This window comes from Passer domesticus, chromosome 28 (assembly GCF_036417665.1).
Source record: "Passer domesticus isolate bPasDom1 chromosome 28, bPasDom1.hap1, whole genome shotgun sequence".
Lineage (NCBI taxonomy): Eukaryota > Metazoa > Chordata > Aves > Passeriformes > Passeridae > Passer > Passer domesticus.
In genome coordinates this window covers 2,499,877-2,570,496 of record NC_087501.1, presented here as the reverse complement: position 1 = coordinate 2,570,496, position 70,620 = coordinate 2,499,877, and the positions used below count along the sequence as shown (strand labels likewise).

The window sequence follows — 70,620 nt, the reverse complement described above, 5'->3', positions numbered from 1 at the left end:
CTCCCACGGGCTCTTTGCTTCTTTGTGTCTGGTCCATCAGTGACCAGAGAAATCACAATGCAGTTCTGCCCCGGGCTGGAGCATCCAAAACTCCACAGGCAATACAGCCAGGGCTGCAGCAAACAGCCTGACAGCTGGCTGCAGCAGCCATTCAGCAGATAACCACGTTTTATTCTGACCCTCGTTTCATCCTGCAGCAATTAGCCAGGAAAAAAAAGGGCTGCATCACATTGTTATTATTTCAGCCTCGTGTTCCTGCATGTTTAGCTGGACATAGCTCCTGGATCCTGAGCAAAAACACCTCGATGTCTGCTAGTTCATGGCAGTTTTCACAACTACAGCATCAGGGAAAGGCTGCTGCTGGGCTTAGCCACCTTAGAGGATGATTTTGAGCAGATCTGAGGCAATGCAGTGAGCCCTGTGAGGAGGCAGTGCAGCCCCCCTGGCCTGGGGATGAGCCCCCCACCAGCACCCAGACATTTATTGCATGTTAGGTCCTTCCCTCTGCTCCACCTTAAAATAAAAACATAAATTTGATGTCCATATTCTAGTTTTCTGAAGCGATATCTTCCCCATAAATATCTTCTCAATCGTCCCAAGCCCAGCTCTAATAAAAGTGCTCTTTATGGTTATTAGACAAGTGAGATGTCCCTGGACTGAACAATTACCTTCAAATTTCTGTCCAGAACAGGCTGGGAGTGGAAATCAGCTTCTTCCTCCCCAGGTACAAATCCATAATGAGGATTTATTTCTGAGGCAGTGGAAATGAGGTAATCCCTCTCCTTCTTGAGGTGAGATAAGGAGAAAGAAAAAAAAAGAGGCAAGAAATAGTACAAGTTAACAGTGAAGCATCTGGAAAAGCAAATGATTTGCAGGAGGTAGGGGCAGGAGGTCAATGGCATAGAAAAGCTTTAAGTAATAGGGAAAAATGATGGATTTGCCTAATGCTGACCTGTGTGGGCATGGACAGGAGCCCTTCCTGTGCTCAGGGCTCCTGCAGCCCCTGGAGCACTCAGCAGCCCTCAGCACAGGCACTATCAATCCCTCGGGTACTGACTGCTCTAACACCCACCAAAACCAAACCAAATACTCAAATCAAACACTGAACTCCTGGGGAGCTGCTCCTGGCAGCTGGCAGACAAATAAATGCTCAGGACAGACAGACACTGATGGGCCTGGAGTGAGCTGGGGTTGCTCTGGCACAGGGTTAATCTGCATTTCTGGGGATGACCCTTTTCTGTTTTGTTTTATTGTTTATAATCACCCTATTTCTGTAAAGAGCAGAAAATGGCCATGAAATGAAGCAGACGAGGAGAAATTGTATCATTGTGGAACCCAAACTGATGCCCAGCCTCTGCTTCAGCAAAGCCACAGCAGATCTGCATTGCCCTGTGCAAATGCAGTGACTTGAGGAACTGCAAATTATGATAAAGGTGTGTATTTATGGAAGAAATTGAGGAAAAGCACCTTGGTTTTCTCCTGGGATTCACACTCCAGGTTTGCTATTGGCTTTGCTCTCTGCCAAGCCCCAGCAGCTCAGAGGCAGAATCTGTTGATGCTACAGAAAGCAAATCCATGCAGAGCAGTCAATGGGAAATAATGGATATCAATTACCCAGCTTGAACTGCCGCCTGGATCAGGTTTTATAACTCCTTATTCTCGTGGTCTTCTTAATAAATCCATTGGGAGAGATGTCACATCCTTTATAGCAATGTTTCCATGTTTTATTTCCTGTGGAGGAGCAAGTGGCCACTTTACAAAATGCTCCTTGGAGTCTCCCACAGCCTCATGAAGGAATCAAAACTGGTGTGAGACGTGCATGAGCTATTTCTTCTCTAATACAGGGACCAGCTGGCCATAAGGTTCAGATATTTCTGCTGGAAATCAGATGCATTCCTTCCCTTCTGCTTCAATCCTGTTTATAACACAGGAGCAGCTTCTGAAGGATGAGGGAGCCTTAGAGTGAGATGCTCAAAGCTCAGGTCACCTAAAAGAAAATCACACATTGAGGAGAACCTACATTTTTGTGGAAGGCAGAAAACAGCATCAGTCTGAGGGGGTGTGAGATTTTCCAGGGAAGGAGCAAACACGTCACTCAAATGAAGGTAAAAAATGACATTGAACAGGGGTACAAAAGCCCCTCATCTTTATCTATCACTTGCAGTCTTTTATCTGTGTTTTTATTTAAACCAGCTCTAGGAGCAGAAATGCAGCCTCCTTCCATGGCACCTTCCCTATGGTAAATCTAATTAAACAGCCATTAAAATGTGTCTTAGCTCTATTGTATCAAGGTGACCTGGAGCTCCTGCTAAATGTTAGCAGCAGCATTCCCCAAAACTGGCATCTGAGAGGGAACAGGCAGTACTGTTTCTCCTGATGTGGCCTTTAGATGAATGTGGTTATTAAAGTGCTTTGTGTACGACAGATTTCCAAATAAATGAGTCTAATTTTCTGGCAGCTGCAGCGCTCTGTGCGCCCCTCCAGTGCTCCCAGCCAAGGCTGGCATCCCAGCGAGCATCCCAGCTGGACCCTGGCTCTGCAGCACTCCAGCAGGATGCCAGCAGCCATGGGGGCTGGCACCAAGGCACAGGCAGAGCAAAAAGTGCCAAAATGTCAGAAAGGAGAGGAGAGAGGGCAGAGTCTTACCTGCAACAGCCAGAGCAGCTTCCACCTCCGTGGAAGGACCCTCCACCTGCAGACAAGGCTGATTGTTTCCTAGCCCAAGCAAACACCTGGCTAGGAGTTCAAATATCTTTCAATCCCTGGGTGTCCATTCAGATTAAAGTCTAGAAATATTTCCTTGAATTACACTGGCCTGACCTGCGGTGTCAGAACCACACACAGTTCATATTCATGATGCAAAACTCTGTAAACCAAATTCCACAGCTCTCCTCACAACTAGACCTGCTAATGCCAGCAAAGAAATATCTGTTTTATAAGCAATTTTTCATGCTCAGGTTAATGAGAGCAGAATGCTAATGATGAGACTGAAAACTGAGAACAGTGCTTGTTGATTACTGCAGGTTTTTATCGTGCACCCTAAGAAGTATCATTATGCTAAAGAAAATGTTCACCAGGTACTGAATCAGAGAGATCTGCAGCTAAAATCTACTTCCTTTGGTTGTTACCTTATGTTTGACTTCACAAATTTATTCCTTTAACTGCAGCTACAGTTAAAAATAGGAAATATCCCACCAAGCTGCAAACTAGCTGAACAGGTGGGAAATGTCTCACTTCCCCCTTGCACATGTCAGCAGCCACAGTTTGGGCACTGGGGCTCCTTGAGTGTGGAAATCTCCCCCCACGCTGCGTGCAGGGGGCTGGAGGCACAGGAGTGATGAATCCTCAGGTGCAGGGATACAGCAATGAGCTGGGTTTAAAAACAGAATGAGAGATGGAGCCAGGCAGTGGCACGGAGCTCTGCTTGCCTAGGTTTGGAAGCCCTGGGAAGGCTTGGAAGGACAAACAGCCTTTCTGTGCAGCCCACACAGGTTTGCTCAGGGTGCCTTGGCAGTGGTCACGGCTTAAACTCTGTTTAAACTCAGCCCAAGGTGTGACAAACGTGCTTCAGCAAGTGACAGTGAGCACCCTGACGTGGGAGCAGCTTTGCACAGCCACTGGGAGCTTTGGAGAAGCCTGGCCAGTGCCTTTCCCAGCATCTGCAGAGGATTAGCTGTGCCATCCAGCTTCAGCTGACGAGAGCAGCTCCCTGGCTTGCTTCTAACAGCAGCACCATGTGCCCGTGGCACCGAGTCTCATCTGGGCAATTTTTAAAATCCTGGTTTTGTTTTCGGATCTTTGTTGTTCTGTCTTGGTTTGCATTTGAATTTCTGATTAAAACATGAGGTTTTTTTAATGAATCCTTCAGCTATTATGACACATCTCTGCCAAGTAGGGAAGGCACAGTAAAACTAATTAAATGCCACCCAAGCACTTCACTCTGCCATTTACAGGAACACATTGAGCTGTGAGGAATGGCTCTGTCAGGACCTTTGCAAGGGGTGCACAGCCAGCTGAACCTTCCCGTGATGGACAGTCTGGTACCAGGGCAGGCAGGAGGGAGCAGGCTCGTGGGCAAAGACCAGCAGAGCATGGCACCCTGCCTGGCAGCTGGGAGTGACACGGATGGGCACGAGATGGTTTTAAACAAGATTTGGAGAGGGAAGGGGATGAATACAGCAGAGAAAGGGGGTGATGAACACAAGGGAAGGGGTGATGAACACAGCAGAGAAAGGGGGTGATGAAGACAGCAGGGAAAGGGGTGATGTGCAGAGGGAAAGGGGGTGATGAACACAAGGAAAGGGGTGGTGAACACAAGGAAAGGGGTGATGAACACAGCAGAGAAAGGGGGATGTACAGAGGGAAAGGGGTGAAGTACACAGCAGGGAAAGGGGTGATGGACATAAGGAAAGGGGTTATGTACAGAGGGAAGGGGATGAGGTACACAGCAGGGAAAGGGGATGATGAAGACAAGGAAAGGGGTGATAAACACAGCAGAGAAAGGGGGATGTACAGAGGGAAAGGAGTGAAGTACACAGCAGGGAAAGGGGTGATGAAGACAAGGAAAGGGGTGATGAGCACAGCAGAGAAAGGGGGATGTACAGAGGGAAAGGAGTGAAGTACACAGCAGGGAAAGGGGTGATGAAGACAAGGAAAGGGGTGATGAGCACAGCAGAGAAAGGAGTGATGGGCAGAGGGAAAGGGGTGATGTACACGAGGGCAGGGGTGGTGTGCACAATCAGGGTCACCATCTGCTCAGCTCCAGCACAGGGCACACAGTGTGGGGTTCACAGCCTGTCCCTGCATGATGAGAACCTGGTACTGAGCTGGGCACAGCACTGCTCCATCCACCCCCTTCCCCTGGGGCAGAACGTGTCCCAGGCTGCTCCCACCCAGCCACTGTGTCACCCCCAGCAGGAACACTGGGAGGAAGAGCAAGCAAAGGGCCAGCGTGGAGGATGATGGAGCCTGGAAGGGATCTGGGGTACAAAGGAGCAGCTCTGTGCAGAAATCTACTGTCACAGGGGGTAATGAATTAAATGAAGTGGAAAGCATGGCATGAACGGGAGATTTGCTGTAGTGACTAATGTAATTAACCTCTATCGAAGTAATTAAGCCTCCTAATTTGTGCTGCATGAGCAGCACAACTGCAAGGGCAGGTGTGGGCAGCACCCAGCACACCGAGGGGCTTGGGACCTCCTCTGCTCTGTGGAGCTGCTGGGCTTCTCCTGCAAATAAACCCCACAGGTTTGGGAAGAAAAAAGTCGTGATCACAAATATCCCACAAAGTGCTATGGCTCATTCCCCGTGGACATGACCTGCCTCCTCATAAACTGTGACATTTTTTCTTCCTTCAGCACAGGATTGCTTTATGCCAGTCAGAGAAGCAGGGTTTGTTGTCTCTAGTTATTAATTTACTTTTATTGACTGCAGTGCCTTTCCTGGTTTTATTACCCAATAGCTCACACCAGCAGAACAGCTTTTCTTTTAGGTTACACATAAACATTTGACTTTCCCAAGCGGGCACCAAGGAGAGCCAAAACCACAGCAGCTCTGCTGGGTGCATCTGCTGACCCAGGGACACCTTCCACCAGCCCATGTCTCTCACAGCCCCATCCAACCAGCAAAAACTGATCTCTTTCCCCCCCTTTTCACTGCTCAAGGCACATGATGAAAAAGCATAAGATTTAGATTGATTTTTTTTCGTGTGTGTCCTAAAAATATGCTCTGAAACGCTTCCATTGTCCATGTGCTGCTCCCTGTGATAAGGCACATTTTTCCCTCCATAGCAATTATTTTGAACACCACTATTAGGCTGCCTGTGAAAAGCCAAGAGCACCACAGAAGGCTCTGGGGATGTTAAAACTTTGGGTTCCCTGCTGCTGCTGGACACGTCCCGCTGCGGCCGGGACAGCGGGGAGTGCAGAGATCCTTTTTCATTTTTGAGAAAACAGACAGCTGAAATGAGTCCTCCACTTAAACAACTATTTGTGCTGAAGCTAAAAAAAAAAAAAATTAAAAAAAAAATAAAATAAAATAAAATAAAATAAAATAAAATAAAATAAAATAAAATATAAAATAAATAAAATAAAATAAAATAAAATAAAATAAAATAAAATAAAATAAAATAAAATAAAAGCAGCTGAGGTGCTTGGCTGACTTTGAAGCCCAACAGAGGAAATTCCCTGGAGGTGCCAGGGATGGCTGAGAAGGGCCTGGCAGCCCAGCAGGGACACGAGCCTGGGAGCTCTGTCCCATTTCCAGCACTTTTAGCACTTAGCAGGACCCAGCTGGGAGCAGAGGATTAGCACTGGGTGCCAGGCTGAGGGGCAGAGCAGGCTGGTGGTGCCCAGTGCTGCTGGTGCTGTGTGCAGCTGTGCCAAGGCTGGGTGGGCACATCCCCACGGGGGCTGCTGGATTCATGAGAGGCAGCATCAATTCTAAGTCACTGCATCCCTGTCAGCAGTGCTGAGCAGCACAGCTGCTCTCTAAATTTGATTATAGCTGTTTCACCACTGAAGATAATTGGGGGAAGTGTCATCAGTCTTACATCAAGTACAGCGTGTATTTTGTCTTTCAGTCATATTTACTTTAACTTCACAAAAGGATCAAATGAAGTGTACAGTGATACGCAACAACTGTTGTGAGAAGGTGAGAATTCAACTGAGAAAAAGAGAAAAAAAAACCCCTCAAACAGGAAAAAATTAGCTCAGCAGTCTTAGCATCCCTCTCTCACTCTGCTGTAGATGATTTTCCCAATTCTACCCCTGAGGAATTCCTGACAAGCTCAGGAGAAGCCCCTCCAGAAGTGCCCTGTGTGGGAAGCAGAAGATGCCCTGCAGCCCTGGGCACACGTGGCATGGAGATGGGGGCACAGGGCACTGTGCTGCTCCCACAAAGCCCCCTGGGCTGCAGGACTGACCCAGCTGGGCTCTCCACACCTCAGGGCCATCTGCACACACCTCCAACCCTCACTGTGTGAGGTGCAGCTTGGAGGAGGAAACCTCTCCTCACCTTTGAGACACGCAGCATCTTCCCCCTCCACTTATTGCTTCTTTTTTTTTTTTTTTTTCAGGTTCTGAAGCTGGGACAAGTGTTTTCCATCAGGCAATCTGAGTTTTGACAGGTGAGGGAGCAGAGCAGAGAGATCCAGGGGCAGCAAAGCCAGCAGCTGCTGAAGGACAGGGCAGGGGCACCAGGAATTGCTGGTGGGTGCAGCTGAGTGCCAAGCCCAGCATCTCCATCTGCTGGCACTCAAACCCAGGACGTGCTCTGATCAGGGGTCAAATCAGACCCTGATTTTGGGTCTGTGCTCAGCACAAAGGTGGGTACAGCAGGAGGTGTGAGGAGCTGTCCCTCAGCCCTCCAGGTACAACATCTCTCCTGGAAATTTGCCCTCGGATCCTTCTCCAGAGCCCCCAGCTCTTGAAAGAGGCAGAGCTGAAGATATGAAAGGTTTGTTCATTTGTTTGGGGGTTCACTTCCCTGGAAGATTGACAGGCTCCCACAGAGTGTTTATATGAATCCATTGAGTCTCTACATTTAATTATACTTGACTGACTGCATTAACACAACCAGGAAATTTTAAAATATATCAGTTTTATTCTGTTTGACTCCAAACCTGACAGTGAGTTGCTTTCCAGCACATCCTCTCTTCCAAGCCCTTTTCCCAGGTGTCTGCAGCTGAGCTCTGGCAGCTCCTGAACCTCTTTCATCCACCTATTATTTGGAATTTATCCCTGTGCTTGCCCCGTGGAGAACCAACAGATTTCCAAAAAGGGAACAGCTTAAATGCTACTGACAACACACACAAACAAAACAATTTTAGTTCAATAAGCTGCCAATTTAAAAAATGAAGTGGCGTGAAGTTCAGCAGGAGGGGAGTCTGGCATCAGCAGGGTGGACAGGGAGATTTTCCTCTTGGCTGGAGTCTTTCCCACAGCCTGGAGAGAGGTGGCATCTTGTGCTATTTTTAATCTGCTCAAACACATTATTTAAATGCTGTGAACTTGAAGTAAAACAGGAACATCTTACAAACATTAGAAAAACATGCAAAAGGCTGCTGCTGCAGGCAGATGAAACCGTATTATTGGAGATTAACAGCACCTGAACTTCTGAAAAGCTGCAGGTGGAGTGGCCACCGAGTTCTTCCAGGCTGTGCTGCCTTGTACCTTGTTTTCTGCTGCCTGAGCGGCCAAGTCAGGCTTTAAATAGGTGTTTAATCGCTTGGTAAATGGGGCACTTTATTACCTTCCTGCAACTCTGCCTTTCACCTGCACTGCAGCAAAGCAGCACAGACCTGTGCACCTGCACCTGCAGACAGCCCCTGGAGCAATCCCAGCAGAACGGGGCAGGTGAGGACCCTGGGCAGCTTCAGAAAGAGCTGCACTGCATGCTTGAATGGTCCAAGGTTTTACAGCTATAAAAAGCATTTATAATATAAATATTATAATATAAATATAGTGTATAAACCATAAAAGCTCTCAGGAGCTGCCCTTAAACCTTTTCACGGCTTAATGGCATTAGAAGGCTGAGTTAATCAGAGTCCCAAACCAGGTTGGAATGGGGAAAAGCTCATCTAATTCCACCTCCCTGCCACGGGCAGGGCCACCTTGCAGCAGAGCAGGCAGGGCAGGGTCTGGGGCAGGGAGCAGGAGCCAGGGGCTGGAGAGGCTCCTCCGTGCTGCCCTGGGGCTGCAGCTGCAGGGTGACCCACCCACAGAGGCTCCCCTGTGCTGTTTGTGTCAGTTTTGAGGGCTTTCACCCTCCTCTTGAGCATTTGGGTGCCAAATGAGATGTGGAGCAAGCTGGGTCTCTGGTGTGAGTCCCTGTCAGGCACAGCCAGAGTCCTGACTCCCACAAGACATCCTGGATATTCTCTGAGCAAGGGCTCAATGCCACAGCTTCTCTTTCCCCAGCACTTGCTGAGATTTTCTAACTATTTTTCAATAATAATTTCTCACTTCTCCATGGAAATGCAGAATTTCAGTGAAGTGCTCTTTTCCCAGCACTTGCTGAGATTTTACAACTATTCAATAACTATTTTTCAATAATAATTTCCCACTTCTCCATGGAAATGCAGAATTGCAGTGAAGCAGCCACACCCTCCCCACTGTCTGCACCAGCTTAAGCCATATGATAAATTTGGGATAAATCCCTAATGCAGCAGGTGATTTTAGGGGATAACTTTGGAGCAGGCACTCTGAGGTTACCAAGCCCAAGATGTGATCAAAACCACTGAGGTCTGAGCCATTTTTCACAGGGCAGGGTGAGGTGTGCTGCACTCCAGGAGCAGCTGGGTGATAACAGCAGCAGGGCATCGATTGCAGGTGAGGAGCAGATGGAGAAGGATGACACCTTTCACCTCAGTGATTCTGCCTGTTAGCCACAAAGACAGGGCACTCCATCCTCCCCAGCTGCCCCAGCATGTGACAGCCACAAACGGGCCACAGGGGACATCTGAGGTGGTGAAAAAACCCTTCAAATTTGCCTTTAAAAATTTGTCCCTTTAAATTTGCCTTTAAAAATTTGTCCCTCTAAATGTGTCCCTTTAAATTTGCCTTTAAAACCCTCGGTGCAAGGGGAGCAGCTCCACACTCACACACAGCTGGGCTCCCCCTCAAAAACACCCCATGGCACCAGGAGTGATCCTGAGTGCTGCCTTGTCATCCAGTTCCAGCCCTGGGATCACTGGATCTCCTCCTGAATTTATTTCACTCCAGATCCTCTGTGAGCCTGTCTCCTCTGGTCTGAAACCTGAACTTGAAGCCCAGATTACAAAGCCAGTCCTCTGCAAGTGACAAGGCGGTGTTTGGGTTTTTTTTAAAAATCTATTTCAAGTTACAGTTCATGCACTGTGGTTTAATTGCATTTGCCCTCCAGCCTTTCCATTAAAAATAGAACAGAAACCAGCACTTCCAGGATGGAAATGAGAATGAGAAAAAGCCCTTTTAAAGAGGAAAAATGCTATGTTTGGAGAGGAAGAATAATTATTGCCACAGGTATAATAAAGAGGGAAGTAGTTGGATTCTGTGTCATATCCAGGGGCCAAATGCAAGTTATTCAGACCTTTCAAAATGAGGTCACACTGTCACTGGAGGCAAAATGAGAACTGCAGGTTATGGCAGAGCTCACAGATTGATCTATTTTACCTGAAATTCTGAGAGCAATGCTATAAACCTCGAGCTGGAAAGAATTCAATGATGATTTTAGGGAACTTCCCCTGGAATTCTGCTCCATGACATCAGTGACACAAACAAGGGCAGTCAGGAGCACTCAGGGAAAGCTGGGCCCCAAGGCAAGAGCCACAGGGGGACCTCAGGAGGGCACCCCAAACCACTCCCAGGTTTCAGGAGGAGGAGGAACAAGGGGGACTCTGCTGAGCACATGAGAGGGAGCTGCAGTGCTGAGCAGGTTCTGCAGCCCCAGCACCTCCAAAAGGAAGCCCAGGGCAGGAGGACACTTCCCAGCCCAGCTGGGGTGCCTCGAGGCAGCCAGGAGCTCTGCCTGCCACTCTTCACCCAGGGCTACTTCTCTTGCCTCCTACACTAAGAAATAGTTGTGACTCAAAACCTTGGAGGCTTCTGGCCCTGACTATTAACCACCAAGGTCCCTGCTGACTACAGCTCTGGAATATTTTTTTTTAAAAATTCTGATTGTACCTTCAGATAAATCATATCACGCTTTCTGCAGTGCTATGAATAGAAGATATTTTCATAAGAAAACCAGGAGGGAAGACACCCATTCCTGCTATAAGAATGATATATGTCATCCCAAAGCAGACCTTGGAGAGAAGTAAGTCACCCAGCACAGAGTCAGGACAGCCTCATAAAATGCCCTTCTCACCACTCTCAGCCTCCTGCTCCATATCCAGCTGATCTCTCATTAGCCTGGGACTGCCCCACGTTGCTGCAGCAATCACCCAGAGGGATGTCCTGTCCCACCCAGCCCACTCTCCAGTTTGGCTGATGCACACAGGACCCCCCAGCTCCTCTGGGAGAAGCTCTCCAAAGCAAAAACCAAACCTTCCACCCAAACCTCCAGGTCCCACAGCCACATCCCCCCAGCCAGGCCTTCCTCACTGATGGTGATGGGCATTGGCAGCGCCTGGAGGACAGGCAGCTGCTCTCCAAACTGGATCCTCATCAGGAAAATGCGGTTAATTACCACAGGGGGTTTAATTAGCTGATATTCCTAAGGAGCTCTGGGGTGAAAGGCTCCAGACAATGCAAGATGTTCCTGTGCTTGGCCAGCAGAGGTTCATCACTCCAGCTGCCCTCAGAGGGAGCTGAGCTCAGCCCCACAGCCAGCAGGGACACCCTGACACGTGCCACCAGCTCCTGCACTCTGCTGCAAACAGATCTCCAGGCTGGCCTGGCTCTGGGTTGGATTTCTGTGCTCAAGCCACGGGGAGCTTTTGAGGCGAGCTCGCCGAGTTTGTCTCGTGATGTGAGGTTTGTTCCTCCCACGCTTCCCCTCGCCCCCAGCTCCCACCCAGATGGGCTCTGCCTCAGCCCACTCGTCTGTAAAGGAGGCACGGGGCTTGGCAGGAGGAAAACAAAGCAGCAGCTTTGCACACAGCAGGGCAGGGGCACTGGGGAGGAAGGGGAACGGGGAAAGTGAGTTTTCATGGATGGAAGGGGAGCAGAGCAAACCAGGCTGCAGAAACTCATTCTGCTGCGTGGACAAGTTTTAGAGGGTGGATTTACAAACTGGGATGCCTAAAAACTACTAAGCATTAATGTTGCTTTCTCACAGCCCAGCTCACCTCAGTGAAAAAGCAGCAGATTTTTTTTTTTTTTTAGTTGAAGCTTTCCTGCCTCGGCTCAAGTGCAATCCCCAAATCCACACACAGCAAAGACATGACCCCTGGGCAGGGAATATTGCTGGGAATCCACTTGAGTGAAACCCCAAACATCAGTGAAACAAACATGCCAATAGCAGGACCCCCTGCTGCAGAGTGTGTTGGCAAACATACACTGACAGAGGGAAAATAAACACCACAAAAAAACCCAAAAAACACAGAAAACCAGCACATTTTGCACTCCACATTCATTCTCTGACTTATGGTTTTTTTTTCTACACAAGTCACTGAAGCTAGCATGCAGAAGGCCAAGAAAAATGAGGAAAAGTTTGCAGGGAGAAGACCCAGGAGATATTAAATGACCCAGACTGAGAGTCTGATCAGCACCAGAGACAAGAGCACGTCCAGCCCTCAGGGCTGCCCTGCTGGGAGGCTCAGCCCTGGCACAGCCACGTCACCCATGCTCTGTCACAGGAATAAATCTCCCCAAGGGGTCAAATGACTTAATAAACCTCAGCAGGGAAGGGAGGGACTGCTCTGGGCACCAGCATCGCCCCAAGGGCACTGCTGAAGCTGCTGCCAGCTCACTGCTCAGCAAGGAGGAGACAGCAGTGCCCTGGTGACACACCGAGGGGCAGGGCAGCCACAGAGCAGCCCTCTGCGAGCTGCAAATATTCTCTAACTGCGTGCTTAATTAAATGCAATGCTGGTGGTTTATATTAAACTCGCACAGCAGCTGATTATTTGAAACAGGCTCACTGAAGCCCCCCAGCAGGGAATGGCTCCGGAGCTGCTCTCCAGATTGACTTCCAAGAGAAAATTCTCTAAATGTCTCTGAGGCTTTGCTGAATGCCCCTCCTGGGACGGGAGCCTGGTGTTGCTATGCAGAGAAATGGGTCTGAACCATTGGGTCTGAGTTTAAAATATTATTTATTACTCACCACCGTGAATGCAGAGGCCAGGCACGGAGGGCAGGCAGGGCTGGGTGGGCTGTCAGCACCCTTGCACGGTGCTGAGAGGTGATGGATGATTTCCTGAGCTCCGTTTGCTGGTGCCAGCCCTGCTGTGCCCTGTCCCCTCGCAGTGGCACCCTGGGCAGGTCCTGGCACTCCCTCTGCCCAGAGGTGCAGGGGATCAGGGCTCCTGTTCTCAGAGGAAACCTCAGACAGGAGCAGGTGGCACAGGGAGAGACTGGCGTGACCCAAACAAGCACCCTGCTGTGCCAAAGCCTCTCTGAGATGAACAGGGAGAGAGACACAGCTGAAATAAATCCTCAAAAACCCCACATTAATCCAACCGCACAGCACGGTTTGAAAGAATTCATTTCTAACATTCCTTTTGCAATGCACCTCTGTGCTTGTGCTTGCTGTAGAACTGGCACAGACACAAACATCCTGCTCTCAGAACAGAAATCACCACGCTGGGCATTTTCACACACAAGTGCCTGATGCTGGATGGCAGCAGAGGGTGGGACAAGCCCCCAGACAAAACCCTCAGCATGTGCAACCACAGCTGGCAGCTGGCACGTCCAGCTTTCTGTCCAATGCAAAACAACAAATTCATTTCAACCCCTGTGAAATCAGGTGGTGATTGTAACACTATTTAAACCTCCCAAATCTGAAATAATAAATTAGATTTATACTATTTAATTTTAGAGGGACTTAATACCTTTTGCCCCACACTCTCTAATTTGTTGCCATAATTACATTATTAAATTAATTAAATTAATTAATTTAAATTGAAGCTGATTTTTTTTCTAATCTAGATCTAGCTGGAAGCTTGTTGTTCCTATTCCTGATCCAAAGACGAACCTGTTGTTGCCCTAAAGCCTGTCTGGTCTCTGAATCTACTGGATACTCTAATTTCACTATAAACCTTATTATCCTATAGCCTTAGATCCTCACTGCTACAGCACTGATAGTAAATTACACAGAACTAATTATAAGGGTGAAACAAGCACCTGAGCTGTGCCAGGGAGAGGCTGCAGATGTGCTTGGAGAGGAAAACAACCTTTGGGCACAAGAGCAGAGACTGATTTTGCCTTCCTGTTTCCAGAGCCTGTGGCACTCAGTGGTCAGCGGCCAAAAACCAGACAAGAGGGAGGGGGGGAATTGTTTGGGTCTTGTGTAATCAGCTTTGCCTTTTTACTGAGATCCATTTTAATGCCTAACTGCACTACTGAACTAAATATCTGCATGAGGAAGTGAGTCATGGTGGGAGCAATCGAGGCAGCACTGCCTGGTTTAGAGGGGCGTGCTGTGAGCTGGGCTCTGGCCAGACCTTTCCAAATTTAAGCTGCAGGAACAGCCCAAGCAGCCAGTCCCTCCTGCCACTTCTGAGGGCAGGATGAGGGAAGAGTCCCCAGTGGTTCCAGTTCCAACCCCAGCCTGCTCCTGGCCACCACAACCAAGTGGCCCAGTGGCACAAAGCTCCCCCATCTCTGTGCTCCCCAAGGCCAAACACCAAGGCAGCACCCTGACAGCACCCACCCAAGGGTCCCACTCACCCCTGACACTGCACCAGCACGTTTTTGGCACTAGCAAAGATGCTTTTTAGGTTTAAATTTAATCCTGTGCACCTGCTGGCTTCCACATTTCTAGCACAGTTAACAATTTCCTCTTTAGGAGAAGCTGCTAGCAGTGGGTGAAGTTTGTGTGTCTGCTCAGAGCAGCACTGCTCTCAATAAATGTCTGTGTGCAGCAGGGCTTGCTCTTCCTCCAGCTCGTTTCGTGCAGGGCAGTGCTTTTTCTTTGCATTTTCTATTTCCATAGTTCTGCTTTATCCCAGTTTGCTCTGAGCCATCCCAGGGGCTCTCCTTCATCCTGTGCATCCTCAGTGGAGCAGCAGCCGTGCTCCATCTGCCTCCTGTGCCACCAGCACCACCACAGCCCAGCCTGGCTCTGGGATGGAGGGAAAGCCAACACCTGTGGAGCTGGGTCATTACACGCCATGGTTCATTACAGCATGTTAATTATTCTCCTGGGTCAGCTGCAAAAAATGGCTCCCAGAGCGGGGCCACCTTTTGCCATTTCACAGAAGTCAAAGGCGCTGAACAAGGCTGTTGTATTCAGCTTGGAGCTGTCACAACAGGCACAAAATCCTGTCCCAGTCTCTTGTTAAATGATCCTTGTTCCAAGGGGAAAAAAGAAGCTTAATGAATGCATCCATATGAGCCATTAAGAGCAAAATAAAGGCAGAGATAAAGGAAGATCGAGACAAAGAATGGACGATCCTCAGACATGTTTTCTGCCAAAGTCATTCTTTACACAATAGATGCAGTTTCTTTCTTTCCTCAGAATGGAAGATGGGCTTGACACCATCTCATCAACAGCAGCTGTAATAACAGCTCCTTGCTATTAATATGCAAATTGAAATGCACACACTGATTAAAAACGTGTTAGACAAAGGCTTTTGTCAGAGACCTGCGAGTGGGTGACAGGGTTCAATTAGGGAGCAGTGGCCCACTGCAGGATTTCTCACCCTTGAGCCCAGTGCAGGAACCTCAGCAGGAGCACACCACAGGGTGAATGGACATTTGCTGTCCCTGGAGCTCTCATTCAGCCCCCAAAGTGGGTCCTGCTTGTCTCCAGCCCTGGGGACTCCCCACAGCCTCTTGCTGGCAGCTGCTCAGGTCCATGACCTCAGGCAGGTGCAGCCCAGAGGAAGGATCAGACTTCCACACACTTAATTTGAAGATTATGGAAGGTGGTTTTAAAGGTCAGGACTTGCTAATTAAGTTGATGCAATAGGAACTTTGAACAAAGGAAGCCCCACTTACGTAGCAGGAGCATTCTTCTCCCATGATTAATCTCTGTACGAAGCTGCTGCCTCAGGTTACACCCTGTTGCCATAGAGCTCCATTGCCTCCACATAAGGAGCCAGATAAAACCACATTATTATTTGTGTCGGAGCATAAAACACCCCCAGAAGTCAGTGTCCTGCCCCTGAAACACAACCTGACTCACCCACACCAGACTCTGGAGAGCTGCCCCAGTCTGGCCACAATAATGAAACACTTCTAAAACATCACAGCTCAGTGCTGGCAGCCACATCTGCAGCTGTCCCCCAGTGCCACCTGTATCCCAGTTAGCACTGACTGTAAAATGAGGCTGGGGAGAGACCCAACCAGACTGATGAGAAATGATTGAGATTTGCTTTCTTTACAAACTACCTTGCACAGAATTAAACCACTAAAATATTTGGCCAGAACAGACAAAATCAAATTGTTAAGTAGAGATGTTCTGCATGAAAAATGCTGAGTGTGTTTATGTTTTGGGGTTTTTTTTTTCAATGAAGAAAATGTACTCAAATGTTTTCACCCTTCAGTTTAAAGTAACCTAGGGGGACACAGTGGTTGCACTGAGCCACTTTCAAAGCTCTCTAATACATCCTCTCACACATTTCAGCCTGGGGCCATTGGACCAGGCTTGACATCAGAGATCTGGCGTCACTTCTACAGGGATCACTGACTTACCATGAGGAGATTTGTCTTTTTATGTCTTGCTTTGAACGCCTAATGAACTTAGGAAAAGCAAAAGATTAAAAGGATTTAGGGACCAAAGCCTGATTGACTGGACCTGGACAATATTGGCAACAAATGGGAATATTGTGCTGCTCTGTCACTCCAGGCTGGTGACAGGGGTGTGATGGGCAGCTCACCTGCCTCCCACTCACCTGGGCCAGGTGCTGTGGGGTGGGAACCCCATCTCCTGCCACAGTGCCACAGGAACCCCGAAGTGACAGCAGCCCCAGGCTGGACGCCCCAGGGAGAAGAGCCAGCCTGGCACAGCCTGGGAGCAGAGGCTGGGTCCAACCCAGCTCACTGCAGAGCTCTCTCCACGCCTGCCTGGGGAAAGAAATTGTGTTTGTGCTGTAATTAATTTGCTGCAATTAGCTTGTAGTGATTACTAGAGCACACAGATTTTTGGGCTTGTCTCCTGACAAAAACGCCTCTGCAGCACCCTGGATGCTGCTTGGGGGAGGGCTCCTTTGGGGAAAGAAGGCTTGGAAAAGCCAGGCTTGAACCCACATGAGTGATGTGCCCTATTTCTGTAAATCATTCTCTCTGTAAAGAGGCAGTTTAGCTTCAGGAACACTGGCGGCTCGTGTTATTACCCAAAACACAATAAATGAAACCACCCCACAGCCATGAAACCCAAGGAGATGTTTACTCATCTGTGAAAAACCCATTCTCCTCCACACATGAAAGGCATCGATGCAAGAGCACAAATTAATCACACAGAGCTTCTGCGGTGGCTCTGAGTGTCCCCACAGAGGGAAGGAGGTGATGCTGCAGTGCACCCGAGCTGTCCCTCCACAGCCTGGGGGCTCAGGGAGAGCCCAGGGGCTTGGGCACTGCCCAGGGGCTCAGGTAATGCCCAGGGCTCAGGTAGAGCTCAGGTACAGCCCAGGGGCTCAGGAACAGCTCAGGGCTCATGAACAGCTCAGGTATAGCCCAGGGGCTCAGGTAGAGCTCAGTTAATGCTCACAGGCTGAGGTACAGCTCAAGCACAGCCCAGGGGCTCAGGAACAGCTCAGGTACAGCCCAGGGGCTCAGGTACAGCTCAGGTACAGCCCAGGGGCTCAGGTACAGCTCAGGTACAGCCCAGGGGCTCAGGAACAGTCACTCCAGGCTGGAGACAGGGGTGTGACTGATGAGAACCAGGGGCTTGGGCACTGCCCAGGGGCTCAGGAACAGCTCAGGGCTCAGGTACAGCCCAGGGGTTCAGGTAGAGCCCAGGGCTCAGGGAGAGCTCAGGCACAGCCCAGGGCTCAGGGAGAGGCCAGGGGCTTGGGCACTGCCCAGGGGCTCAGGAACAGCTCAGGGCTCAGGTACAGCTCAGGTACAGCCCAGGGGCTCAGGTAATGCCCAGGGCTCAGGTAGAGCTCAGGTACAGACCAGGGGCTCGGGTAGAGCTCAGTCACAGCCCAGGCACAGCTCAAGGACTCAGGCACAGCTCAGGCACAGCCCAGGTTCTGCCCAGGGGCTCAGGCACAGCCCAGGGGCTCAGGCAATGCCCAGGCACTGCCCAGGGGCTCAGGCACAGCCCAGGACTGAGGCTCCTGGCCAGCAGAGCAGCCCAGGATGCAGAGCACTGAAGGGCTCTCCTCCCGCTCGGCTCCTGCTCTGCTCAGGCAGGGGAACGAGCTGCTGCTGGCAGTGCAGGGCAGAGCCCGAGCTGGGGCAGTGCAGGGCTAAAAAGGTGTCCCTGCAGGTGCACAGGGCACCAGCCTTACCTGGCATGGCCGGGCCAGCTCAGCCTGTGCCAAGGCTCTGGTGCCCCCGGGCTCCTGCAGCTCTCTGGTGGGCACGGCAGCGTCCAGCCTTGCAGCAAAGTCAATAAATCAAACAGCTTCTGCTGAGCCTGCAGGGATCCTACCAGCAGGAAAGGGAATTCACACTTTCTTTTCAGTGTTCTGTACTCATGGAACCATTTGTTTCTTTAGAGACAAAGAGGGAAGGAAGAAACTGATCCGTTACACAATCCCCACGATTCACTGCTGCTGCTCTGTATGTGTTGACACAAACCATGCTGGAGAAGGTGAAGAAAGTGTGTTTATTTCTGATTGAAGACTGATTACATCACTATCATGGATAATGTAGTAGAATAATCTTATACTCTTGGGAGAAATCTAGGAATAAATATGAAAAAGTAAACCAGTTTGTTTCCACTGTCCCTGAAGATGGCTGATGAGTAAGTGCTGTATTTACAGGATAGTTATCATACTCTAGACTCTGTGCTGAATAAATATTGTCTTGAAAGGGTAAAAAAATCCATCGAAATATTTTAACTCACCACAAAATTAAAAAAAAAAATTCCCATGTACTTGTCCAAAGCAAAGGTTAGTTACATGTTAATTATTGAATCCACATAGGATCACTGTCCAAGAAAGCCTCCTCTCCTGCTGGCCCGCTCCCCTCCACAGAAGCAGAACTAGTGCTTGTCCTCTTCTCCACTGATGAGCCACTATTGGTTCTTCAGGCTGCAGGAGAGAAAAAAAGCCCAAGTCACGCTCCATCCTGGTGTGTTTTATCAAAGAAAACCACCACAGCAAATTGGAAAAAGTCTCCTTCCTTTAGGTGTTAAATTTGAATTTAAGAGCCTCACAAATCCTGCCCAACTCGGCTCCTCCATGGCCCAGCACAGCTCAGCTGATGAGGAATTCCTCATTGGATTTGGCATTGCCAAGCTCAGGTTTGTGCTTTGAGCAATTAACCCAGTGTTTGGGTTTTACATGAAAATGATTAATCTGTGCACCCAACACCACAACACAGAGCTGTACGGGCTGTCCTGGGGCTTTCAAATTATGATCAAAACAGAAGATATCAGAGATATCTTCATTTTCACTTACATTAAAAGGGAAGGGAGACAAGTTAGATCTATAATGAGGGGAAGTATTACATTCTCTTTCTTCACAGGCAGTGTAATTATTCAGCTGTTCTCTGGAACTGAAACTATGACAAATTAAAATGCCTATCAATTCCATCTACCTTTTGTAACTATTCATCTTCTGGAGCTGTTACTGCTCTAAAGGCTCCTTTACCATAAGCTACTATATATTGCAAAAAGCTCAGATAAATGCTACTATTTCCAAGTGTTACTGTAGCCACCAAGGTAAGAAAAAAATCATTTGGCTTGGGTGTGAAGTGCACAATGCAACTAATTTACTCTAATTCCCAGAAATTTACAGGAAATCTATCAGAGAACACCTTCACCCTGAGGGAGGATGTGCGGAAGGAGCCCAACCTGCTGGCACCAGGGCTGGAAGCACCCAGGAGAACCAGAAACACCATTTGGGACTAAATCTGACCCGGGTGGAGCCGGGCCAGGCAGCCCCAGAGCTCCCCATGAGCTGGCTGTGCCAAACACACAGACCCTGGGACATGCTTCAGCCACAACAGGCTGTCAGTGTTTGTTCACACCTTCTTAAATAGACGGGAAAAGTGATGTAAACACAACCATGGGAAAAGGGTGACATTTCTCCAGGCATGATATTAACAATATTTTGATTAGCTCATGCCTGAATAGCCAAGCAGCTTATGTTGATAAATACCCTGTTCCAATTAGACATCTGTGTTCTCAGCCTGAGAATAAAAAAGGAAAGAAAAGAGGAAAGAGGCTGCCCAGGACCAAGCCTGCTGCCTGTGCTCCTCAGCAGGACATCAGCCATCTGGGATTCCCAGGGTGCAGCCCAAAGTCAAGGCTGAGAGTTGTGCAGGAAGGGCTGCAGAGCCACCTCCCCTACCAGACATGACCACTCTTCACCCCTCAGAAATTAATTTTGACCATTGAATTGGTTTTACCCCAATGGTGGCTGCAGGATTGGGTCCTCTCTCTGCAAAAATCCTGAAATTCAGCAGGAAGCCCGAGTCTGAAAGGGAAACCCTGACATGTATTAGCATCTCTGGAAGTGCAAATGAGTGATTACAAAACCCTGGAATACATTTGTGAGCTCTAGATGTGGCAGAGAGGTCTGGCTGATCAAAGAGACAAAATGAAGGCGAGGAGACAAAGCTGTTCTTTATGGAAGTGGGAATGGTTGTCCCCACACAGTCAGACTGTTAATTACCAGGGCTGGATCTCAGCCCTCCTGGCTGACAGCCCGAGCAGAGGAGCTCAGCTGGCACTTGTGACAGACCCACAGCTGGCCCAGGGCTGACACCCAGCCCAAACGTGAGCCTGGGCTCTCTGCTCTGCCGAAATCACCTCTGCTCCTTGCAGCCACATGCCCACAGGAGGCACCTCACACCCAATCCAGCTCCCTGGAGCCTCTTCCCTGAAGGCAGCTGTTTTCTCCAGGCCATGGGGATGACCCTGCCTGCTCCCAACCCCTCTCCAGGAAGGGCTTCTTGCCAAGCCCCAGGGTAACATTCTGCACAAGCATTGTTTTGACCCCAGACACTGAATATCCTCTGTCTCCTTTCACAGCTATCTGGGACTTCAATCCCTGCTGTTTGTTGCCCATCACTTTGAGCAGTGATTTTTCATCTTCACAGCTTGCACAAAGCAGAAAAGAGGGAGGTTTTGTTTCTGCCAGCCCATGGGGAGCAGTGAGGAGCGAGGCTGGCATGTGCCTCCCTCCCAGCCTCTCAGAAGCAACATTCACAACTGGGATTCTGGCTGCTGCTGTGCCCACAGGAAGGAGCTGCTGGTGCCCACCACAGGCCCCTGCCTGGCACCCTGCCCAGCACTGCTGCATGGGGGGAGGAGGGAAGGAGAAAGGAGATTTTAAAAAAAAAAAACATCTATTTCTGGAGAGCAAGTCAAACAATGCCTCAATCATCTCCACACAGTTCATAAATCCCTAATTAAAGGTTTAGTGCTCCACCCCGCTGCAGATGTTCCAGAGTCCATCCACATTCCAACACTTGCTCCGTGCCAGCACGTGCCCTCAGCCAGCAGCATCACCCATCAGAGCCTGAGCCCTGCACTGCCCACACATCCAGTGTGGCATTTAAACTTCATTCTCAAATTAAGCTGAAGTACCTGTATCCTGGAGAAAAAAAAATAATCTATTTAAAATATTATATATATATATATATAAATATATATCTGGAGCTGGCAGATCTATCTGCTTTGTGCATGCACAGCTGGAGGAATAAGGACCAGCTCAGTATTAACTCCCTCCTCCTGCATCTTTTATTCAACACCAAAATACCAGCCAAGACACCTCCAGCTTCCTTCCTAAGCCCTATTCCTCCCCTCTTTTGGTCAAACAAACACAGTCAGTAGCACCTGAAGTTCCTATGAATGTTTCATCTCTCCTGGCCAGACACTCAAGGAAGAGCAGCTCAGCTGCAGGGTCCAAGCCTCAAATTGTGCTGCCCATGGAGGGGCAGGGCAGGCTCCTGGTTAACACAGCTGCCAAGCTCATGGTTGTGTGCTGGGTTATTTAAGGCAGCTCTAACTGGGGCTCTCAGCGTGCTGCTCTCTGCAGAGCTCTCAGGAACAGTAATAAATAACCACAATGCAGCTCATGCCTCATAAAAGTTCTCAGCTCCTGAAGCAGCTTTCCAGGAAATTCATCTGCCTGGCATTTTTTGGGTGGTGTCAGCTTCCATCCTGCAATCACTGTTCCCTGTTTTGCTCTTTGTCCCAGAGCAAAACCCCTGCATCCCTTCACCCCTGCCCTTCACTGACTGCCCCCTTCCTCAGGTTAGTTTAGTCTTTAACTATATGAAGTATGACAGCTACAGAAAATGTTTTGTTGCCTTGGCAACTGCAGTCCAGTGGCTTCAGCCTGAGTTACGAGGCAGGGGACAGCCTTGACATTAACCAGCAATAATGAGAACAGCAGAACCAGCAGGGGAACATGGCCGAGGAACGAGCAGGGGGTGATCCTCACCTGCCCCCAGCACGGGGCACACCTGGGAGCCACAGTGCTGCCACCACAGCTCTGGGAACTCAGCAAAGGACCAGGACTGCATTTCCAAAGTCCCTTTCTTGGTATGGAAGAGGCAATTGCTTGGAAAAGTTAGTGAGACATAGATGCAGCCCTGGCAGAATGTGTTGTTTGTGCTGCCCAGCACATTCCTTTGCCCTGAGAACAGGCTGAGCCCAGGGCAGGTGTGTCATCTGCCACTCCTACCACAGTCAAAGCACAAATCACTTCCCAAGGTGTTCATTCACGGCACTAGAAATTAAGATTCCTTAATCTCTGCTAATTGCAGGAGATTGCACAACAGAGCAGGTGGTGTGGGGATAACCCAGAGGACCAGGCACCCTTCTGGTGTGGGGAACTGGTGACACATTTCTATCCCCCATCCATGAGGCTGCTGTAGTTTGAGATAAACTTTATCCTTCACAATAATACCAACAGCAACCACAGAAATAACCATATAGACTTGGAAGGACTGGCAAGGGAAGGATAAATTACAGCTCTTGGCCAGGGCAGCATGGCACAGATGTTGTATTCCAGGTTTTCAGGAAGAGCTCTCAGCTCTACTTCCCAGCAGTGGGAATTTGTTGCACTGGGTGTGGATCCCAACCCTGTCTCAGCTGTCTGGGCAGGGATCCCCCATCAGGGAGGTGCAGGCAGCCAAGGGCACAGATTGCTCCAAACCAAGGCTGGCTCCCTCACCTGGCCCAGCCCACTGCTCCACAACACACCTGCACTGCCAGGTGTGCTGCATCCCTGCAGCTGCAAGGCATTCAAATGCTCCCTGAATAAACAGAATAAAGCTAATGTGGACACTACCAGGAACCTGGGAAGGTCTGACATCAGCTGGGGAAGGGCTGGCTTTATCCTTTGCTGGCTTAAGCAGAATGAGCCATTAGTAGTCATTGCTAGCTCTGCTCATCCTGCTCACTTTTCAGAGCACCCTCAAAGCTACCTGAAGCACTTCAGGTATATCCCTTTATATTCCTCTCCTAATCTGGGCAGTTCCAAGTGATTCAGCCTGAAATGGTTCCCAAAGCTCACATATAAGTGCATTAGGAGCAATTAGTTCATTAATCTAGTCTCTGGTATCATGTTTCTCCATCACTTCATTTTAATAATTTGTAGTAATTGAGAGAGCAGACTCCCCCCAGTTCTCATAGCTGGGTAATGCATAATTAGTCTAAATCACAGCAAAAACTGTTTCACTGGGAAACACCTAATCCCCTCAGGCTCGTGGTGTCTCCTTTGAGGTTTCACACATGAAAGAAGCTGCACACTCAGTACCATCATCCACAATTCCAGCAAGCCCAGCTGGGCTCAGCCCTGCATTCCTCCACCTGCAGGTGCCTCTGGTTACCTGTGTTTGCACAGCAACCAGAGCACAGCCCCTCTGTTGAGGGGGCTGGAGGGCAGAGCACTGTTCCAGAACGTTCCATCCTGCCAGACAGACTGCCTGCAGCCCGCTGAGGGACACACTCACTTGGTCTGGTGTTTGGAGCCCTTCAGGTGTGCATGGTACTGCTCTATGGAGTTCAGGGTGACGTTGCAGATGTTGCAGGTGTAGCTGCGCTTCAGGCCTGTGGAGAAAAGCAGGTGTGAATTCATTAATGCATTAAAAGCGGGTTAATTAATGAATGAATTCATTAGTTAACCCTTGGCTCCACCTGTGCCACGTGGTGAGGCTGAGGGGAGCATGGGCTGCACCAGAGGGAAACATTCCTGTGCCTGGGGTACAGACTATTCAAAATGGCAGCTAGGAAGTACAAAAAAGTGAAAATGACTGAAGAAAAGGGGAGAAATAGAAAAAAACCCAGTAACCTATGCTCCAAGCAAGCTCCTAGTTAATTAGAAGGTACTTGGATCCCACATTTCATTTCCAGTTTCACAGACATTTCTCTTTACAGTGACCCATCTATTTACTTTTCCAGGTCAGGGTATCCAAGCATTAGAGAAACCTAAAGGAGTATTTTTAGAACTGAGCAGAAAAAAGCCAGGTTCAAAGGCTCATCCCTCCTGAGAGTGTGGTGAATCTCTCCTGTGCCCCCCTCAGGGCATCATTGCTGTGCTCACACTAACGAGCACTCCAGGCACCACTTATCCCTCTGGTTTTTGGTAGTGATCATAATTCAGAGCAATTCCCTGTTAGTACCTTCAGCAGCCAGATCACTTAGGAGCTCTCTTTCCCCCCAGAGGGATCCACTCTGATTTATCCACCAAAGTGAACAGCCAAGCACAGATGCTGGTCTCCCACAGCCCACACTCAGCCTCTGGCTCAAGGTCAAGGCTGGCAGGCTGCAGGAGCATCAGGCAGCCACCCAAAGTCAAAACAGGAGCTCTCTCACCTGCTGGGTTCTCTCTGGCTGCAGTACAGACTGTCCCCAGCACAACCAAGGGCTCTGCTTAAAACCACTGGAGCCATGGGATTCATAACAGGGATTGCTGTGCTCCTTAGGAACAGCTCTAATGTTCCTTGTAAGTCTCTTCTGGCTTTCTACAGAATTATTTCTTTGCCAAAATTTGTTAGAACAACTCATTTAGAACAAATAACATGTGGCATTCTCAAATTTGATCAGTCCATGTTCACCATAATTAACTGCACAGGTAATAAACACACTGACTCCTCCCCAGCTGGACCTGCCTTTTTGGCTCTCAAAAAAATCCCTTGTCTTGTTTTGCACTCTAGACACCAGCTACACCAACCCCACTTTTCTCAAACACTTCATAATATCTCTCACCCAGGAATTTGGCACAGCATGAAAATCATCTTTAAATAATATTCCAAAATCATTCAGATGAGTGCTTGAAAACAACAAGCCAGCAACTGCAGAGGTATTTAAGTAGTTTCTGTATTTCTGTGTCACGATGTGGCACAGAACAAAAATCAATTTGCAAATGTGCATATGGATTTTTCTCCTCACAGAATTTATTCTTGATGGAGCAGTGATGATTTTACAGTCACGCCCTTTGTCCATTGCTGGCAGCTCCTGTTCCTTTTATTCAACCAGCAGGCACAAGAAGCCACATGGATCTACCAGAAAGCAGGGGCAGGAATGGGAAGGGCAGTGCTTGGCTGCTGTGGTGTGTCAGCACGTTGCAGCAGACTGAGAACCTGGATCTCCACATGGCAGAGTGGGACTGGGGAGCTAAAAAACAGGTAATTCTTTAATTTAAGGTAATAAGGTTCTGCTGCTCAGCCAATTTAGCAGCACGTTAAGAGCAGCCTCAGTGAATCTTAATTACTGGTGTAGGTGGAAACGCCTTCACCAAAGCAGCTCCTAACTGGGGATGATGATTTTTCTCCCTCAGAATGTCAAGGCTACTCACAGTGATGAACCAGGGGGAACCCTGCTCCCCCTCCCTGTGTTCTGTGCAGGGAATTAGTGCTGTTCCCTGATGCAGCTCTTCCCACTGGGAACTGGGCAGATTCCATGGCTGGAACTGGGCAGATTCCATAGCTGGAACTGGGCAAATTCCATGGCTGGAACTGGGCAGATTCCATGGCTGGAACTGGGCAGATTCCATGGCTGGAACTGGGCAGATTCCATGGCTGGAACTGAGCAGATTCCATGGCTGGAACTGGGCAGATTCCATGGCTGGAACTGGGCAGATTCCATGAACTGGGATGGAGATGGAGAGAGGAAACTAGCCTCAAATGAGCAGCAGCATGAGACCACAGGCAATGATCACTTCCAGGATATAAAAATTACCACAATTTGACCTCACTGGGGCTCATCAAAGCTGCCACTTGAAACTGGTTTCATAAAACTCCCCCAGCAGTGCTCTGGGGCTGAGCTCAGCCCTCCAGGCCCACCCTGAGCATCCACACTGGCAGTTGCTGGGCTCTGGCTGTATTCACATCCCCTTCTCCATCCTCAAGACACATCAGCACTGCCTCCCCTGCAGCCTGACATGCATTCATGTAAAATTGAATGTCCTCCTATCCCCATTAAATAAAATATTAACAAGTCAAGTTATTAATGTCATCCTGCATAAAATGAATTAAAACCCATTCCAGGGGAGTCCTTGTTAAACTGCTTCTTACTAACCACAAGTGACAGCACAGAATGAGAAGTATTTATAAGGCATACAAAGAAATTATGAGCTGAAAAAGGAAACGCAGCTCGTTGTCTGATAAAGGTTCGTCTGCAGCACCACCAATTCACCTGAGAACACAAAGTGACATAATCTCTGTGCCCCTGTCCATCTGTACTGTGCTGCTGGGCTTTATTTTAGGGATTCAGAGCACCTGTTGCAGGGTTTGGCTGGCCCCAGCACCCTACAAACCAGCTGGGACTCCTGCCTGGGAGAGAGAATGGGAGAGCTGGGCCATGGGGGACCCCAGACATGAAATAAACTCATGAGATGTGACTTGAAACTTGACATTCCTCCTGCCTGTGCCTGGGACAGCCTGGGGAGGGTGAGAGCTGGCAGATGGAGCCCCATGGCTGCCTCCATGGCCACCCTGAGCTGCTGAACAGGCACAAGCTGCCAGAGCAGAGCCTGGAACCTGGGGGTTGGTAGCCACCAGGTTTTGTCTTCCCATGATCTGTGCCAGGGTGCAGGGGGAGCCAGGGGAGGCAGCTCTGCAGGAAGAAAACTCCCAAATTGCTCCTCTTTCAGGGTGTGTTGCCATGCTCCCCTGCCCTGCAGGAGCAGCAGGGATGCCAGGCCAGCCCCACAGCAGGGTGGGTCCCAGAGCAGCTCTGTGCCAGGGCTGGAAAGCCTCACAGAACTGCTGGACCCTGCACTCCATCCAGCCAAGGAAAAGGGATCTCTGTGCCTTGTTTTGGGGTTTTAACTCAACACAGACTGCAGAAACAATGCTCATTTCTCCTTTTTTTTTTCCTTTCCTCATTTTCATTTCTGAGAAAAAAATAAGACTTCAAAATTGCAGGATGAGCACTTGGTGAGAAGAATCAATGTTTTTGTTTCCTATAAATATCAATTGTCCAAAAATATACCTCTATTCTTACTTCTCCAAATATACATTCATATTTATCAATAAATATTTTATTACAGCCATTATCAAAACATCAAAGGCAGCTGAAATGTTGTACTTCAACTGACACTGCCTGTTCCAGGCTCACACAATGCATCAAACGTTCATCTCCCACACTAGTCAAAATAGAATTAATATTTAAGCTGTGATGGGAGAAGCCACCGGGGATGCAGAGGAAGGAGATGACTTTGCAATCCAGGGAAAACTGAGGCAGCAAAGACAGTGTGGAGCAGGGGGAGGATGGGGATGCTGTCCCCAGCACAGCCGTGTCCTGCTGCCACTGTTACCCTGCAGGCACACACGATGTTACCTGGCAAGGTGAGCTTGGGTATCATTGTGGGGTGGCCACTGCTTTCCACGCCTGTCAAGATCTACTCTGAGCTTGCAGCTAAATGCATCCAGGAGAGCACAGGCACAGATGGACAATGCTCACGACCTGGTTAGAAGAACTGAAAGGTTTCCCAGCTTGGCAGGCTCAGGGACAGCTGGTGCTGTGGAGCACAGGGTGTTGGGTACTGAGCCTCTGAAGTGCCCAGCCAAAGGGCCACCCCTGTTCCCCTGTACCAAGCACACACAGAGCCTGGACACAGCTCTGCTGTCCCCTCCCCTGTCACCCACAGACACTGGCAGGGCCACACTGGATCCATTGCAAACCCCAACCATGCACAGCACCACCGTGAAGGCAGAAACCAGCAGCTGACGAGGCTGTGAAGGCCTCCAATTTCAACTCTGCCAGGAGCTAAATGAATAAAACACTTCCCAGCTGATTTATTTACAGCTAATGACATCCTCAGCCACTCCTGAGCTTGGCACAGCTCAAAGTACTGAGCACTTTCCATGTTATTGTCCCAGGTTTTATTCCCACATTTTGCCAGCAGCGGGCAGTGACTCAGCCAACATGAATCATTGATGGCACCATGAGTCACACTAGGTAGCACAGGAGGATCAAGATAACCATTACAAGGTTTATAGGAGATCAAGAAATGCACAATATACTGTACAGTCATTAGTATCTAAAGAAAAATTATTTCATTTAGCAAGGAAGAAGACCCAGGTGTACCAAAATGTTATTGCAAAGCCTCACTGACAAACCAAGCTCTTGCACACAGCTCTGAATCAAACTTGTCCTTCTTCCTCAGCTGCCTGAGTCAGGTCCCTGTGTGCACACACACTGTGACCCAGACAAAAGGCTCGTGCCTCTCCTGTGCCTCCAGCCCAGAGTCAGCAGGTACTTGTCAAGAGTCACTCCTGGACTGAGTCAAATTGCACCTCTCCATCACCAGCTCAGGAGGGCCTGGGGATGCTGGGGGGTCCAGCCCTGAGACCACCAGCCTGGCTGTGGCTCTGCTCTGCTTGAGGGTGGCTCCCAGAGGGGTGTGAGCTCAGGCACAGTCCCCACAGGGACCCTGCACATGGGGCCACCATGGATGGACTGACAGACAGATGAAGAAAGGCTGCCCTCCCTTCAGCAGGAGCCAAAAAACTTGTGTTTAACATCCCTGTGGCAACTGCTCAGCTCCTGTTGCTGCTGCTGCTGACACAGGGCCATCACAGCATTTTACAAACACTAATTAAATCATGGAAGGCAGTTGTCCTGCTCTCCATCAGGGAGATGTAGGGAGTGCTCTGCCTCCAGCAACATCCTGTCTGCACTTCTGTGTGGGGCTGAGCTGCAACGTGCTCTCCTCTCCCAGGGACAGGCCACACCTGCTCGAGGACAGGAGTGTGCACTAATGGAAAGGACTATTTTAGGAGGAGGCAAAAGAGATACCTAGGAAAAAACTTTGAAAGGATGCTGCTAAAACTGCAGGCTGGCATTCCAGAGCAGGGGATTTTTTTACACAACTGGGAGCCTCATGAAGCAGTAACAGCATCTCGGGCTCCCTGCACCCCTGGTGACTGCAGTGAGCAATTGTGGGAATCCATAAAATCAGGGGGTTTTAGGAAAGCTGCAAAAGGCAGCCCTTAGAGACAGCAGAACTGTGATTAGAGCTAAGCAGTAGCCATAAGATTGGTCAGCAGAAAAATTATGTAAAAAATAGAAAAGTAAGGACAAATGGTCTGTGTATTAATGCTTGCCTAGAATAACTCCCTAAGCTGCAGAAAAGTATATATAGCAAGATATTCGGGAGTTCTAAGCTTAATAATGACGCTCTGTGCATTGTGTTTGAAGGCCTACAACCAGGTATTACATTCAAAATAAGCAAGCATTGTTTTAACCAAAGGCACATGTGCTTATAGTGGTTGGATAGAACTACTGTCAATATGCTTTTCTTTGTGTGATTGGTCAAAAAGCTTTTAAAGTGAGTTTCAACATTAAGTTCTTGAATACAATACAGGTATTGTATTCAAACTAAGCAGGCATTGTTTTAAGCAAAGGCACATGTGCTTATAGTGGTTGGATAGAACTACTGTCAATATGCTTTTGCTTTGTGTGATTGGCCAAAACACTTTTAAAGTGAGTTTCAACATTAAGTTCTTGAATACAATACAGGTATTACATTCAAAATAAGCAAGCATTGTTTTAACCAAAGGCACATGTACTTATAGTGGTTGGATGGAACTACTGTCAATATGCTTTTCTTTGTGTGATTGGTCAAAAAACTTTTAAAGTGAGTTTCAACATTAAGTTCTTGGTCTGCTGCCTGTGAGCTGATGGCATCTCCCCATTGTATAACCATGTAATGAGACTGATGCTGGAAAATACAACAGCTCAAGACGTGTTCCTGGCAGTCCTGCTCATGATTTGTACATAAACCCTGGCTGGTGATAAACCAGGCTCCCTGCTCTCAGCCTCACCTCGCAGCTCCCCCAGGTCCAGGGTCTTCCCCAGCTGCTCCAGGAGGTCGGCCCTGGCCGCGTTCTTCTTGTGCTTTTTGCCGTCGTAGTGCTGCTGTGCCATCAGGGGGTTGTTGAACCAGGCCGTGCAGAGCTGGCAGTGCCTGTCCGAGTCCCTGCGCTGCGGCGGCGGCGGCACCGCCGGGGCGCTCTCCGTGTGCGCCGGCTTCAGCGCGCCCAGAGCAGCCTCTGCAAAAGGCAACGGGCACACGTCAGCTCTGCCTGCTTTGCTGGGCTCCTGCTGCCTGAGGAGCACCAAACCCCGAGGCAGATCCCACAGCAGGCACAGGGAATAATTAGCTGCAGTTATGTCGATGTGTTCGCGGGTCCCAGGACAAGCGAAGAGATGAATCTGACTCCGTATTTCTCAGAAAGTTGATTTATCATATTATGATATTACATTAAAAATGCTATACTAAAAAGATTGATCATATTATGATATTGTATTAAAAATGCTATACTAAAAAGAATCAAGGATTTCATCAGAAGGCTAGGAAAATGAATGAATAATAAAATGAATGAATAATAAAAAGCCGTGACTGCTCAGAGCCTCGACATGGCTGGACCATGCTTGGTCATGAAGTAAAAAAAAATCCACATGGACCAATGAAAGAGTTGGTAAACCATCTCCAGACCACATTCCACAGCCATCAGATAGTTATTGTCTACATTTCCTTTCTGAGGCTTCTCAGGAGAAAATCCTAGTGAAAGGATTTTCACGAAATATCATGGTGACACAGTTACAGGGTCCCGGTGGATATTTTGGATGGTGCTGCTTGGAAAGTTACCATTTCTCATTAAAAAAAGTATCATGAAAGGACAGCCCAGGACTGTTCCTCGGCTTTCTGCATTTCACTAACTAGGAAGGAGGATTACACGTCTTACCACTGTTCTGACTAAATTTGCTAAACTTATCCTGTTTGAATTGCTACTCTCAGGAAAAATTGTCAGTGGAGAATAAATACACCATGCAGAGCCATCTCCTTCTCAGGATAGAGACATATTTATCATTATCTCAGGAGTCTTATTTTTCAATTTATTTGGTCTCAGAAAGAATGGGAAAGCCATAGTCATTGCAAACTGTCACAGATGAAAAAAAAATACTCAATAGTCAGTCCCTTCCTTCAAAGATCTTCACATTGTGAATTGTCAGGTACCAACAATACACAACCTTAATTTAATTCTATTTTCCTTCAGATTCATCAAAAGGCCCATCCAGGAACACAAAAATGACCCCCAAATCATGCTAAAGAAAAGTGAGTGATTAGTCTTTATATAATAGAATGCACTTTGTTCCACAGAGTTTCCCAACTTCATACAATACAAGTCACAAACCCATGGAAAAAAGAGTCTCAAGTAAAATAAAGTTCAGGTAACACTGGGATACAAAAATATAAAATGACTAGCACTTAATTATCACACTTCATTGAAAAATTCCCTTTTATGTGGCTTTCCTTTTCCTTTCTTTTCCAGATGAAATGTCTGCTCTTTAAATAATTAACAACCTGCTCTCTCCATGGTACTGGAATAGGCACATTTGGAGGTGTGTGGTGGCTGTCTTTGATCAGAAGATGATCCAGCTGAGCCCTGATGAGTGCACAGGGCAGCAAATGCCAAACCCACCTCAGTGTCTGACACCAGGAACAGCAACACAGGGATATATTTAGACATATAATTATGCCTGGAGCCCACTGTGATTGACTCCTTGGCTGGAGAAAGTTAATATTGTTATAAATCTTCTGCTGACCTGCTCAGTAAGGGACACCTTTCAAGGAAATTCTATCTTACATATAACATTACTTACAACCTTATCAATTTCCAGGGGTTTATAACCTTCTATTGTTTTTGATGATGACTGCCAAGGTATCAGAGTTCCAGCAGTGATGACGCTGCCTCTGAAGAGCTGCTCCAGGCAGGGTCTGGCTGGATTTTGCTCCTAAAAAAAAGTCTTTTCTATGGTTCCAGCAGGAGAGACACAGCCCAGCCCCTCCGAGGTGCATGCAGCAGAACTGCCAGGGTGAGCAAAGAGCAAAGCCAGCGGCCAGCACAGTCATTAGGAAAAAAAATCAGGGAATTGCAGTATTTCCTGTTCAAACAGGGGTTACACAGACTTTGCACGTGCTTGACTCATGAAAAGCAAGCACAGCTGGCTTCTTGCAGACGTGTTCCTGCACTCCCCAAGGATCCTCCCCCTGCAGGAAGGGGTCCATGCCCACAGCCCAGTGATGCCACAGGGACTTGGAACAGCCCTGGTGAGCCCAGGGAACCAGAGTGAGCTGCAGAGAAGTCTGGAGCATTATAAACAACCAGCAATTTCAGCAGCCCAGGAGCTCTGCGCCAGATCTGACTCGCTGCTCCACAAGCCCCAGGCTATAAAGTTAAATCTATCCAATCTTTTGGCCAGATCTCTCCTTGTTTCTATGCACGCTGCTGCCAGAGGGGGACCAGGCAGGCTGAAGCTGACGGAGCTGGTGATGTCCACAGGAGTTACATCTCCTGCTCACTAAGGAAACCTGACAGAAGCAGCTCTGCTCTCAGCCCCTGGCTGTGCCTCTGAGCCCCTCTCCCTGAGGATGGTGACCTGTGCTCCCCCAAATGCCATGCAGGAGGGAGGTGCCAGGGGGACTGGCACTCCTGCTGCAGGGGATGGCACCAGAGCCCCCCATGCCCACCTGGCTCCCATGGGACCCTGGGCTACAGGTCCACAGCAGAGACCCCCCTACCTGCATCACATGGGCAAAGATTTCCTCTTAACACTCACAGTACAAAATATTTTTTTTAAAGGCACATTCCTCAGGTCCCACTGACAACCCCCACCAGTCCTAAGCTGTGCTGAGCCCAGCCTGGCAATTAATGAAAGCATCCCAAGCCTACCAAATTCTCCCAAAGAGAAATAGATGAAAGTTGTCTTCTCCACAAATGTGAATTTATCATTTTGATATGCACTACATAACTGCTACAGAACAGCAAATGCCATCATCCCCTGAGCAGTGACATGAAAATTAATAATAAACACTCACAAAACGTCAAAAGTTAAAAATGTTTCTCCATCTAAAACACAAACATAAAAGCTGCGAGTTTGACTATTTCAAGTATTTCAAAATGCTAAATAGCTCATGACAGTCTGCCTTACGTTCCCTTTCGCTGTGGGAGGGAAGTGAGAAAGTCTTACTTTGCTGCAAGAGGCAAAATACAAAGTTAGCAACACTTTAGCACTCCGGCAATGAACTAATGTTTGACTTCTTTCTCACATCCAAAGCTTTTTATTCCAAGCTGGATTTAAATGGCACCCAACTTCTTCCATTGGCACACTCCAGAAACTCAGCATGAGGACAAGAAAGTAAATGAGCCACAACAAGGAGGCACTGGGAAACTCAGAAGAAATCCCAGAAATCCACGACTAAGACTCCAGCTGCTGCTGGAGATCCTAGCACCCAAACCAAAAAGCCACTTGGCTCAGTCCTTTTTGATGTCCCAAAGTCAGGGCCATCACCACTTTCCTGGAATGATGCCTGCAGGTCCTCACACTTGGATTGATGAAGAGAGCAGCTATTCCCCCACAATCCTTGGGTTTGTAACTCGTGGTGATGGTGGGATGCAAGCTGACAGGGGATGCTGGAAATGACTGGAGGAATTCGTGTGTAATAGTGCTGACATGAAGCCTCTGAGGGCTGCAGCCTTGTACAGCAGAGAACAGGAAAGATCACAACTATTTCCCTGTCATGATGAGACATGGTTTCTGTGAGAAACCCGACTGTTGGGCCACTTCTTCTCCTGAAAGCACCAGCAGAGAACGGGACATCTGTGCTCCATCTGGATGGGAACTGTGAAGGAGAACGTCGGTCTCCGTGAGGGTCTAAGAATAGATGTCATTTTCTTTGGGATTGATGAGACAGAAACCCCAGAATATCAAGCAGCACCATCTCCTCCCCAGGAGCATCCAGCACGCTCAGGGCTGTGCTTGGTTGGCTCTCAGGACTCACGAGCAGTGGAGTCTCTGGAGCTCTCTCTGAGAGACTGAATGCTCCCTAGTGCCAGCCACAGAGGACTGGGACAAAAACCCAGTGAAAATTGCTGGGTAGGAAGCCCAGAAAAATGCTGTGTCCAAAAGACATATTTCTGAGAACTCCTAGAGAGCAAGGAGGTGCTTATTAATGTATTCCTGAGCTCAGCTTCATCTTCCAGATCAAGTGCCTGTAAGAGCTGATGAGTCCTTGAGCTGCTCCTTCCCAGTGATTAGGATGGCTGAAGAGCCCATTACCCCAGAGCACGCAGCACGGCTCACTTAGAGCCTTGTGAGGCTGATCTAGATGAATAAAAAGTGAGACAAAAGCCACAATGCAAGGCTGCAGCTCTTAGCAAGCCCTGCCTCGGCCAGGTCCTGCGGCTGAAGGGTAAATCCAAATTGTCAACACAACACAGGAATCTATTCCAAGATCCAGCCCTCCTGTGAACATCAGCTCACCTGGACCTCACCAGGAGTACCAGGACTTGTGGCAGGTCCTCTGGTGCCAGGGGAGGAGCTGCTGGCAGGCTGCACTCCAGGGATGGGGCTCAAGCAAGCCCTGGGCACACAAACACCAAGCTGAGTCCCTGCTGCTCTCCGTGCCCTTTCAGCTGTGTGCCAGCTGCAGGAACAGCCTGAGGAGCCTGACATGAGCAAGGTGTGGATGACCATGACGGCTCAGACATGAGCAAGGTGTGGATGACCATGACAGCTCAGACATGAGCAAGGTGTGGATGACCATGACAGCTCAGAGCCTTCCTCCTGGCTGACCCAGGGGTGCTTCCCCAGGCTGCCATGGCTTTACCTTCTCCTCCACAGGACACGCTGGTGCCCCAGCATGGCCAGCTAAACACAGCAAACCACCACCTAACACAATTCCCCACATTCCCTCAGGCAAAGGGGCCAACAGCTCCCAAGCCCACCCTGGCAAGGGACAAGTCATACTCTCTGTATCAGCATCTACAGTCTGTGAAGTTAAAAAGGCAACAAAGCCACACATACAGAGTGCCAACCCCTGTTATCTAATCACATCTAGGAATTACGTGCTAGGAGGGTCTAGTACACACAGCTCCATTTGTGTTTTGTGCTGAAGGAAGTGCCACTGGCAGCAATTCTGGGTCACATCTGTCTGCAGGACCTCAGCCCAGAAATCCTTCCTGGAGAAAGGTGAGTGCTTTGTTCAAGCATTTTCTGCTTCCACAACCAGAGAGGAATTTTTTTCACAGATTATTAGTGGTTTTCAGGGACTTTATGGTTAAGCAAACAATAAGATGGCTAAATTGTCCAATTTCAACATTTGACTTTTTGAATGTGAAAGTTAATAGGCTGCATTACTAGAATCACTGTGGAGGAAAGCACAAAACCCATCTGGGCAAAAATCAAGAGACAATCAATCCAAGAGTTTTTAAAGCCTGGCTTTCCCTCTGTGGTAAGAGCAGATGATGCTCTGTACTGTACAGAAACACCAAAGGTTTATTAAACGTATTAGCTGAGCTGATAATTAAACTGCTGATAATTAAAGCCAGGCTTGGTTATCTGCACCCAGTGGAGACATTGTCCTCCACTGAGAAAACACTTTGGAACTGTGGAACCAGAGATAGGGCTCTGGCACCAGGGCCAGTCCCAGCTGATAAACCCCTCATCTACATAAACAAAGCAGACAGTAATGAGCATCAGGAGTTTTTTAAAGGTTGTTATGACAGCAACATAAATGAATAGCTGCTTCTGCCAGCTGCCACTGCTCAGCTTTCCATGTTGTTCCCATTTTCTGCCCTCACACACCGAGCCCAGCCCCTTGGCCAAGCCCCAGCCCCCCCACCCTTCTGCACCAGCCCCTCTGCACCTACCTGTGGCCTTCAGTGCTGGTTGTTCCCCTAGCAACAGTTTTAACCTTTTGGCATGGATTTTCCCTTGGTAATGTGACTCTGCCACCACTGCTGAGGTAAAGGACATGTTACATAGCGTGCAGCATTTGTTCTTATCCACTGAGTCACCATCACTGCCCTGGGTGGAGACAAAAACACAGACAAAACCAAGAGGTGTATAAGCACAGTCACACAGAGAAGAGAAGAACAGGAGGGAGGAATCTAGGTTGTTATCCAAGGCCATGGCTGCCTTCCCCATCTCTCCCAGCCTTGCTCCTGCCTTGTCCCAGCCGTGTCCAGCTTGGGGACACCTCCAACCCCACTGTGCTCTGCACTGGGAGCTCAGCCTGTCCCTGTGTCCCGTGGAGCTCCTGGCACACCCTGAGCCTCCCTTCCCTCAGCCTCTGCTCCTCCTCTCTGGCTGAAGGAGCCACACAGACCCAGAGCTTTCCCTGCCATACAACACCAGCTCTTCCTCCTGATGTGCTTTTTTAAGAGACCCCAAAACATCTGGGGGGGGGCACAACCCACTCTGCATGTGGAAGAAATATGAACTGCAGGATCCAACACCAGCCTTGGGTGAACCCAGCACAGAGTGGACACCTGACCCACCACTGAAGGTCATTTCTTTCCCCCCCTAAAATAACCACTTTTAGAAAAAGGACTGATTTTCATCACTTTTTTGTTGTTGATAACTGTAAATCAAACCTTAGGGAGGAATCTCAAGAGGTGATTAGTACTGTTCTGAATGTAATTTGCACTTCTTTTAAATAGCTTTCTCTCAAGATATTTTATGCCTTCAAAGGGAAATCACTTGAAAGTTAAGAGCAGAGTAGAGAATTTCCAGTATCTATTGATCATCAGTGGCAACATATAAAGAGCCTCCAACAGAGCTTGTTTGAAAAGCTGATACACTTCGGTGTTAATGCACCAGGGTCTCTTCCTCTGCCAGGGCTGATCTTCAGTGACATTTTTTCCTTTTCAACCTACTTTCTCAGCTAGCCTGCAATTAAAAATTAAAAATTAAAGCCCCCTCAAAGAGCCCTCCAATACCTCACGCAGAGCTCAGGGTCCCATTTACAGTGACCCACAGCTGGCTGTGGAGCTCAGCTGGGTTCACCCAAATCTCTGGGTGATTACTTTGATGTGTGGGTAGGACTTCAGCCACCAGCAGGAGAGGGGTGTCCCCAAACCCTTGGTGCACATCCATGACAGCCCTCTGCCCCCTAACAGCCAGTTTTACACACCAAGTGCCACACACGAGGTTTTTGGGCTCTGCTGCTGTTAGCATTTACCCAAGTCTGGATCATCCCTTAGCAGCATCACCTCCCTCCCTCCTGCACCAACCAAACCCCTGCACAGAGCCAGAGGTGCTCCACGCTGATCCAGCCCTGAAGGGTAATTATGCCTTCTCATTTGTCAGGGGCTGTTTTACCTGAAACCCAAGAGGTTGGGGGGAAGCTGATCCGGGTGTGTTTTGTCACCCGCTGAATGACACGCTGACAGGGCTGTGCAACCACAGGGCTGCTCACCCGGGATGCCTCAGCTGGGCCACAGGGCAGCTCCCTGGGGGTGTTCTGCACCCACCCATTCTCACATTTCTGTGGTTGAGATGATCCCTGAGGTATTAGAAAGTCTCTTTTTTACCCAGCTCCACGACAGAAGAAGTAGTCAGGATTCGTCGGTTCTGCTTTTTGAGGTTGTTCATTTTTTCTTATCTATTACATTCTTTCTGTGTGTGCAGGTCAGGTTGTGGCACAGTTCCTGCCCTTGGGGTGGTGTTAACTCTTTATACTAAGAACTATGTGTTACTTTATTTACAATAATTTTCTAATATCTGCCATGTAACAGAGGGAAAAAAGGCTAATATTCCCTTTTTAGCTGCAGCTACTTCTACACAAATTTAATTGGTTTTCCCTGATTGTTTCTAATACTCATTAAAGTCGCTGTTCCATGGCCTGAGTGACACTGCTAGGATTGGGCACTGCATGTGCACATGGCAGGGATGTCACTGTGCAGCATTAGAGACACCCTAAATAGTTCTGTTCTCTCTAAATGCAAAGGCTTGTATAATATCTGATCAGCAACAGGCCTACTCTGAACTGTAAATGTTGGCAGATTTTCCCTGCTATATTTTTTACAACGCAAATAATTTTAGCATTTAGGTCTGGCCTAGCCTAGCATTCACCTAGAACATGAGGACGTGTTAATCCACCCCCACTAGGGCTGCCCTTGGCAAAAGCATCAGCAAACACAGAACTACATTCCTTCTCCTTCTCCACATTGCCTTTCACAAAAGCAATGGGAAATAGTTCAACTTTGACTTATTTGAGGTCTGATTGGTTCTGTGTCCTCCACATCCCATGGGCTGAGGTGCCCATGGGGCTCCTTGTTAGACATAATCAAACCCCTCAGAGGACCCTGCTTCCCATCTTTATGCACCTGTCCATTGCAGTGCCCACACTGCCATCAATAACTCAGTAAAATCACTGCAAGGTCCTGCTGTGGAGGGGCAGATTGCATCTGCAATTGGCCTGTGTGCAACAGAAAAGTTCACTAGTGTTTCAATTACTACATAAATGAGCTTTCAGATTCCTTGGGCAAAACTTGTGTGCTTCTTCCTTTAATTACAAGATATCACAGTGAATATCAACAGCACTCAGCCCCAGTCACACTGAACTGGTTTGGATGCTGCATGCTGGGAACCTCCCTGCAGCTCTCACATACCCCAGAGTGTGGGAAGGAGCCAAATGAATAATTCCCCATGAAGCCATCTCTTAAAACTTCAGCCTCCTTCTATCTATTGCCTGACAAATGGCTGTGAGCTGGTCCAATTCCTCACCTTCCTTTGTTTATTAGAACACAGCTGAGGAAGCCAATGGCCAATCTTTAAACTGGCAGACTGAGAGCAAACGTGAGAGAGAAGCCTTTGGATGAAGTACATAAACTCCCAGAACAAGGAGTCCCCAGAGCCCTGGGGAGGTGACACTGCTCTTGAAACCCCCCAGGGGTTTCCAGCTGTGACACTGCAGTGGCAACACTGGCACCCCCTGATCTCCTGCATGGCAGGAGTACCCACAGCTGCACCTACAGCAGCTCTGTACTTGGCACCAGGGGTACCCACACATCTCCACACCCACCACTGCCACCCCACACTGCTCCCAGACACCATCTAGGTGTGAGTCCTCCTGTCTGCCAGCGACCCTCACCCTTGACAGTGGTGTCACATGCTGGAAGTTGGGTGAAGGGGTCTGGAAGTGCCCCCAGTGCTGCTCCACTGCCAGCAGCACCCCAGGGTGGCTGTCACCCCACACTGCACGAGCCCCATCACCTGCCCCAGCTGCTCACCAGCAGACTGAAATGGAGCAAGCCCTGAGTATTTGCTAGCAGCACATTTTTTCCTATGAAAGAACACTTAAATAACTAAAAACGCAATTACTGTTGCTGATGCGCATCATAATTCTTGCGTAGTTTATTGGAAATTATTTCCAGTTACTTTGCATTCCAGCTAATCTAAATGTTACCTCTGGGCACCTGATCATCTGTGTGAGGGAGAGAATGGTGTAGCCCAGAGTCAGTGATGCACAGAGCAGCTGAACAAACAGGGGCTGGGATTGTACCCACGTTTTCTGAGCGGAGCTTTTTGGCCGGGCAGCCTCCATCGACGGGGTGCAGCATGTAGTACAGACGGACTTTGCTGGCATGCTTCCGACTCTGGAATGCACAAAGGAAAGAAACTGCAGTTACAAGGAGCGAGAGGCTCTGTTGCTGTGCTCACTCCACCAAGGCACAGGCAGGTTTCACAGCCCCCTGACACACATATCCACCAGTGGAGGAGAAAAGGCAGAGGGATCCAGGTGAGGAGCGTTTGCGCTTCTCAGGATTTTCACAGAGCTCTGCACCCAGCTGAAATGAGCTGTGGGATGAAACCTGCCATTAGCAGAAGAAATGGCCCACGCTGGCCCATCTCCAAGTCCTGCTGCCTGCAGCCCTCCAAGACACAGAGGGACCAGCCAGCCAGGGAAGGACAGCATTTGCTACCAGACTGTTTCCATGGGGGGGGCAGATTGAAATATGGGATAATGAGCTTCAGCCAGAGACACAACAGCATCCTGCAGTGTCAGAGGCACACACACAGACCAAATCCACAGCTCCTACGCTTCTAGAATGATAAAACATTAGAGGGATAAAAAATCTCCCATGAGGGAGACACGAGCAGGTTTCACACTGCCTTTGGGCACAGCTGGAGCTCACGGGCAGGTGAGGGTCAGAAGAGACAGGAGATCCCCTGGTGACCCCAGCAGCAGCAGCCAAAGCAAATCCTTGGGACTGGCAAGACTTAAAGGAAGATTTTAAAGCTTCTACAGCAGGAGCACAGACATAAACCTTCAAAACCCTGACTTACATCGGGTCTTGTCTGCTACCAGATGCAGGGGGGAAAAGCCTGCAGCCACAAAATAAGTGCACCCAGCATATGGGCAGCAGACACATGGGGAGCTGTTACCATGCAAATGTTTCCTTTGAATCACCCTTTCCAACTGCCCCAGAGAACAACAGCACCGTAATGTTATAATTTCACATCACAGAGCTGCAATTTAAAAATATTAAATTACCATTAGCATGTTCTGGAACATTCTTTTTCCTGTGGTATAAACTTGGAGCTAAATTTGCAGGGAGCTATATTTGTATTCGCATGCAGAAATGTGACTATGCAATAATTTTTTCCACAGAGCAAATCAGTCAAGACAAATAATGTCAAATATCTGTCCCCAGCTCGTCTTCCTGCTGCATTTAGCAAATGTGACCTTCCATGGTCAGAGCGAAGTGCAGGAAACCCCCAAAGCTCCAGCTACCAGATGAGCAACCCAGAGAGCGCCTGCGTAATTAGAAAATGACAAAATAGATGTTTGAAATTCACAGGACAGAGGTGCAACGCCACTCCTGGTGCTTGGCTGCAGTCCCAGCTTCCTGCCTGAAGTGATGCTTGGCGGGTGCCTTGCAGCACACAGGGCCAGCCAAACACGCTGTAAAGGCGACGTGGCCGGAGCTTTTCAGTTGAATTTCTTGCCTGAGCACTGCAACCCGGCAGAGCAGTCAGCCTCCCTCGAGTCATCCTCCCCAGAGTCACGAGGCTCTTCCCTCGGCTGGCTTCATCCAGCACGGCACGATGCCCACGCGCACACAGCCCCAGCCTGCTCTGTTTTAGAGGGCAAAACATTTGGGAGGGGTTGCTGGGTGTGTGGAAGCTGCAAAGATGTTAAGAGGAATCGTTTTTTTACGGTTCTGCTCCGTGGCACTCAGCTGGACCATAAATGGTGCCCAGATGGCAGCGTTGAAAGACAGCAAAGCTTCAGCCTTCTGTAAATCACCTTCTCACCTTTCTTTGCATTCGTGAAAGCCAAGGTAAAGAAATGACTTATGTTTGGCATAATTTAAAACCACACAGCTCCTTATGCAACCTTATTATCTTATGATCATAAAAGTGGAGCTTAAAATCATCCCTGGCCTCCGCGTGTATGTGGTGAGCATCTCCTTCCCTCTGCAGAGCAGAGGAAGCACAGCCCATTTGTCATCCATTTTATCTCTGGCATTTTCTACATTTACATGTGTATTTATCATCCCAACACGCCAGCAGGAGCACGGCAGGAGCACAGTGATTATTCTTAGTGTGCTGCTGGCAAACAGCACTGCGGGTTATCCTCTCCCTGCTGAAAACCTGCAGCTTCAAGGCACCAGGAGGGCAAGTGCCACACACACGGAGGGGGGCCAAAGGAAGAACCACAAACAGGAGCCAGAAAACTGGGAGGAACTGGGATTAGGGCACCTCCAGCTCCCACTTTGACCCATCTCACCACATCCACAAGCTGCAGGAAAGACAGAACCTTGCCACAACTGTAAATCCACAAGGCAGAATGAGCACGCTGCCTTGTGCTCCAACAGCCACCACAACCTCATTTTGGGTGCAATAAGGGTGTTTCTGTGCCCGTGAATATTTCTTTTGTGGCTGTACAAAGTGTTACACCAAAGGCATTCTCACTTTCCTGTCTCTAGTGGGGACAGCACCTTTTAAAGGCACTAAGTCTGGTTTAATACTGCAGGCTTGAAAACCAGCCCTGACTATGCAGGGAGCTCAGAGTCTGTTTTCACACAGCTGCTGCAGAGTTCTGCATTGCAAGCTCATTTGCTACTGTAAGGCTCATCAATAAAAGTAAATAAATGGATCATTTCTATCTCTATCAAATCTACTCTGGTACAGAAGATCGTGGCAGAGACAGCAAAGTTCTGGCAATTCAATCCAAAAACATAAAAGGGCAGATCAGAGCTAAACTGTGCTATGAAATGCAATTTGATTTTGCATAAATTGGGTTTTGCAGCACACTGTGCCTGGAGCAGGCAGCGAGGTCCCTGCGGGGTCAGTTTGGGACGCTCAGCCCTGATCCCTGTTTGATGGAGGGGCTTCTCATCCCTCCTCTGTGATGGACCAGCAGCTCTGGGGAGGACTGATCCATCTCCCTTCAGAGCCAGAAGCTGCCAGCTGAGGCATTACAGCCTGGGGTCACCAGGCTACACAGACACACACAGCTCTTCCTTCTGTGTTTGCCCAGGGTCTGGGAGAGGAGCCTCTCACTGTCACGTTTTCTGGAAAAACCCCTTCGTCAGGATTTTCTCCTGGGAAGCCGAGAAGCCTCAGAGAAAAAGGAAAACAATAATTATCTGATTTGCTTCTCCTGTGTTTTGCTCATTTGGAATGTGGTTTGGAGAGTGTTTACCAACAGGTGCATGTTGGATTGGTTTCATGTGAATTGTTTTGACTCAATGACCAACCACTGTCAGGCTGTGTCTGGACTATGGAAGGAGTCAGGAGTTTTCATTATCATTCTTTGTAGTCTTCTGTCTGTATCCTTTCTCTATTCTTTAGTATAGTTTAGTATAGTATTCTTTAATATAATATAATAAAATAATAAATTAGCCTTCTAAGAACACGGAGTCAGATTCATCCATTTCCTTCTTTCAACGGGGACCCCAGAACCTGCCACAGGAGCCCCCTCACCAGCTGAGGAGCTCAGACCCCACCTTTACACCACGATTCAAGCTGATCCAGCAGTCTAAAACACTTTGCCTGTGAGGGCCCTCTTCCCGTCTCCTGTCATCAGGCTCAAATCAACTATCTCTGCAGCTTCCCTCAGGCTGTGCTAGCACATAATCTCATTTCCCTATTCCCCATATATCCCTTCATCCATCCTTTTGCTGGCAGCTTTATGGTTTTGGGCAGTTTAGCTTTCTTCTCCTGCTCCTCCTTGTCTGTGACCCCTTTTCCAGCCAAAGGCCAGGGACCCCCCCACTGAGGAGCAGCAAGCAGAGACACAGGTGTGAGATGAAGGAAGGAACCATGGCAGCCCAAATGGCTGCAGCTTCTCTCAGTCTGTATTAAACTCTTTTTCAGAAGGCCCATTGGTTGGGTTTTAATCCTTTTAGTGTACACTGTGTTGATTTTTTTTGTGTGCTGGCAGTTTCTTAATTAAATTGCCACACAACACGCGATCACATGATTACACCTATTTTATTATCTGTATTGGCCCTACTTGTAATCTCATCAAAAGAGACAAAGTTATTTTGGCTGGCCCAGCTGTCCAAACCTTGTGCAGAAGCCCAGTTCCATGGTCCTGCAGCCTCTTTCCCCAGCATGCTGTGCCCAGGAGCTGTGCCAAGCCAGGCAGCTCCGGCTCCCCGCACGGGACCCCTGGCACTGCCGTGCCTGGCCCTGTGCTTGCTTCCTCCTGGAAACTTCCTCCCCTTTCCCACGCCCACAGGGTCAGCAGTGACAGGGCACAGCACGTGGCCAGCACGCTTCAAGAACCCACTTGTGAATTCCTGGACCTGCCGACCTAAACTACATCATCCTGGAATTTGTAATCGCTGCCTAACAACCTTCCAAATTTCTACTGGAATGGAACCAATCTATTTCTTCCTCTGTGATATAACAACATCCTCTGCGTTTTTTAAATAGACAGGAGAAGTATTTTCAGCAAATGCCTTCCCTTTTCTGCCTCTACTACCCACACAACAAACATTGTCAAGATCCCTGTGGTTCGCTGCAGAGCTGAACTCCCCGGCTGTTATTCCAGACACTGCTGGATGCCAATGTCCTTTTTCTCCCTTTGTAATTTTTGAAAAGCCTCATTTATAATTTATGGTCATTTCTATCAACTTCCCCTTTTTCCTCCATGAGTTAATTTTTTAAAAAGTGTCTACTCATGCTTTTGTCTTCCTGGGCACACAGAAATGTCTGCAATTCCCAAGTGCTCAGCTGAATTTGCACCCCCATCAAACTGGCTGCTCCAAAGCAAAGAGAGGCACATTACTCGTTTGGACATTGATTTGTTTACACATTAAGGCAACTACTGAGGATCTATTCAGCCAAGCAATCACTAGCTCCACTTCCTTATATCTGCTTATTCCTTCTACCATTCCACCTGGATGGCCAGGCTGACTCCAAGTGGGGATCCTGAGCATGAATTTTCTGTCTCAGGAATCACCATTTCTGATGTGATCTTTAACTTTACTGCTTCCTATATTGGTTTTCACTGTAGTCAAAGTATCTCATGTCCAACACACTGCTGGGTACCCTGTGGAGAGGAAATAACTCTCCCTAGAGGTAGGAGCAGCCAGGTTCAGCATCTGGCTCTCATGGTGCTGCCACCCACAAACCTGTCCCCCACACCTGGGCACCACGGGTGCCTGCTCCTCCCTAAACCCACTGGTAGCCCCTTCTCACATCACCCCCTCACATTCCTTCTGCAGGTGGATCTTACCTTACATCTACACTAATGCAACAACGCATTTATTTGTTGGTATTATGGGATTTTTGCAGGCAATGTACCTCCCTGAGCAGCCTGATTGAGCTGAAGGTGTCCCTGCTCTTGGTAGAGGCTGGACTAGACCTTTAAAGGTCCCTTCCAACCCCTTCTAGGATTCTGTAAACATGCCGAAGGAAAGGGGATGCAGGGACAGAGTGAGCAGGCTGGGAACTTCTGAAGCAAGCCAAGTTCTTGCTGCCCACCTGCAGCTCAAGTCCCTCATCCTGGGTCACACTGCTCTTGGGGACTGATGTTTGAGGTGTGGGTGGACTTCACCACGGGTACAGCCCCCCGTCCCAGTACCAGCAGGCACAGAAGAGTTAACACAAACACTGCTGTGCTCACGGGCGAGCCCAGCACCAGCCCCACAGCAGCAGCAGCAGCAGGATGGGATGTTCCCAGCGCATCCCCACTCTGATTTGTGTGGAACAAATCCCCGCAGCAGCGCGTCGGTGCCAGTCACCGCCGACAGCCCCGAGCGCACGGGGGCGGGTCTGTCACAACACACACCAGAGCTGCAGACTGCTGCCAAACACCCAGAACCCCCATCCAAACATGGCCTGGGAGTTTAAACGCTGAAGGCAGGCAGGAGTGAATACCTGGAACAAAGGGGTGCCCTCCTGTGCAGCAGGATCAGCGAGGGATGCTGCAGAAAGGCAAGAGCTGCAGAACTCATCTCCCAGGGACACTGGCCAGGGTGAGCCAGTGCAACCTTTGTTTGCTTTCATTCCATGCAGCTTTAATGTCACATCCCTTATGCCTCTCCACTACTGCTAACCCTGGGGTCCCATTTTCCCAGTGTGTTTTACTGCTGCTCTGAAGGACCTTTTAACTTCAGCTATTTTTAGACAGCAATAGGCCTCTGTGCAGAGGTACCTGGGAAGGGAGCTGTGCACAGGGCTTCATCTGCTCTGCTGTTGCTGCTGTTTAGAAATAGATTTTGACACTGGGAGTGCATTAAAAATAATGCTCAGCCATTAATGTTGACAACAGAGCAGTAACATAGAGCCTTGTAAAGTCCCATCCCATCTCCACTGGCTCCCACCGTGATGCAGCAGCTGCTGCTGCCCTGTGTGCAGAGAGAAGCACGAGCCTTGTGCCCTAAAAGCCTGGCACTCACCTATCTCCCTCATACACAATGGGTGGCCACGTTTTCCTCACCATATTTTAACTGGGGCAGTTACCACAACACAAATTGCCAAGGAATATCCGTGGCAGGCCTGCCTGTACACACAAAATGAACAGAGCAGCACCTTTGTCATCTCTGCAACACAAATATGCCCTCTTTAGCTTTTTCTCCTCAAGCCAAGGTTCTTCTATCCAACACCAGCACAACCTTCAGGATAACAGTAATGTCTGAGCAGCCACAAAAAACCTGTGATCACCACAGCAGAGCAGATTCCAGCAGCGGTGGGGAAGGACATGGCAACAGCAGTGGAGTGTCCCCTCCTCCTTCATCCTCTGAAGGGTTTACATCTCACTGCCACCAAAGCAGGACAACATGGCAGGTGAGCAGCAACAGTGGCAGAACATACGACAGAGATCATGGCCAGCAAATGTCACATTCCCTTCCATGATCACTGACATCAGCAGAACCTGGCACACAACAGCCCTGCCAGCCTTTACCTTCAGCTAAAGCACATCCTTCCCACTCCTCCATCCTGGAAATGCTTGCAGCATCTCACACAGGGAGCTGGGAGTAGAAACATAACATTCCAGCTCCTTGCTTTCGAGCACAGCATTTATTTTGTTAAATAGAGTATGTGCTCTTGCAGCACATTAATATTTCAGACACAGGATTGCCTTTCCGAGCACACACATCTCGATCCTTAAGGCACTAATGTGCCAATAGTAAACAATGTTTATTATTCCTTCAGACAAGCCATCCCTTCACATGTTTCCAGCCAAGGACAGCCCAACTGGAAGCAGATTGACCCCAGCACCACTCCAGCCCGTGCAGACAAGGAGCACTGATGAGGCTGTCGATACCGCTCCGGAGACAGAATGAGAAATTCCACAGCACACAGCTCCCGAGAGGAGCCAAAGGGCATGGCACTTGATTTGTTCTCCCCAGTTTCTTCTGCATTTGAATTTTAATACAGTTTGCCTCTGCCCTCCCCTGCTGCTCCACCACAAGCATAAGGCGAGCTGACACTTGCACGGGCCCCTCCTGGGCTGCTCTTCCTCCAGACCTGGCATCTTCCTTCATTTTAAATGGAAAAATAAAGCATTCTCTGAACACCTGAAGCAATAAAGATTATGGAGGAAATGGAGAAGAGCATTACAGCAGCTTGAGGAGCAAATGTGGTGATGAATGTGCAGCTCAGGGTGAAATCTGAGAGCAACTTTGTATATGAGGTAATTTTCCTGCAGGATTTTCAAGGGGAAACACGAAAATAAATGGTAACATCTTCCTAATGGCTGTGAACACTTCTACATAGAGATGAGGACTCAGAGCTAACTAAGAAATCTTAGCTCTCTTTGTTTTAGCTTTTTCATTTACAGAGCAGCTCACCAAAGTGATTAATACAACCTCTCTCAAAGACAGAGCTGGAAGGAAGTGTTAAATTACAGGTAATCCAGAGGGAATCCAGCTCCAAAGAGGCTTCCGGCTCCAGAGGAAGGAAAGATGCAGAGATACAGCAAAGAAAAAACTCATTTCTGCAGCACAGACTTTCACTGGCATTGCAGCACGTTGTCACCCCTTGGACCACGGTGGAACACAAGGTGTGAAATACCCTCAGGTGTGAAATACCCTCCCTAAACTGTGCCTGCCCACCTCCTGCCCCACACAGCAGCCATCACCTACATCACAGATTCTTCCCCAAACAGCCACCCTGCTCCTTTTGCTCCTCCCAAGGAGGAGAGGGAGCCAGGGTAGCTCAGGGATGCATGGCATGGCATGGCATGGCATGGCACAGCAAGTGCCACCCAGGGATTGTCTCAGCATCCGTATTTCACTGCTTTATTCCAGAAACAGGAGTGGGAAGAGAGTTTTCTGATACTTCAGGGGACAAATTAAGACAGCAATTTGCTTGAAGAATTAAAATATGCAAATGCACACTCTTTTGGGCACCAACACCAACCAGTAGGATTTGCCTCATGCCCAGCAGCAGCCCCTGGAGATGCCCAGCCCTGAAGGCTTCACCTCATTTGGGGACTCGGTCACTACCCCAAGGCTCTGCTCTGTCCTGGGGTGAACCCTCGAGACAAGGGCAGGACCTGGCACTTTCAGCAGCATGGGAAGGAGAGCCAGGGTGCATCAGACACATCAGACAAAGCCAGAAACACAGATGCATGAAGCACATGTAATAAAGGCAGTATTTGCTGTATGTCAAGCTGGAAGCACAAAGTGCTGCAAACACTCTGATCCTTTTGTCATTTTTCCACTACACTTGCCCTTGGAAATAATATCACTTAATACTGCGTGAGTGACATAAAGTCTTTTTTCTTTTTTCCTGGCAAAGTAGCACAGAAGAAAAGTTATTGGTTGGTGATTTGGAGAAGGACATGAGACAGTGATTGGAACTGACTATTCCTGTTTGGCAAGATAAAAACGTCCCCCTTTCATAGGCTGCTTCCCTCTATTTTCTTACAGAGAAATGTCTTATTTTGCATGCACAGAGAGCCAAGATTCCAGTCCCTGGCACAAGGGCTGCAGAGCTCACTTGACTGCGCTAGTGAAGCAGTGGATCAATTCCCTTTCTCTCCAGGCTGGCTCAGGAAGGATAAGGGTGCTGCTGACCAAAACAAACCCAGACAGAGCCCTGGCACCCAGCACCCCTGGCTGTACCATCACCAAAGGTCCTCAGCACCCATGGGTAGCTGGGGTGGCCACCCCCAGGGCTCCTGGAAGTGGATTTGCAGAAAATTCAGTCTTCTGAAGTTGATATTTCCCCTATGAAAATAATCAGTTTTTAACTATAAAGCACTTTTTAAAAGTAAGAAGAAAAAAAAGGTGTGAAAATTGTGACCAGCTACTTTATAATTAGAAAGAAACAGTGAATTTTACACTCCTGCTATTAACTAATGGCCTGCAGCAAGGGCTGGCAGTCTCAGGCAGGATGGAGCCCACAATTCCACCTCCCTGGAAAACCTCAGGGCAGATTTTCAGCCTCTCACGTGCCTGTGGGCTCTTGGCACCAGGGTGCCAGAAGGTTACCACGAGAATGAGCATCACACCCAGGACTGGAGACCAGAACAGACACCCCAAAGGGACACTGAGAGCAGCAAAGTGACACAGCCACAGGGCAGAGGCTCCCCCAGCCTCTGGGCCACCAGAGGGGACTCTAACTAGTCTTTACAGCTCACTCTGCTCTGTGTTATGCAACCCACCAGCAAGGGCTGGGAATGACATTATTGTGCCAAACATCCACAGCATCTGCTGGGATTTCACAGCGGATGACAAACGAGCACAACACCTCGCACTAAAATACACAACAGAAAACAGCGTTGTTTTCCACATTTCAAAAACATCTGCTATGAATTAATGATTCAGCTCATACCTACAATGACAGGCGCAGAGGAGATGAGATTGGCTGAGCACCCCGTGGCTCAGCAGGCGCTGCTCCTGTTTCTGCAGCAATGCTCCTGCCTCCTGCAGGCAAAATTTGGCATCCACGGTGCCCGGTATCAAGACCTGGAAGGTGTCCCTAAAACTGCAGCCTTCAACTTCACAGAGCTGCCAGGGATCTGTGCTGCACACAGAGGGCAGCCAGAGGAGCAGTTACGGAGGAGCTCCTAAGAAATTCACCAAAACAGACATGTAAAGTGCCCTACAAGCAAACGGACATTCTTGTTCCCATTGTTAATTAATGCAGCACAGCATCCTCAGATCGTGTACATTAAGCTTCCTGCACATTCTCCACTGGCCACACAATTGTCTAACTCGTATATCAGCTGCAAAACACTCGAGTCAAGCAAATGCTTGGGGTAACTTCATCTTCCAGGTCCCTGTGCACAAACTCTGCAAACGTGAGTCTTCACGTAACCAAAACCAGAAGCAAAGCACCCCTCCCCTGAGCAGAAGTCCCTCACCCCCTGGCTCATCACACAGAATCACAGAACCATTTAGGTTGGAGAAGACCTCCAAGACCACCAAAATCAAACCAAATTATTCCATATTATCCAAATACCTGTATTATCTCTATATTGGATATGATGAATATACATAGTGAGTATAGTTTATTCTCTATATACAAACTATGTTTTATAGATAATGCAGACATGCATCACTTCTGGAGTCCTCCAGGACAGGCTGGAGCATCTCACATATCCCCAGGGGAGGATGGTCCCTTGTGCACGGCCACCACACAGTGACCCTGCACCTCCTCTGCATTTGAACCTGAGAATCTCTGTTCTCCCATCAGGTGAACACCAAAAGCCCCTCAACCCTGGCAGGATATACACCCAGGCAGTGGGTTTCCTTCCCTGAAGGATTTTACAGCATCACATCCCTCCATAATTTCCTCCTTGTTTAATAGGAATGCCTTTAAGTTTGTTTTGAAGATATGCAGTGCTGTTAATTGCTGTTCTAACATGTCTCTAATAATCCATCCCTTCTAATTATTCATTGCTCACTGCTTCTTAAGTGCTTAAATACATTCACAAATTCTAATCTATTCTCTGCACAATCAGAGATTCCTACTCACCAAACCACAGCGCAGCACATTTAATACAACCTGAGCTTGTTTTGCTGCACTCTTAATTGCTCTCCTTGCTAACTGTGCTCCCTTCAGTCCTGATCAAATTGCAGGCTGACTTGGCAAAAACAGAAGAAAAAGCCAGACAGGCAGCAGACACCGCTGCAGTGACATCACTGACAGAGTGAGTGTAAAACCAGCAAAAACAGTTCTTCAAATGCTGAGTCTGCCAAGGAGAACAGCAAAGGTGGAGTGAGGGACCAAGAGCATCCTACCTCGTAATGGGCCACGCGCTGGGACTCGGAGATCAGCTGAGCACTGCACACCTTGCAGTAACTTTCAGTGAACAATTCTTGGTCGATGTCAGAGGATTTCATCTGTGCGTGACAGAGAGAAGAGACAAGAAGCAGAATCAGTTACAGGAAGCAGGCAGATGGGTCTGACAAGGCTCCTACAGAGCCAAGGGCAAGGCAATGCTTGAGCCAAGCAGTTCTTGTCAGCATGAGGGAGTGAAAGGAATGTTTCACAGGTGTAAATGTGACACACAGACAGTCCCCCCACATCCCCAATCCCTCCCATTCAGAGTCCCCAGGTTTAAGCACCAACAGCCCATGTCAAGGGCTCACTCCTCACCCTGGGCAGCTGTCCCAGAGTGGCCCCTTTGCTGCTGCAGCAGGAGCAGTGGGACACGAGGGCCAGGTGTGCCCAAGAAGCTGAATGTCACACAGCACAGGTTCCAAACACGGCTGTCCTGCCCTGACATCCACAGCTGAGCTACTTGGGAATGGCTGCTCTGCATCACCTTTCCTATCTAGGAACACCATGCACAGAACCAGCTCTGACAGAGGTCGCTCATGGCTCCAAACACGCTGGACCATTTGTTATACAACAATAAAAGAGCTTATAAAGACTTTTATAGAGAGGGCAAACAGCATCACAACCTGGAGCTGTGTTGTACCTGTTATACTTCTCAATTTAGATGAGGAAGAGAATTGTTTGGATGATTTACTGGGCTCTGCTGTTCTCCGGCAGCTGTTTAAATATTTATGTGTTCCCCAGAACTTTCTACGAGGACACTTGCACCTTTAAAATCAGCTCTGATTCACGGGAACGCATTGCTTCTCTGTTCGTAGCCTCCTCCTTGTGCCACTGCAGGTATACAGATCTGAACTCACAATCAAGGGGTGCATCAGGAAGGTTCAGGCTTAAAACAGACTGAACCCAAGCAGAGCCAGAAAGCAACAGAAGCAGCTACATAGAGAGAATATTTAAAACCACCCTCTATGCAAAGTAAGAGGGAAAAGAGAGGCTGGTGCCTTCTCATTAATGCCAAGATAAAATCTATTAATTCACAATCATAACAAAGCTGAGTATAATGAAGACTGATAACACAGGTTTTATAGAGCTCATTCCACTGACTGGGAAGAAAAATAACATGGGAATGAAGAGGCGATGAGATCCCATCAGCAGACAAAGGCAGGTGCAGAAGGGCCGGACGCTGCTGGGCTGTGCAGCGGAGCTGGAGGGGGTTTTGCCAAGCCCCCAGTGTCCTGCCATCCCACAGTTACTGGGGTCCCTGCATATTTAATGAAAACAAGCAGCTGAGCTGACACCAGAGAGTGCCAGCTTGGAGAGACCAGCCCGCCCTGAGTTCCAGAAAAGGTTTGCTCAGGTGTTCTGGGTTACCAGACAAAAACACAAACACAAAAACTCAGAGCTCCTCGGCTGCTGTGCTTGCTCTTTGATTCTGCAAAGACATTTGCTTGTTTTCTCTTGCTATCTGCCTAGTTTTAATCCTCATTTACTCTGTCCAGAGAGATGTTGCATTGAGAAACTTTCAAAGACACCAAAAGACCCTTTTAGGAATACAAGAAGTGTTGCAAAATTGCATCAAAGGCAAAACAAAGTGGGAGGAAGAAATCTCACTTAACTCCAACGGATTGACACAAAGCAAACCAAAGAATCTCATTAAACCTCAATCCAGCAACCAAGCCAGAGACAGGTAACACCACCTTCATTTGCATGCAGCCTGCAATGCTAGTACAAACCCTCATTGCAAAAATCAGAGTAAATCAAAAGCTTCTCAGCATTAGTTCAGCATTCTGTGCTCTGATAACAGAAGCAAAGTCTGTTTTTCTCAAATGGAATCGTCTGTCCTCCTTTATAGCAGCAGGGGCTGAACAGGCTTATCCAGGAACTGGATCTCAGGCATTTTCTCTAAGCAGGAAATTCTGATACACATGTGGGATGTGTTCCCCTCGATATCACAGGTTCAGCACCAGGACAACACAGTGGTTCTGCTCAGGATGTGACTGCTGTGCACCACAATTCACATGTAAATATTGGAGTTACCTAATAAAAGTCTCTCTGGAACAGGAGACCCTCACATAACCCAGAAGCTGCCACTCTCCTGCCCTGCTCCCAAATCCTGGTGTGCCTTCCCCACCAGCAGAGCCTGCCTGGCATGGCTGGAGCACCTCAGTGAGGCACAGCTCCCGGCTGCCTCACCCTGCTCTCTGCACAGCACAGCCTGGCACCACCTTGTTGCCACATTCTCTTCATAGCAAAAAGCAAGGCACAATTCTTCCCAGGAATATTTCTGGGTTTCACATTCTCTAAACATCAGAGAACGGGAAAGCACAATTCTTATCACTAACTGTACCTGTGTTGTGCCAAAGTAAAATGCAATACAGAGATTGTTTATCCAAAGTGAAGATGTTTTGTTTCCTTGGCCTATCAGGGCCAATAAAGTGTGTGTGTGTTGGACTGTCACGAGAAAATCAGAGAAATGAGTGCAGTTCTGTGAGCAGACTGAGTGTGTGGCAGGTTCAGTTTAGATGCAATGTATATGGTATAGTATAATAAAGTAATTAATTAACCTTCTGATGACAGAATCAGATACATCATTCTCCCTCCCCTCATTGAAGTTGCCTTTGATTTACAATTCTGCCTTGCTTTGGCCTCCCCTTGCAGCTCCTGGGATCCCAGGGCTGTCTCCAAAGTGCCACACTCCCATGGAACTGGAAGCTGGAAGGATGGGGGGACCCTTCTCTGCCAGGGCAGGCCAGGGACCAGCTCTCTTTGCACAGGTGAGCAGCAGCAGCTCCTGCTTACCCAAAAACTCCCTGTGCCCCCAGGAAGCACAGCAAGCCCAGGACTGCCAAAGCCTGCAGGACAGCAGGGTCCCCTTGGCCAGGCACAAAAATGTGTCCTCACACCTGGCAGAGGGTTTCACTGTTGATTTTTCAGGCATTGCTTTTTTATGGTGATGAAAAGTACAGCAAGGCAGAGCAGAGAGGGATGGGGATTAGGAAGAACAAAAGAACAAATGGAAGTAATACCTCCTTCATGCTTTTGCATGAATATATTAGGCTAAACTGCTATGAGGATTCAAGCATACGTAAGCTTGGCTACTTAAAATAATTAGAAAGCAATAACTGCTCTAGACAAAATTAAATTTTAACAAAAAATAATAGATTCACCTTAGCAAGGAAGATTTCCACACAAGCAATCCACTACCAGGACCCATTTATAGCAATCACCCTTGCAAAGTTGCCACTGAAACCAAGACAGCCTCAGAAGAAGTTTAAATTCAAGCACGAGTCATTGACTTGAGAGAAAAATTACCTGTCCCACAGAAATGCAACAGAGGAGCAAAATCTCTTCCCCTCCTCAGCAGCCACCAAAGAATGTGCAGTAACACAGTGAAATGAATGCATGAGCTGCATGAACATGCAGTGACACCAATGCTCCCCTCCACCACACAGGTTTTAAACTGCCACCATCCCCAGGGTGGCACCAGGAAGGTCCAGGGCTGGTATTTCCCTGGGGATCTGCCCAGGAACTCTGTTACATGCAAGAACAAACTCCTGCTGCCTACAAAGGGTGGTGCAGAGATGCCACAGCCAGGCTGGGTGATGGCTTCTCTGCAGAGCTGCAAGGGCTCCCCTCTGCAGCAAGAGGCAGACATGAAACCCTGAAAAAGAGCACAGCTTTGAGCTGTGGGTGCCCAGCCTAAAACCAGCACTTCCTCCTCTCCAGAAAAGCTCCCTCTGCCATTTCTGTCTCATCTCAGATACACTTGGCATTACCCTTCTGTGGGTTAATCCAAGCTGTGATTTATTAACTTCTTCTGCCTGCAAGTGTGATAAAGGGAGTTCATAAGCAATTAATATTTATGTATTTCTAATCACTTAATACCACTGTGACTCTCTCCCTGCCCACACATGCCTAACTACTCCAGGAGTGACCAGCCCTCAGCTGATCTCACCTCACAGCCCATCTGTCAAAATGCAGCAGGGAAGGGAGGGGTTTCCCTGCCACCAGCATGTCCTGGGCTCTGAGGGACATTCAAGGGCAGCCAGAGTGCTGAGCAGGGTGGGACATGTCCCTCAACATTCTCAGAGACTTTTCTTGCTGAGAATTGAAGAACTAACGCGGGGCTCAGGGACACAATCTGACATGCTGAGCAGAAGCACATTGTGGTATAAATATCTGAAACTCCTGGTGTCCTCCTCCTCAGGTGGGGACATGAGGGGCCTCTCCCAAAAATGACAATGGCCTTGTGTCCTTCAGTGGGGTTTGTTATGGTCTCCTGTGCCACACTCCAGTGCCCCTCCCTGCTCCCATCCATGTCTCTGCACACGTCAGCTCAGCATCTCCAGGAAGGGCTCAGTGTGTCACAGGAGACCTCGTCTGCAGTACCTGGGGCCATATGGTTGCAATTCTCCTCAGCAGTTTCTGTGGCTGTAACAGCTCAATGAAAAATCAATTCCACCAGATCAACGCCAGGTTTTGGCAGTGTCCAGAAAGGTGCTAACTAAGCTGCGCTAAATTTTAGAGGATGGCAACCCACAACTGACATCAGAGACACATGCAAAGCCAAATTCCTTTCTAAGGAAATGTTTGGCACCAGATGAATCCCTCCAGGTGGGGTCACGTGCTGAATGTGTCCCTGCCACACAGGAGGGTGGTGGAAGTGCCCTGGAATTCCTGCACACATTCATTTTTTCTATTCCCCAATCGAGGACAAGGAGTGTCATAGGAAACACAGAGTGCAGCAACTTGGTTTTCTCCAGTCAAGAGGAGAGAAGAAAAATGTGGTCTCTTATCTGATTTACTCTTGAAGACCTTTTTCCAAAATTAACAGCCTCCAAAATCTCCACACCAGAGCACAAGAGAAGCAGCAACTGAGCATGTGCACAAATGCCAAATGAAAACAACAAGCCAAAAATTAAATGTCCTGATTTTCATGTTATGAATTATTTGTGGCTTTTGCTGCTGTCACTCTCCCATGGATTAACATCTCGTGTAACACCTCCTGTTTTTGTCTGTTGTTTAATTTGTCTTGCAATAAAAAGAAAAAAAGCCTTTACTAATAATTAATGTGCTTTGAGCAACTCTGTCACTGCACTTACATTGAGGCATCTGAAGAAATGCAAAACTGCCTTTTGAAGTGCCTGATTTCCCAGCACGACAGGACAATGGCTGAGCCTGTTCCATGAGTGCAGTTCTCCTCCTGCTTTCCTTGCCTGGAGACACTCTGGGTCTGGAGGTCCCAGCAGCCAGGAAAAGGGCTGGGATGGGGCAGCCTGGGCCAGTTCTGGGCTCCTGGCTCTCCCTGGCTGCCACAGACAGGAGAGGACAGGAGAGCCCATCCCATGGTGATGACAGCACTCTGCAGCCCACCCTGAGCTGGTGCAAGAGCCCAAACTCACAGCCATGGGATCTGCAGCCTCAGCCTGGACCAGCAGCTGGATTTCCTTGCTGTCCCTCCACAGTCCCAGAGAGGGCAATGGAACAGAGCCCAGATAATCCTGTGTCCCAGAGGTCGTGGTAGTGTGTCCCAACCCACAAAGAGCTCCTCACAAGCCACATCTCCAGAGGATGTGTGTGCTATTTTCAGTTTTTGCCATTCTCCTGCCAAACCAAAGATGTTCCACGTCCCTCCAGCTGTGCTGAACATCTGCTGTCTCCACCATGCCTCACCTTCCCTGCAGTTCTTGTTTGATTTGGGGTTTATCCCAACTCCCTCCATTCCCTAAATCCTCTACAGAGTCAATTTGCTTCAGTTCTGCACTGAGCCTTTGATGCATTTGGACACGCTTTATTGGAGCCTTGAAAATCAGAACGAGATTGTGTGTGGCACGAGCTGGGGAGCAGGAGAGATCCTGCACGTGGCTGCTGCATGTGTCAGCACAGAGAGGAGAGGTTGTGGAGAGCACCACGGGGGAGACACAGCCCCAGTGCCGACGAGGCTCAGCCTCAGCACCCCAAATGCCTCATTTCACACCATCTCCCCCAGTGCAAGCAGGAAAGTTGCTCATTTGCTGGGGTTGACTTCTTGATAGAAGTGCCCAAGGGAACCAGGCTGGATGGGCCTTGGAGAAACCTGGCAATTTCCTGGGAATTGGAACAAGGTGATTTTTAAGGTGGTTTTTAACCCAAACCAGGAATTCTGTGTTTGCCAGGACTAAGAAAGCTACAGTCACACAACAACAGTGCCCCCTCAGTGGACAGAGGTGGTGTTTTTGGAAAGAGCCTCAGCTTTCATGCCACTGTGGGGAGGAAATTGCCAGGGATGTCTCACTGAATTCCCACAACTCATGAGCTCTGGGCTAGGAGGAAAGCTGCCAGATGTTCCCATCTCCTCACCCAACCATCAAGGTCCCATTTATACAAACTGAACCAAGCAGGCAAAGAGCCTGATGAACACATCAGGAGGAGCAGTGTTCTGTGGCAGAGGGAAGCCAGGAGAGACAGGCAACACCCACCAGGCAGAACAACAGCAGGGCCACGTCTCCAGGTGTGCCCCTGCAGCCCCCACCTGCACCAGGCTGGGCAGCACAGCACCCACCTGATGGGGGGAGCAGAAGCAGGAGACTCGAGATTATGCACGGCACAAAAATCCAGCTGGTGACTTTGTGACCTCCTGCTTGAGGCAGGAACACAAGGCAAGCAATGGAAATTACAGGCACACAGAAGCAGAGAGCAAAGGACAGATCTGGGCGTGCAGTGCACACAAGCCCTCAATGCCCCAAAGAGCCTCAGGGGACACGAGGGAAGGCCACTGCCAAGTTTAGAGGGAGATACACTGCAATTCTGCAAGTATCCCAAATATCTACAAATGCAAGTGTCCCATTAAGCACATGAATTTTTCTAATTATTCACACTACATCATGTAGCAGGGTTTAATTGCAAACATGTGCTGATTTGAATAAAAATACGTTTTTAAAAAAAGAGAGATTGATATATTTTGACTGTTTTAATACAGTTTGCAGGAACTCAAGGGAGAGCAATCAGATTTCGTGCTGCAGGGTAGCAGTTGACTCTGTGTCCTGCACACTTCAAGGACAGGGCTCTGTCACTCACTCCAGCATAGCCAGGTGGCACAGCTCAACCCTTCGCAGTGGGGACAGCCCAGAAACCTCCTGAAATAAGCACTAAAGCAGACCTGTGCAGGCTTCACAGAGACTACACTCGAGACAGAGGGGCAGCTGGAGTCAGAGGCAGAGGGGAGGGACACGATCACATTAGGATGCTCAGGAAAAGAGGGACCTTGATCCAGGTCCCAGCCACTGCAGGAACAGGCTCCCCAGCCTGGGGAGAATGCCTGGTCCAGCCCAGCCTGCCACCTCCACATCCCGGTGCTCTCCCCTCCACTCTTCCGCCCATCCCAGCACCTGGGTGTGTTTTTGGCAGCTCTCGGTGCCCCCAGGGCTGCTGGGGGCCCGGGCTCCCCAGGGACCCTGCCAGGCGTCGGGGGCAGCGCGGCGCCTTGCGGGCTCACACGCCAGAGCCGGGGTTACCATGTGATGCTCACGGTTGCCATGGAAACGGTGGTTTCTCACTAGAAGACACATAAATAGTCTCGGCACTGGCTGAGCGTGGGCGCAGCCAGGCTGGGGCACCCCAGTACCCGGGTCACTGCTGCCTGGCCAGGCCCTGCACACAGCCAGGGCTCCTGCCCTGCCCTGCCCCCTCTGCCAGGGCCACACGCTCATTTTGGGATAAGCAGGACCTACTTTTTCCCAGTGGCTCCCTAATAACATGGAAAATGGCAGGAAGCGAGGCAAGCTGAATCCCAGGCCGGCAGCCCGTTGCCTCTGGTACTTTGCATAATCAGGGCTTGTCAGTCCCCATCAGCTTCAGCTCAGAAACCCAAGAGGAAAAGCCATGTAAGGTGGCAACAGACTTAGAAGAAGCCTCCAGAGAACAAATCTGTCCATCGCTGATGGGGGATTATTTTAATTCTGGATCCCTGATAAAAGCCTGCATGCTTGCCTGGCTGGCTAAGCTAAAGCACCTCTTCCCAAAACCACAATCAGGCTCAGCAGCACTCACCCCAGATCGGTTTACTGTCACTGCTGACAGCACTCAATGCTCTCTACCCAGGTTAGCGAGAGCAGAGGCAGAGATGCTCCAGGTTATCCATGAGCTCTCAGCCGCGGTGAGCAGGTGGGCTGAGCTCCTCTCTGCTCCCTGGGATGGCTCCTCTCTCCCACCCTGTGCTGCCAGCCAGAGATGACTCACCGACTGCCACCTGCTGAGGATTTACAGGAGCTCGGGTGCCACCAAGGCAGCTGAGCAGCTCCGGCCAGGAGCCCTCCCTGCCTGCCATGACTGATGGGCTCTGCTCCCCTCAGCCACAGCTCCCTGCTACAGCAGAGCTTCTTGTCATCAATGGAATGATTTAGAAACAAGACAGCAGGAATGCCAATGTTTCCAGTTCCCCAGTCAGCACAGAGCAGCTAAACCTCTGGCCTCATTAAACTGCACATCCAAATTCCACATCCTCTAAAGGGTATCGGCAGATTTCATTAAACTCCTTCTTATTATCATGTAATCTGTCAATTAGCTTCGTGAGCACCAGCAAACAAGGATCTTTATCTTAAGTAAAACATAAAACATTTGCATCCTTCCTACAGCACTTTCTTTATCTTTGCCCATCTTTGATTAAAAAAAAAGAAAACAACAAACCCCTCCTTTTGTTTGCATTTGCTTTCTTCTAAGATGCAGGAGAATCTCCCACTCTCAGCCACAATAAGCAGAAGCATGCTGGACTTTTAAGTTTTATGTCAGACCTGTCTTCCTTGGGCTTGGGAGCACCTCAGCAAGCCACACAGATAACTCAAGTTTCATTATCTCCTTCTGGAAAAAACCACCCTTCTGTCCCTTACCAATAGATGAGCAACGAGAAATGCTTCATCAATGCCCACTGCAGTGCTCCAGCCCTGTGTGCCCAAGGGTCCCCAGAAATGCAAATTGTTCTATTTTGGTGAGAAATTAAACTGCCACTGCAGAGGGGCTGGAGCTGGGCAGGCACTGGCTCCTTTCAGAGACCAGCTCTGACTCATAGGTTTGGAAAGGTCTCCCTTTCCCTGCATAGTCTGGGGACTCCAATTCCTCCAGTATTTATGAGGCATCTCCTGTGGTACTCAGAAGCAACAGACAGGCATTAAAACAAGGTAATGTGTTTCATATACCATCAGTTTTCCAAGTGGAGTTTGTAGGTTATCCTGCACCCGTGGCTGTCAGCCTAATGGTCTGGCTAGGGGGAAAAGGGGCTCAAAAATGCTCCTTGTATGTTCTGCAAAGCCAAAATCATCCCAGCTGCTTTGCAATGTCCTGTCTAACCCACTGCTGGAGCAGAACACTATGACCTGGCTCCTCACATCCCTCTGTGCTCACTCCCCTGCTGCCAGATGTGGGGACCTGTGGGAGCAGGCAAGGGGAGCAGCCCAGCACCTCCTCAAAAGGCACAACAAGCTGAAAGGGCACTGAAGGCCTCTGATAATTAAACAGAAAATAACAGGTCCCCACACTCTGTGTGACTCCTGCCCCCGCCAGACTACCACGAACTACAGCTGCGTGCTTGAAAATTAGCCGGATTAATTATTGCTACAATTAGTAGTATTGTGAATCATCTCTGGTGGCAGGGAATAATATTGTCATAAACTTGTCTAATTGCTCAGTATTTCCAAATGAGCAGTTGAATCTGCAGTTATCATCTTGATGCTTTCACTAGTGACACTGTAGGATGGAAAACACAGAATTGATTAATTAGTTTTCATTTTAAGTCAAACTAAACTCTGGCTTCCCTCTGCCATGTGCTGGCACTGAAGCCAAGACTGAAGCTCGGAGGTGGAAGGCACCCTCAATGTCCTGAGATCCAGGGTTACAGCTGAGAGCAGGGGAATTGCCAGAGAACCCTGCTCACACAGCCAGGCCACAACAGCTTCTGCCTCGAATACAATCAGCTCACATGGGCTCATTGTATATCAAATAATAGAGGGGCTTGCACAGCATTCTGCACAGCAGCAGCTTTAACTGACTAATTTATGGTTTCAGATGCTGTGGGTGTTCAATTCCACCCCGTTCCTGAGGGTTTCTGACAAGCCACTCCAGGTGCTGCAGATCCAGCACTCCAAGCTTCTCCCATTTTCTCGGAGAATTTGGAAACCAGAGCATGTCTCACCTTCACAGCTCACTGCTGGGTGTCATGTCTCTGGCTGCATCCTCCAAGACAGCTTTAAATACCAACGTCTCACTTCACCACCAGGTCCACCCACTGGTTTTAAGTGGCTGGATCAAATTTAGGAGCAGTTTTGAGTTCCCAGCGCAGTTCCCCACATCTCCTTATGGTTCCTGTCACTTTCTGAGAGCCGTGGGTGCAGCTCCACCACACCCAGCTCACGGGCAGTGGGGAACCTTGCCCAGGTGCCCTTTGTGACACACACAAATAACATGTATGTGATATATAAGCAAGTAGATCAAAGCAGGAGACAAGTGACACCTCTAGGGCCTCAAGTGCTGAGGATGATAAACTGGAAAGGTTTATTTATATCTCACACCTTCAGGATTTGTTTCACCAAAAAAGATGCATTGGCAAAAAAACAGGTCTAAGCTTAACTATACCTTCTACACCATTTCCCCTTAAACAAAGCAAAGCAAATACATTTCTGCTTCAGAATTAAAAGCAGCAATATTCCTCTCCCCTATTGCTTTCTAAATGAAGCTCCTGAAAACCCTTTTTGAAGCTTCCCAAATTCATTTCCAGACCCGCTCCCCGCTGTGCTCAGGAGAAATGGATTAAACAAGCCTTTTGAAGAGCAGCTGCCCGTAAGCTGCTCTGGGGACAGCTCAGCTCAGCTTTTCCTGTGTCTCCTGGAAGCAGGACAGACACCAAAACTCCCAGGAGCAAACCTGCATGTGTAGGCAAAATGCTGCCATTGGGTGAGCGCTGCACCCGAGGTTTGAGTCCGAGGCAGCCAGGGCTGGAAAAGTCACCCGGGCCCCTGACAGCACAATAAAGGCCTAAAACCTGTCAAGCATTGCACAACGGGCAAGTTTTGATATTGCAAATATTCATCTCCAGCCATTTCTAGTTAATGAAACAGAGCAAACTGTCGAGGAAAATGGGAACATTACAGTAAAAACAACAACAAATTAAACTCTAATGCAATTAGAGAGTAATCAGGGATCTGTCCTCTGGGAGCCTTTTGGAACTCTGGGTCTTTCTCAAAACCTGATCCCTCTGCAACTTTATTCCTTTGCAGTTAATAAGGAAGAAGTGAGTGGCACGGCCCCCCCTGGCTCCCTGCAAAAAGCCATCTTCTGCTCTGCAGGAGCAGGAGGGGCTGGCAGGTAAAGCATTCACACCTCCGGGCCGAGGAAAATGCAGCTGTCAGCAGAACAGGGTGCAAAGGGAGAACAGCAACCACTGCCTGTGCCTGCTGCAAGGTGACCAGAAACACAAAAGACCCAAATGCTCTTGTGTACGAGCCAGGCACGAGCTGACAGCCACCCCAGAAAACCCTTTGTTTTCCTGCACACAGCTCTGATACAAGCCACAGCCCAGAAAAATAGGTATTTAATACCTCTGGAGTTTTTAAATGTACTCACAAAGATACTCCTCTATATACCTTAACTAAACCTCTCAAGCTTGCTGCAGGACAGAGCAGGGCAGCCTTTGGGCATCAGTGGTGCCCTGGGCAGGGCACAGGGAGCCCTCAGCACCTAGAGGTGCCCCAAACCTGCACACTGCCTGAGTGCCTCCCTGACACCCCAGAGGCAGGGGATGTGAAGTGTGCTACTAACGAGGAATCCAGGAAATCACAGGAGAACTGCAGCGAGGAGGCAAGGAAGCACTGTCCCATGCAGCCATTTCTCCATCCAGGCTCATCCACACGGTGCCTGAGGGTTACAGCAAAGCCTGGCGCTGTTAAACCCTCCTCTGGGGGATGCAGGCACACTGAACGCTCTCTTCAGAGGGTGAGGTGGCAGGGCATGAAGAAAAGCTTTCTCTCCATTCCCTGCGGCTGCTGCTATTCCTGGGGGCAGCCCCATCTGCATTTCACAGCTCCAGTACATCTCAGCAAGGGGTGTTTTTCATGCTTTGAAAGGAATAATGAAGCAGTGTCCTGCCATATGTCCCGCTACCTGCCCAGCAGATGTCAGGGAGACAACCCCTCTGTGTTCAGCAGAGGAAGGGAGGTGGGAACCCTGACCTTCAACTGTTTCTGTGCCTAAATCTGCCCTTGGGACACCCAGAGCCCCATTCTGGCCTAGAAATTGGCCCAGTTCTGATCTCTCAAACCAGTTCTGGATCTCAAGTCACACCTCTCTCCTTGGGAGCTTAACCCAGATAAAGTGAGAACCCGAAATCCAAAAGTGCCCAGGGCAGCAGTGCAAGGACCAGCCCCAGGACCCCACAGCCATTTCCAAGATGGTTTGAAGAGCCTGCCTAATCGTGAAAGAACACCTTGCAATGGAGAAGGGCATGATTAGAGACTCACAGGTCTCAAAAATATGCCAACTTTTGGTAAAAGTTGCTTCTTGCAAAGGGATAATTCTCAGCAAACCCCCATTGTTGTCTGCCCTTAACCACTGGCACGAGGGCTGTCTGTTGGGGGGCTTGGGGATCTTCCCTCCCTCCCTGCAGGGAGGGATTACAAATCCACCCCCAGAGCAGACCAGGCATCAGCATTCCCAGGTAAATCCCCAGCAAAGAGGGAGAGGTGGTGCAGGAGCCATAAATCCCCAGAGAGAGGAAGCCAGCTGTGAGCAAGGTGCTCAGTCAGCAAGGACCAACTGGCTGCACCAATTCCTCTGCAAAGTGGAAGCAGCAAATAAAAACAAACCCAGGCAAATATCAGCAAAACAACTCCTTATACAGACACTTTTCAAGTGGGGGCAGTCAGCAATGCTGCCAGTAGCTGGGGAGGCCTCTCAGGGTGCAGCACACCTGGGAAAGTGAAAGGCAGCAGCACTGCACCTCCTCTGTGCTGCCAGGCAGAAAAGCCACAGGGAGGAAGGCTGGACAAAGAAGAAAAGTTAAGACTGAGCAACTCAGAGGCAAGGAAAATGACTTCTGAAACACCTCAGCCAGCCAGGCACATGCAGAACCATGGTGCAACGTACAGACTAGGATCAATTACTCGGAGAGACTCAGAATGGTCAGATAAAATCAATTGTGAGGACTGGAAATCACCTCCAATTTTGAAACTGTCCCACCCCAGGATGTGACCCAGCAGCAGGATCCTCCCCAGGGACAGCGGTGCAGGAGGTGCTGGTGCAGGGACACTTGCACCAGGAGGTTTATAACCTACAGGTCTACACTGTTCTGAGAGTAATAAAGGATTCCCAACCTCCTGCTTCTGATAAAAGCAGGGGGAAAGACCCATTTGTACTCTAGAAAGCTCCTGTGCTGCCTCTCCTTCCTGTCCCTTCCTACAGCAGATGAGTCACTGTCTAGAACCTTTAGCAAAACACCTCTTACTGTTTATCAGGTCCCTGCTCCTCCCTGCCCCACAGCACGGCGCAGCAAGTGTCAGGCAGTGCTCCAGGTCACCATCCCCTTCCTGGGGAATGACGAGGAACCCAAAGCTGAAGCCCCTCTGCCCAGCATCCCCCTCACTCAGCTGGTCCAGCGCAAGAGCATCCCCCTGCTCACCTCTCACCCTCCAGGGCTGGTGGTTGTGTTTTGCAGAGGGACTGCACGTGCAAACAGCACAACCTCACGCAGAAAACGCAAACTGATGGTTTCTAACTCAACGCTCCGCAAATCTTGTTCTTCACCAAATACCACACGCTCGGGCCACTTCAGCAGCACGGGAGGTTAGAAGGAGCGTGTGGCCATCCCAAGGACGGCCACCCAAGCATGGTCAGCGTCAGGAACTAGGGGGGCACTGCCCAAGCCCGGTGTCACCGGTGGTACAGGAACCGCTGGCAATGCGCACAGCTCGGGGGGCAGCTGCCAGAGACCCTTCCCACAGCCAGATCCAGGTATCATTTCACTCGCTCCGTGCCAGGGACAGCCCTGGCTGGGCTCTGAGCTCCGGACGCCCCCAGTGCAACACGTGTGGCCAGGCAGCCCCCGGAGCGATCCCCTCCAGCGCTGCCCCCAGGGACCGCGGCCCCGCGGCCTCCCGGCAACCGCGCTCCTGCCCTCCAAGCCCTGCCGCCTCAGGAAGTTCTCCCAACTTCCCAAACAACGCAGAGAACAGGCTTGTTTTCCTGCATCTGCAGACAGCCACGCTCGCACCCCAGCAGCCCCGGGAGCTCCCGTTCGCCGCCGGGCCCAGAGCTCATCCCGGCGGAGCGGCCCGAGCTGCACCCCAGCAGCGCCGGGGCCGCTCCCTCAGGGTCCCGCGCCCACAGGCCTGGCTGCTCCGCCCGCCGCCTCGCACACAGGTGGATGCAGCATTCCCCACAAACTCCGCCGGGAGAGCACCCCAGGGCTCGGCGCGGCTCTGGAGCACCGGCAGGGCGAGCGCCGGGCACCGCCGGGGGTGCGGGGTGGCACGGGGGCAGAGCCGCCGCTCCCTCACGGGTCGAACCCGCATGCCGGCTCCATCCGCAGCAGCGCCGGCATCGCCCCGGCAGCCAGACCCAGCCGGCACCGGACCGCGCTGCCACCGCTATTAACAGCCGCCGGTTCCTCTGCAAACTTTCCTCCAACTCCCATCAACAGATCCCCGCAGCCACCCCCGCGCCGGCCGGCGGGCCGGTGCCCGGTACCTTCGTGTCCGGCCGGTGCCTCCGCGGCCGATGGGCAGCGCCTCCAGGGCCGGTGCCTCGGGCGCGGCGCGGCCGCTCCAGCCGGGCGCCGGCGCCGCTGCCCCGGGCTCCGGGGCCGCCGCAGCCGCAGCTCCCGCCGCTCCGCCGAGCCCAGGCCGAGTGCGGCGGGGGGCGGCGGGCGGGGCCGGGCCGGGGCTGCGCTCCTCCCCGGCAGCGCCATTGGCTCCGCCGCGCTCCGCAGGGCCCGCCCGCAGCCCCCGGCCCCGCGGCCCGGCTCCGGCCGCCCCCCGGGAGCGGGGCTGGCGCGGGCGCGAAGCGGTGGGACGCGGGGGAACGCCTCGGAACGGGAGGAGGGGAGATTTGAATCGGAGGTGTGAAGGGGTTGCTTGCTGCCTGTGAGGGTGGGGAGCCCCTGGGTTGCCCGGAGAACCTGTGGCTGCCCCTGGATGCGCTCAAGGATGGGTTAGCCGGGACTTGGAGCAATCTGGTCTTCCTACCTATGTCAGGGTTTGGAACTGGATGATCTCTGCTACCCCTTCCAGCCCAAGTCGTTCTGTGAGTCTGTAGTTTTCCCCACTGTGAAAATAGAAGGATGTGCATGTGTGATTTGCAGGGGCTGCGAAGGGTATCGCAGTCGCCGGGGAGAACATGCTCCCAGACTCTTACTTCTGCAGATGACACACTCATTTTAATACCCTGGATTTCTGGAGCGAGCATGCCTGGCGCTGCAGGCGCCCACCACACACAGCACGCGGGGACAGTGGGAGGCAAGCTCCTGCACGGGCAGGAACGGCTCCCTCAACACAGCAGCTGGGAGAGCAAATGCCACAGGGAACAGGATGGGTTCCTCTCCAGTCAAAGGCTGGTCACAGCCCCAGAGGAGGCAGCAGGCACTGAACAAGTGCCCCAGGCCAGGTCAGAGCAAAGCAAGGCAATGAACAGGGCATGGAGAAATCTGGGGGACACAGACCCCTGCAAACTACATGATGGGAAGATGATCCCTAATACAGCGTGAGACACACGTGCCTGGGTGTCTGTGATGCAGAGTGAGGCTCAAACCAAGCTCTCTCCCCACTCTGAATGCCTGAATCTGGAAAGAATATGGATTTCCCTTATCTTTGTGCACATATCCCCAGGCAAAGCCATGTCAGGATGCAGACTGGCAGTCCTGGAAGCCCAGGGCTGTAGGTGAGCACAGCCATGCACCATCCCTCTGCCAACACACACCTGCAGTGGCAATGCCCTCTCGCCACCCTCCTTGCTGAAAACAGTGGAGAGGAGGGTAAGGGCTAGCTGGTATCAGGGAGGCTTTCTGTCCCAGCTCTGCTGAATTGGCTGGTGCCCCATTTGCCAGCAGATGAGCTAAGAAGACGAGGATGTGATGGAGCAGAGAGACGTTGTACCTGGAGCCCTGTCCTTCCAGGTGTAAGGCTGTGCAAACAGCCAGGACAAAGGCAGTTAATCTGGCTCTGCTCCACCTCCCTCAGTCCCCACAATATCCCTCAGCAGGGATGAGGTTGTTTGGTCTCCACAGGGGAGGAGAGATGGCTTAAAGGCTTTGCAGCTCGAGGCAGTGGTGGTCGCACGCCAGAGGAACTGTGGCATACTTGTCTTGCATGTCAAGATGTGGAAAGGCTCCTTTGTGCCTTCACTTCCAAAGCCAGGTAAAACTAAGCTTGCATCATTCCCCTCCTGAACATTTGGCTAATCAGGGTGGTTACATGCCTCCCCCTTTTCTCATCACACTCTGCCGTCCAGGTGTCAGCTTTGCCAGGGTCTGACAAAAATGCTGCACCTTCAGCAATCCCTGTTTCTGGGAAGCAGATGTGGCACTCATCAGAGCCACAGCAGAGTGGGCCTGGGGCTTGTGAGAGCTCTGCAGGCACCCACAGCCCAGCCAGGGCCGAGGGACACCAACAGGGTGTTGTCAGGACCTCCAAGAGCTGAGTCTGTGTAGTTTAATTTGTTTCTAATTAATGCACTTTGCAGACAGTCTGAAGGGTTTTGTCTGTGCAGTGCAGCAGGCTGAGCCATCCCACTGTCCTTTTGCTAACTGGAGTCTCACCTCAGTGGTGAAATGGACTTTAAATCACCCTCTATCACACAAACATTAGAAAGGAAAGACTTCACCAGCAGATTTTCCATTTCCAGCTTAATCTTCTTGACAGTAGTTTCACAAACTATCTGAGCTTCATGATCCTGCTTGGCTCTTTAGCTGTAAAAAAACAAGTGTTAAGGAGCATTTAAGCCATGCAACTAAGCCTCCAAAATTGACACAAACTCTTTAGAGATGCCACCTGGAATCTCAGATACTTCAGTGCTAAGAAGGGCAGATCAGACAATATTTGTAATGATGCAGCTCCCATTCAGGGAAGAGCTGGTTCTTAAATCCTTTCCTCACATTTTTTGGGGGGGGATTGTGTAATTCCCAGGAGCATCCCATGCTCACTAGCAATAAATGGCAGCATAGGCACAAGAAATATTGGAAATCATGTTGAAAACTTAGCTTTTCCTCTATCCCAGAACCCTGCAGGGCTCAGGAATATATTTCCTGGCCCTGAGCTGGGCTAACTTTGGAACAACCCAAAACACATCAAAACAAGGAGCTGTAAAGCAGCAGCTGTGATTGATTAATCACAGTAGTGAAGCTGAAGGGTTTGATCATTTTCATAAGCTCTTTAAAATCTTATTCTCCAAAGAAGGAGAGGTTACCACAGACATGGAACAAAGCAGATCACAAACTGGAGCTGATTCCCTCCTGGAAAGGCTCTGGAGCTGCTGTGTGCCCAGCTCCTGTGTACACTCACAGCTCAGTGCCTGCACATCAGAGCCCACCAAAGGACACTGCAAAACCTGCCCAAGCACATCGGCACCAGGAGGAGAGCAGGTCACCTTGTGGGACAGAGGGAATTGCTGCAAGGAGCTGCATCTTGCACTTTAAAAATCCACCTTCTATCTCATTTACATGTCACTAAAACAACTGACACGTGCTGTGCCACATACTCCAGGGGACACCATTCCAGGCCTTCCCCTGGAACAATCTGACACCAGCCTGTGGTTTCAGAGTGAATTTTGAGGAGAAATGATGCTTCACCACCATGCGATGCAGCAGCATCTGCTGTTCCTGATGGCATTTTCTATTTCCCTTCCTCCCTTGGCCTCTGCAGTGCCCTCCAGGATCCATTTCCTGCACTCTCAGGCATGGGGCAATGAAGAGGAGAGGAAACCATAGGCAAGGGCACAGTTATTTGCCCACTGTTTATCAGAGAGACATCCCTGCAGCACACCCTGCCTGAACTGGCACCTTGTTTCCACTGCAACATGGGACAAACAGAGCAGCAACTGCTGCAAGCGGCTGTGGGCAGATGAAAGCTCCCTCCAGTTCCGTGCCACTCCTTTCCCAAATCCAGCTCCTGTTTCCATGAAGAGCAGAGATGGCAGATGGATGCAGGGCACAAGGCAGCACTGGCGCTGGGCACAGCAGCTCCTGGGTTTGTACAGAAGGAGACAGAGGCTTGAGAAAACTTCACATCAGAGTTCCCAAAGCCCTCAGCCGTGAGCACACATGGGGCTTTCCAGGTGTGACACAGCCAGGAGCCCATCCTGGTGCCCAGAGCTGCTGTCAGCAGCTGTCAGCAGCTCGCTGCACCTGGGCACTCCCCGAGCCTTTGTGACATCCACATCTCAGATCCTCTCCTGCAGCACTTTGGACTTCTCCTTTCTTGACATTCAGAGCTGTAATCAGAGCAGGCAGCAGCAGGTTCTTTGCAAAACAAAGTTTTCTGAGCATGTTTGAAACCTGTGTCTCTTCACCGAGGTTTGTGGGTCCCGCTGCCTTCTCGTGCTGCTTGAAACAACCTGAAGCAGTGGCTGACCCTGGCTCCATCACACTGCTAAATATGCCCGCGGGATGTCTCTAGATAAGTGACTTTGATTTCTTCAGCTCATCCCCAGCTGCAGTTTTTAATCCTCGGGATAACAAAAGGCTGATCCAGCCGCCTCCCAGGATCCCAGGCTCTGGCGAAGCATCGTTAGCTCTGTGCTGGAATTGCAGCACCCAGGGAGTTTGAACAAAGAGCCCCAGGCAGTCCCAGCCTGAAACACTGGGAACAATGCCATCGTTCCCAGAGAGGGGAAGATGTTTGGAAATGCAATTTCCGAGGTCACCTTTTATGATCCAGGCACACCACAGAGCCTGAGTGCTCCTTCTGACAGCCAAAGGCAGCGCTGGGACTCCCGCAATGCTGAAACAGCAGGTGCCCCATTTCCAGCAGGTTCTCTCCCTCCTCCCCGTGTCCCACCACAGTGCAGCCCACCAGGCCTCTCCCAGAGGGATTTCAGTCTCGTTCCCCAGGAGAGAAAGTCTTGGTCCACTAATCTCAGAGGCTAAAATAATTTTATGCTTTCTTTGAGAAATCGCTCCAGCAAAGCCTGGAAGATGCAGCGAGCCCAGACAGAAACATATTTCCCTTGTGGTTATGCTGCTGCCTGACTGCCAGCACACAGACAGGCTATTTGTGCCTCACTAGGCAGAAGCCAGTGAAGTGTTTAACTTGACAACGGGAGCGTTTCTCTGAACGGTGCCACCTCAGCTGACCCCAGCACAGCTCCACAGCTCCCCCAGCACCTCAGCAGCACCCACTCCTGCAGCTGCTGCAACGCTCCACTTCCAGGCACTGGTTCCACAGGCTCCTTGCACGCTGTCCAGCACCCAGCAGTTCTCCACTGCAGCCTCTTTGGCTGCTTCAGAAAGTCCCGAGGTTCTCCCACCCCTCACCAAGTGTCGTTGTGTTCAAGGGTCCCCAGGACGAGGGAAGAGATGGGAATCTTGTCTCCATGTTTCAGAAGGCTGATTTATTATATTATGATATATATTACATTAAAATGCTATACTGAAACTATACTAAAAAGAATAGAGAGAAAGGATCCATCAAAAAGCTAGAAAGGAATGGAATGAATAATAAAAACTCTGAGAGAGTCCAACCAGCTGGACCATGATTGGTCATTAAGTAGAAACAACTGGTATGGATCAATCAAACACGCACCTGTTGCATTCCACAGCAGCAGATAATTATTGTTTTTCTTTTCCTCTGAGGCTTCTGAGCTTCTCAGGAGAAAAAATCCTGCCAAAGGGATTTTCATAAAATATCATGGTGACACACCAAGGGTGGGCACGAAGGCAAAGCACAGGCACGGGGAGATGAC

General features: G+C 49.6%; 1 protein-coding gene and 2 long non-coding RNA genes across 8 annotated transcripts; 2 read left to right on the top strand and 1 right to left on the bottom strand.

The window, feature by feature from the left end:
• Positions 1 to 18,341: 18,341 nt before the first annotated feature.
• Positions 18,342 to 65,588, bottom strand: ZMAT4 (zinc finger matrin-type 4). 4 transcript variants are annotated; one of them, XM_064400363.1, is made up of 7 exons: positions 65,416 to 65,588; positions 50,670 to 50,771; positions 39,519 to 39,608; positions 35,877 to 36,033; positions 29,985 to 30,212; positions 23,667 to 23,763; positions 18,342 to 18,787 (listed from the first exon to the last, which is right to left on the bottom strand). In XM_064400363.1, exons 2-7 carry the CDS (start codon positions 50,769 to 50,771, stop codon positions 18,772 to 18,774), a joined length of 690 nt encoding a protein of 229 aa, XP_064256433.1. In that variant the 5' UTR covers positions 65,416 to 65,588; the 3' UTR covers positions 18,342 to 18,771. The 4 variants fall into 4 exon arrangements, with proteins under 4 accessions (XP_064256433.1, XP_064256434.1, XP_064256435.1 ...); XM_064400364.1 differs by lacking the exon at positions 65,416 to 65,588 and adding an exon at positions 60,872 to 61,086; XM_064400365.1 differs by lacking the exon at positions 39,519 to 39,608.
• LOC135287058 (uncharacterized) lies at positions 23,515 to 32,834 on the top strand. 3 transcript variants are annotated; one of them, XR_010350955.1, is made up of 3 exons: positions 23,515 to 23,779; positions 25,192 to 25,340; positions 31,989 to 32,834. It is a non-coding gene; the product is annotated as an uncharacterized LOC135287058 (long non-coding RNA). The 3 variants fall into 3 exon arrangements; XR_010350956.1 differs by lacking the exon at positions 31,989 to 32,834 and adding an exon at positions 28,325 to 30,091; XR_010350954.1 differs by lacking the exon at positions 31,989 to 32,834 and adding an exon at positions 25,493 to 30,091.
• LOC135287059 (uncharacterized) lies at positions 61,153 to 61,724 on the top strand. The gene is made up of 2 exons (XR_010350958.1): positions 61,153 to 61,293; positions 61,454 to 61,724. It is a non-coding gene; the product is annotated as an uncharacterized LOC135287059 (long non-coding RNA).
• Positions 65,589 to 70,620: the final 5,032 nt, after the last annotated feature.

What these genes read in the sequence shown, in the direction of transcription:
- ZMAT4 (XM_064400363.1), bottom strand. Translation starts at nt 50,771, where the DNA reads ATGAAATCCTCTGACATCGACCAAGAATTGTTCACTGAAAGTTACTGC. An exon ending in AGCGCGTGGCCCATTACGAG is followed by an intron (nt 39,609 to 50,669) that starts GTAGGATGCTCT and finishes TGTGCATTCCAG; the next exon opens with AGTCGGAAGCATGCCAGCAA. An exon ending in ACCAGCACTGAAGGCCACAG is followed by an intron (nt 30,213 to 35,876) that starts GTAGGTGCAGAG and finishes TGCCTTTTGCAG; the next exon opens with AGGCTGCTCTGGGCGCGCTG.